We start from the raw sequence: 72089 nt of genomic DNA on the forward strand, positions 1-72089 counted from the left end.
TATAAACACTATTACATTGTGCTTATTTCTGCTTATTTGTGTTAGCCATGTTATCTTCTCTTGCTCTAATTGTCAACATGCTTGTATTTCTGTTATTTCATGTAATTACTAATGTTTGATTAAAAATTTGTGCTTCTTAGATTTTTTGGTGTGCTCTTGATATGGAAATAGTTACAGTTTACTTTGCACAAAATGAATGTTCAGCTCCTGATTTGCATCTTTATTTTGGTAAAGTTCAATTGATTTGAATAGCAACTGTAACAACTATGTTTTAGTATGGTTGTAGACTTACAGTGTTATTTGTTTCCTGACGATGGATTTTATAATGTTTAACAACTGTAGAACTTTTGTACCAACAGATATTTGGGAGCAACAAATTTTAATATTGATGGACTCTGGACAAACAAACAAACGTCCCTATGAAAAGAAATGTCTTGATAGGAATGTTAGACGATGCAAACAATATAAAGTTAAGATGGCCAATGAAAAGAGTGCACTACAACTACATGAAGTGCTCACAAGTCAAGTGTTACAACGTAGTCGCTTTGACAGAATGACTTTTACCATCTCTACTGATATAACATCATCATGACATTTACAGTATACTCCTAATATAATGGACTCCTGCTATACTTCCAAAATAGGTTAGTATATTAATTCTATATCGTACTGTATACAGCATGAGTAATTGTTTCACTATTACCGCAAATATAATTTCTTTGTGTGCATGAATATCTATCTAAGTTTAATATTGTAAACATCTGTTGCGCTTATGCTTACTATGCAGAGAGTAAAGTTACATTGCTTCCATCATTTCCTGCTTTCGACAAACGAAATCCTCTTTGCACTTATGAGAAAGGCAAGTTTCTGAAATTTGGCATAAGTTTACACTAATATACAAGACATATTAATGTTAATTAAAAAATTACTTATGTGGTAGGTTCAACATCGGTTGTACCTAATGAACAAAATGACACAGCTGAGATAGTGATAACTAAAGGTTTGTATTTATGTCTTCTTTGGATAATATTATTTTGTGCTTACTGTTTCATTCCTTACAACCTCTAGAACATGCAGGTCGCAGTCGAAATAACAAAACTACTATGAATATTAAGCTACGGTCAGACTATGTACCGTTTAAAAAGACTCAAAACTGTAAATTCTGCTCTGCAAAAAGATTTGAATATGAATCTCCTGCATTTTATTGCGGCACTGGTACAGTTAAGATAATTTCACATTGAATGCATGCTAAGCTTCATAATCTATACCTCGACAATAATGAAAAATCCCAACACTTTCGAACATACATCAGAACATATAATAATTCATTTGCATTTACATCACTTGGTGTAAATTATGATACAGACTTAGCGCGAAGGAATCGTGGTATCTATACTTTCAGAGTTCAAGGATGAATGTATCACCTAATAGATGATTTGTATCCTGGAGGGAAAAAATCAAAAAATCTACAGTTGTACTTTTATGACAACAACAATGAGTTAGCAAATAGAATGGCATGCTCTAGCAAAGTCAATGAATCTATAGTGAGTGAACTGATGGACATGTTGAAAGTTAACCCATACTCCTTTTTTATCCGATCTTTGATAGATATTCCTGAGCTACAGAACTTCCATATTGGACTTAAATGTGATCCTGGTTTAGATCAGTGAGTATATAATTTTCCAACTTCATCAGAAATTGCTGCAATATGGGTTGAGGACAATGACAATAATATAACTCATGCCCCACATATTCAAATTTATACTCATAGCAACACAACACAAATAGTAAACTATTATTACGGATGTTATGATGCCTTACAATATCCTTTATTGTTTCCATATGGACAAAATAGTTGGCCTTGTGGTATTAAGAAAATTCCTAAAGCAAAAAATATTCGTGGAAGTTATACTCATGAATGTGAACAGTTATCAAGCATACGAAATCTTTGCTCTCTCGATTCATATCTTCAAATTGAAGCTCAAGCTTTAGAAAAAGGAAAGAAAAAAAGAGATACAGTTTTATGCTCATTAATATTATTGTTATAAACTTCAAATGAGAAATGATGATGAAGACGAGTTACTACACACTGGTAGACTATTTCAGCAATATTCAGTTGACGAATACATAAAAATTGAAACCTAAAGATTGGATTTTGCTTCGTTCAATTAAGATTTATTTAGAATGGATATATTGCAAGGACTTCTAGATATTTTAATACTTGGCGAACGAGATTCTTCTAACATTGGTAAGCAAAAATTCTTTTCAGCTTCTTTTATAGGTGGACCTAGAGATATGCGACAACGATATATGGATACTATTGCATAGTACAACGTTTTTTGGAAACCAGATTTGTTTATAACTATGACTTGTAATCCGACTTGGCCAGAAATAAAAGAACATCTGTGGACAACTGATGAGGCGTAAAATAGACCTAATTTAATTAGTCGAGTATTCAGGGCTAAAATTGAAGAACTGAAAACTGATATAAGCAAGAGAAATATCTTTAGAAAAGTTGCTGCTTATATGTATACTGTTGAATTCCAAAAACGAGGTTTACCACATGCTCATTTCCTTATAATATTAGCTAATGAATATAAGTTATTGACATCAGAGGCTTACGATTGAATTATTAGTGCTGAACTACCAAATGCTAATTTGGATAAAAAATTATGTTCGCTTGTTCTTAAACATATGATGCACGATCCATGCGGTAATTTGAATCCAACAAATTCCTGTATGAAAAAAAATGGTCTTTGCAAGTTTAATTATCCAAAAAAGTTTGCTGAACATACATCAGAAGGAAGTGATTCTTATCCCATCCATAAAAGACGGAACACAGGAGAGATTATGAAAGTACAAGAGCAATATTTAGATAACTCTTGGGTTGTTCCATACAATCATTTTTTACTTGGTAAATTCAACTGTCATATGAATGTTGAAGTTTGATCTGATATAAAGGTTGTTAAATATCTTTACAAATATATTTGTAAAGGACATGACAAAATTGCATTTTATGTATATCATAATGAATCACACAAAAAAATAAATGAAATAAAAGAGTATTAATCTGCTAGATGGGTATCACCACCTGAAGCTACATGGCGTTTATTTGGTTTCTCTATTAGTGAGATGTATCCAAGCATTTATCACCTTCAGCTACATCTTAAAGGGCAACAATTTATTTCTTTTAAAGACAATACAGATATAAACACAATCATTAATAATCCTATGATTAATAAAACAATGCTGACAGAATTTTTTCAGATGAACAGAATTAACAAAGATACCATAAAGCTTAACTTATTATACAAAGAATTTTCTGAACATTTTGTATGGTCAACTACAGACAAAACATGGACAAGGCGACAACGCGCCGTTGTTCGTATCGTAACGTGTCACCCAACTGTAGGAGAATGATATTATCTGAGACTACTATTGCTAAATGTGAGGGGACCAAAATCATATAAAGATCTTCGAACTATAAATGGGGAACATTATAATACTTTTAGAGAATTCGCAGAAAAAAGGGACTATTACATTGTGATAACAGCTTAATTGATTGCATGTCAGAGGCAGCAGGTTACCAAATGCCATATAAGACGTTTATTTGCTACATTATTAATGTATTGTAATCCAGCCAATCCAAAAGAAATATGGAAACAATTTGAAGAATCAATGTCTGAAGATTTCAGAGTGTTACATAATGTTGGAACGAAAGATATTCAATATCAAGTTTTAAATCATATTAATGATATTTTACACTCTATGGGTCATAATGTAAACGAATACGAGCTTATCCCAAAAACAGTTCAAGCATCTATATTGGAAAAAGAAGCAAAGGAGGTATTCTTTGAAAGAACCATCACGGTTAGTGAAGAGGATATACTGTTACACAAAAAATTGAATGAAAAATAATTGCAAGAATACAATGCGATTATTGACCGAATATTTTCCAAGAAACCAGGAACTTTTTTTATTGACGGTCCAGGAGGAACTGGAAAAACTTTCTTATATCGTGCCTTATTAGCGACTGTACGTAGTAAAGGATATATAGCTCTAGCAACTGCTACTTCTAGCGTTGCTGCTTCAATTCTTCCGGGTGGGCGAACTGCACATTCACATTTTAAAATACCTACAGACATTGATGAAAATTTCAGCTGTAATATCAGCAAACAAAGCTCAACTGCAGGTCTGATTCGTGATGCAAAATTAATAGTATGGTATGAAGTGTCTATGGCTAAAAAAAAATGCTTGATGTATTTGACTTGCTCTTAAAAGATCTTATGGATACAAATATGCTATTTGGGGGAAAAGTCGTCGTTTTTGGAGGTGACTTTAGACAAACTCTTCAGTTGTTCGAAACGGGAAAAAAGAAGATTTTATTAATGAAAGTTTATTATATTCTACCATTTGGGACGAACTTGAAAAATTGCAACTATCTGAGAATATGAGGGCAAAACAGATCCTGCTTTTTGTGATTACTTGATGAGAATTGGAAATGGGCAAGAAAGGGTAAACTCTAATAACAAAATTGAACTTCCAGATTCTTTAGTTATTCCTTTTACAATTGAAAAAGAATCTCTAGATCACTTATTCGCTATGACATTCTCAAATGCACAAGCATGCTCCTCTAATTCTTGTTCGGCAGATTCTCACATTATCCTAACGATAAAGAATGATTTTGTGAATGAAATCAATGATATTCTAATAGCAAAATTTCCAGAAAAAACCAATTACATTTGTTGCTATTGACGAAACAGTTGAACCTAATGATCAAAGTCAATTTGAAGACCTATTACACACTTTGAATCCTGCTGGTTTACCTCCTTATAAATTAACTTTGAAGGAGAACTGTCTCATTATATTGTTGCGTAACTTGAATCCGTATGAAGGTTTATGCAATGGTACACGATTGATATGCTGCGATATTAAGACACGTGTTATTAGTGCTAAGATCGCGACAAGTGATTTTAAAAATAAACATGTATTTATCCCAAGAATACTATTATTATCGTCGCAAGATGAAAAATTACCAGTTCAATTTAAAAGAACACAATTCCCAGTAAGATTATGCTACACTATGACTATAAATAAGGCGCAAGGTCAGACTCTGGATTTCGTTAGAATATATTTGCGAGGACCTGTTTTTTCCCACGGTCAACTTTATATCGCCTTATCGAGAGCAAAGAGTTCAAATTGCGTCAAAGTGCTAGTCCGGCCGTCCACACTAGCCAACCGTGATGACCATTCTACATATAATATTGTTTACGACGAAATTATCCAAAGAGTGTCCTTGTAAGTCTTCTTGTTATCCTAAAATAGAATAATTTTTCTATTTTATTTTGTCCTTCTACTCACGTACACTTTGCTTTACTTTTTAAATGCTTATCGGTACTCATATCTACTTTTTCCCCCCGGTTAGGCGATAAGGCTGTCACTGGACCTTTGCTTACCTCGAGCTCCAAAACAAGGTCAGTAATAGTTCACCATCATAGTTTAATATTAATTCTTATAAGATCTTATTTGATCAAATATAATTGATCATCTACTTATTTTCCCAGTTGCTTATATCTTGTTATTTCAACATTTTCTTAAAGTTACTTGAAAGTATCATGCTTGGTCATTTACTTATTCAGTTCAAACTTAATTTTTGAAAGTCAAAAGATATTATCGTCGTGTCTGAAATCGATCCAACATATTTACTAATCAGCTACGGAATTATTTAAGTTTGTATCAATATTTTCTATTTTTGGTTACTTGTGGTGGACATAATTATAAAAACAAAAAGACGCGAATGCTCATTTGCAACTACGGTAAAAGTTATACAACTAAAGTTAACTTTATAAACCATGTAAGATCACTGCTTAATGAATTCAAAATAGTATCTGATTTGGATTTTGGAGTTAAATCTGACAACTATCCTTTTCTTTCGTTTGCTTGATAATGTTTTTAAATATTTTCATGCTTATAATTGACCCATTAGCTGGTCAAGCTTTTAGACAAGCTTTTCTATTATATTTTTTTCGAGAACCACTTTAGCCGTGGAATGGGGTTTCCTATAGAGACATGTGCATTATTAGTATCCGATGTGGAAAACGATTTTTGTTTCCAGCAGTTGTTAATTATCCCTAAATATATTGTTAGTAAAATCTGGCCTGTGCAATATCCTTTGGAACTCAATTATTATGTTTGATAATAGCGGTGTTCACATCTCATTTGATAGATTGAAAATAAGGGAATTATAGTTGTTGCTGAGAACTGTAAGAAAATTTACAGATCTTAGCCTTTGGTTTTGTGATAAGTATGTGACTTTTTCTTTTTCAAATAATGTTGCCTTAGTTTTAGTTTGTGTCTCAACCAAGTGTTCTGCTGATAAGATTGGGGACAACCTCTCCATTGCTTGCATTACTTTCTTCTTCAATTGTCATATAAATCTATCCTTGAATGCTCTTTGAAATAAGCATTTATCCTTTTGGACATGATTATGTTTGTATTGCTGCTGCAAGTGGTTGCTTGTCCATTGAAGATGAAGTTTGTTTAGGCACAATTTTCATCTTCTTTTAACACCTTCCTGGCTGAGTCCCTTGGAAATGTTCCACATTGCGACGTTCGACAAATAATTATATTTAGTTGGTCCTTGCCTTCACAACTTCTCTTTCGTTAATATTCACCAGCTATATTCTTTCACTGCAGATAGTTTAAACTTTTTTGTTGATCAAGTACTCGCTACTTAGCTACCTGCTTACTGATATTTTCGCTCAAATAAGTCATTAATCTCTATTTGATTACCAACGTAGGGAATAAAGCACTTGTGGCTATTACTGAACCCGCTCTCTGCATCATTTCAATGTAAGTGGCTCCCACCAAATTGGGGATGCTGAAATAATAGCCATAGCAACAGAATGCCCTGAACTTAGTTACTTGGATGTGAGTGTTCTCCAGGTATGTCCACTTATACTTGTTCTATAGAGTGGAATAAACAATGTATATAATGCAAAGCCTGTGCGTGTATGTTTAACATGTTTAAGTACATTTGTAAGCTATATAGATTTATTAACGTTTCTAAATTACATGATACTTCGGTATTTTCATACTGCAATCTGTTGGGGTAGACACTATAACCTTGGTTGCAGCTCACTATGGAGATGAAAATTCTTAAGATTTAAATTACATAGAACTTCATATTATTGGTCATTTGAGATTTTGTTGTATATGCAAACTGGGACTTTGTCGGGATAAAAGGAATCAGTTGAGGATGGGCATAATCATTTGTATGGAAACTCTTGTCACTTATTTTCCTCTTGATATTCTTAAATTTATCATCTCTCATTAGGCCTGCCTTCACAACTACCAAGCATTAGAGAAGTTGACAGCCATGAGGTGCAGTTGCCAGAAATGTGTTATATTTTGACAAAACTTCTGATGAAAATATTATTGTAACAAGGATCATATTACAAGGATACGCGTGTGTCACGCCCTTACCGGCCAACATCACTACGCTATCGAACTATAAAGAAGTAATTTGAGTGATAATCAACATCTTTTTGCTGCTGAAATTCCGTCTCCACTTCACCTCGACAAACGATGATCGCGATATGGGGTCAAATCTTGTGTTGTCTTGTGTTGATGGACAAGCGCTGGAATAAGAAAATATTATTGCAGTACCAATAGTTGTTTATACAGTTAACATTATTGTATTTATTAGTTCATACATAGTTTCTGTTATGTAATATTATATGTTTGTACTTTGCTTAAGATATCGAATAAACTGGGACCAAAACTTTTTGGTTCTTAATTACATGATCTGAATAATTTAGGGGCAGAATTTTTTTCCTTGTTAATTACATTATAACCTTTTATCATTACATGTCTTGTTATTTTATTTGCTTATTCTATTCAAGGTATGGGGTAGATGTCCGGCTTGTTCCTTTCATATGTGTAGGATAAAATGGTCAAGACAACCATGGTTGTGATATGCTTTTTCAAGCTAAGGGCGTGCTGCTGGCAAAGCCCACTTTTGTCTTATGGGTGTTTCTGGCATTCATGTAGATTAAATGTGACAAGAGCACATTCTCAAACAATTCTTTCATGTTTCGTCGGTAGCTGTTCTGGCTTGGGATCATCTTGAAAAGATGTTCTATTTCCCGTAGCTCTAGAATTGGATTTGCCAAAGATTGAACCACTACATGCAAATCTTTTACGATCGTTCTTATATTCATTATTATAACCATCTTTTTTCTTTCTTCCATTATATATTGAAGCTTTTGAACTAAAAGAGATTAAAGAGAAAAATACAAAATGGGATCTTTAAGTGCAGAAGTAGTACAACTGAAGAATAAGAAAAATACAAAATGGGATCTTTTAGTGTTCATCCTTCCGAAAGATGGAGTCATTCTTCTTGTTACTCTAATGACTGTATTTTCCTACTGCAAAGTAGATGTTATGGATTGAAAAACTCAGAGTTAGTTTGGCCGTGCTTTCATTCCTTCATGTTACTGTAAAGTTTTGTTTTCATATACTATATACACCTCTTTTATTTTTCTTGTCTTAATGTTGGTAATTCAGCTCAACTGAATTGGTGTATACATGCATGGTCCTTTCTTGTTTCTTCTTCCAGGAAAAGAAACAAGAAAACGAAAGTGCAATTAAAGGAAAAATAAAATGAAGGAAAATTCAATTTTCTGTTTTACGTTTTGTCTCCTTCAATTTGTACTTACTGCAGTTACAGCTATAGATGTCACATTAATCTCTACCAAATGAACAACTTGCTAGGAGTATGGTTTTTTGAAAAAAATTCCTTTTCTATATGTAATTTGTTTAAAGTTTTCACATCATGTATTTGTTGGCGTAAAGAATTTTTACAGTAATATATTTTTAAATCAAGAGTACATAAATTAAACACTCGGGAATTTATATAACTTTCTCTTGTTTTCACTTACACACTTAAACATAGATCATAGTTGAACACATTTATATAACATATAAAAATCCTCAATAAAAATGAAGAACTTCCAAAGTGAACAGAGTTTAGATGTCAGGTTTCAAAACACTATCAATTTAACAAGCTATTTTGTGGAAATTGTGCCGGGCTTCTCCAACTATACTGCAAAAATAACTGGAGCATAACTCGTGGCCAAACAACAAAAACAAAAACTCGAGGGGCTCCTTCTAAATAGCATATTTCTCTAACACCGTATAGACTATCAAGGGTAATTTGGGAATTTAACATGTATGTACACAACCTTTCATGTCATCTTGAATGAAGAAACCCCTCTTCTCTATCTGTCTAACGATTTACAGGAAACCCTAACTGTTCATCTTTTTCTTTTTCTTTTTCTCTCCTCAAAGTTGTTCCGTTCAGAAAAATCATACCCTAAACCGAAAAAATAATACATATATAAACATATGTTACATATATCTGACAATATTATGCGTGTATAAGAAATTTCATGATTTGTGCATGATTGAGAATCATTATTAGGAACAAATTTTAGGTTTTTGTTTTGTTATTTTTTTTGTGTGAATAGGCTAGGATTTGGTGTTTGAATTTTATATGGATTTTGGTGGTATCAGATTGGATCTGTTGATTGATTGATTAGTGTATTTGAAGGTTATTTTCTTGCAATGGCAAACGGTTCGGAGCAAGGGGAAATTGTGGTTTCTTCGATTAGGACAGGAATGAAGCGTGAGTTCGCGATGATGCTGAAGGCTCAGGCTGAATGTGGCATTGCGATTGGTCAAAGGAGGGTTACTAGGTCACAGTTGAGTTCTCAGAATAGTCCTGGGAATAATGGTAATAGTGCTAAGGTTTCTGTAAAAAAGCGGAAGAAGGAGAGTAAAAATGGAATTGTGGGTGAAGATTTGTCAAATGGGGTGGTGAAACGGGAAGAAAATGTGGTTGTTTTGTTGAGTGAAGAGGAGGAGCCAAAGAGTGATGTGGTGGATTTGGATTGTAATAGTGATGATGAGAAGAAAAGTAATAAGATGGATGATGAAGTTGTTGGTAAAAATGAGCAAAATCGTGGAGATGATAGTAAGGCTGAAACGGGTAAAATGGCAAACGCCGTTGTTGAAGCAATGCCTGAAATTGTTCCTGAGTTAGCTGTTACTGCCCAGGGTGACGGTAAAAATGAGCAAAAAGATGATACTAAGATTGAAATGGCTAAAACAGCAAAAGCTGACGAGTGCATTGTTGAAGTTATGCCTGATGTTGGCACTGAATTAGCTGTTACTGCTCAGAGTGATGGTAAAAATGAGCAAAATTGTGGGGATGATAGTAAGAGTGAAGTGGGTAAAACCACAAAGGCCAATGATGGCTTTGCTGAAGCAAAGTCTGAAAGTGTTACTGAATTAATTGTTACTGCTCTGGTTGATGGTAAAAAAGAGCAAAATTGTGGGGATGATGGTAAGACTGAAATGCCCAAAACAGTGAAGGCCGATGATTGCATTGTTGAAGCAAAGTCTGAAATTGTTACTGAATTAGCTGTTACTGCTCAGGGTGATGGTAAAGATGAGAAAAAGGTGTCATTTGAGATGCCCACGAGGCGGTTTACTAGGTCTGCTTTGAAAGCGAAGGAGGAAACAAAGGTGCCTCAGTGTGATAGCATTAAGATTGAAGAGGAGGTTCATGAAACTGATTCTGTAGGAACTATGTCTGCTCCTGCAAAGTTGGAGTTGAAGATGTCTAAGAAAGTTGCACTAACCAAAATTCCCACCAAGTTGAAGGATCTGCTTGATACAGGTTTACTGGAGGGTTTACCTGTTCGCTACATTCGTGGCACGAAGGTGAGTTTTAAATAGTCATTATTGAGTTGCAATTATGTTTAGAGATTAATCAAATCTTTGTAAATTAGGTGAGAGGGTGTCCGGAAACAGGACTTCGGGGAGAGATTAGAGGGCCGGGAATACTGTGCTTCTGTGATAACTGTCATGGAACATCTGTAAGTGTAGCTCTTTGATTTCATTCAGTAGATTAGCTGAAGTATCCATTATATGATATAATCATTTTACTGAATATAGGTTGTTACGCCAAATCAATTTGAGCTGCATGCGGGTAGTGCCAACAAACGTCCACCAGAATACATCTATTTGGAGAATGGAAAAACTCTGAGGGATGTGTTAATTATGTGTAAAGATGCTCCTTCTGATGAACTGGAAGCAGCCATTAAAAATGCCATTGGAAGTGCAGATGCCAAAATTTATGTTTCAGCATGCACACCCGTAAAGGAGTTTAAATCTACCCCTTCTGAAATTAGTGAAGCTAGTAGCAGGTATGAGCATCTAGCTATTTTCATCCTTGCTATTATTAGCAAGATTTTTGTGTCAATGTTTTGATTACTTTGATATTATTAAGATTCCAAGAAGATGTGGAAATATTTGTATCTTAAAAGCCTTAAATATTGCTTTTGATTTTGATGTTATATTTGGCGTTTTGAAACATCTTGAACACGAGTGGTCATTTACAAAAGTATTTTGTGTTACTCTTTTCTCTTTCATTCTTTCATTTCGTGATGGTTGGTCGGGGTTGTTAGTTGGCTTGGGTCATATCCAGGTAAAACTTCCATCTTGTATAAGGCTTTCTACTGAGGTGCTTTTGCTATTTGCTTGGACCGGTTGATTTCAATGTCATCATCTTTTCCTTTAAGTGACGGATAGCTTAAAAGGATGAAAATGCCTCATGGTCTGTTTTTGTTCACGTATTTCTCCTCATATGCAAATGTTGCTCAACTTCTTTCCTTCGTTTCATTTCCTTTCTCAATGTATGAAGCTAAGTCAATAATCTGGTTCGAAGTTAGTGCCATACAGTTGGACTTGAGCCCAATGATTGCCATCCTTCTTACTGCATTGTTAAAGAATGATAACTGCCTGAACCAAATGTCTGCTGACTTTATATGTTGATTTTTTCTCTCCTTCTGTTGTTGAGGTGATGCTGGACCATTACCATTATGTTCTTTCCTTGTTTTGGATGATTAAAACATTTGCCTCGTGCTTTTCCTCTTTATCTATTTTGTTGTCTTATGATTCCTCACCTTCAATGGTAGTTATTTGTTACTTGTCGAGAACTTATAGGTTATTTCAGTTTATTATTTGCCACATTTGTTTTAGGCCTACCTCATCTGTGCCTGTCACAAAGTTGACCGATCGAATGCCTTCTGGCAGTGGAACTCAAAGCAAAGTTCACGGAAAGTTAACTAGAAAGTAAGCCTTTTTTCCTGTTAAAGTTTTTTTTCTCCTGGTCTTTGATGATTTATCTTTGCCTTTGCTCTGGCATCTAAGCGTTTCATTCTTTCTATTACCTTATGCATACTGTTATTGCTTCCTGGTGCTTCTTTTTGACTTCATACTTGCTCTGTCTCTACAGGGACCTGCGGATGCACAAACTTGTATTTGAGGAAGATGCACTTCCTGATGGAACTGCATTAGCATATTATGTCCGCGGACAGGTTAATATTCAACTCAACCAATTGCTTTTCACATGTGTTTGGTAAACATGCTGGAAGTTTGTTCTGTAGATTTATACATCCATAGTTCTCACTTGGTGCTCTTTTGGGGAAATAAAAGTTACCTATCAAAAGAAAAGTTTGTTCAGTTGTTTTTTCCTTATCCACATTCATTGGGATTCTAATTTTCTTCCGGTTTCCTGGCAGAAATTGCTCGAGGGTTATAAGAAAGGTCATGGAATTTATTGCTACTGTTGCAATACTGAGGTACGTAGTTCCTGTGCTTAACTATTAGAATCAGCTTTCATATGCTAATGTCCTCGTGCTCTTACAGGTCAGCCCTTCACAGTTTGAGGCTCATGCAGGTTGCGCTTCACGTCGGAAGCCGTGAGTATCTGTTTCTTATAGATATGTGGTTTAATCTGGATAAGTTAAGGAACAAGGACATATCCGAGTGATCTTCCCAGTTTTATCACCTTTTTTTCTGATTGTGTTGTGGTTTCTACATCTTTATCTTTTTGGATTTAGTTGTGGGTATGTTACATCTTAACGGATGCTGAGAATGAATATTTGTTGAAGTCAAAGAAGCAATATGCGTTGATACAGCAAATAGATTAATATAAAGGAAAGAGACACTAACTGATATTCTTCAAAAGCACAAATGGATTAAGTGCAACTTCTTTGGCTGAAAGCTTTCATTTGCCACTTTGCGTTAATCCTTTTGTGTTATTTGACAGTTATTTGTACATATATACTTCCAATGGGGTGTCTCTGCATGAGTTGTCTATCAAACTTTCAAAAGAACGAAGGTCCTCAGCCGAAGAAAATGATGATCTCTGCTCCATATGCGCTGACGGAGGGGATCTCCTGTGCTGTGACAATTGTCCAAGAGCTTTTCACTCAGGTTGATGTGTTTGATACTATCTTTCTTGGGTCTCCTTTTAACAATTCGGCATCCAGTTGTCTTAGGATAGTGCAATATGTTGATTGTTTCAATGATGCATATTTTTTTCCCAAAAGACCTTTTTTAGTTCTATTTGGTATAGTACAAGTGAGATAACGATACACTAACAATCTGATATTGCATGGGTTGGTTTAGAAGGACTAGTGGAAAAAGAAATAGACCTGAGGGAAGTATCAACTTGTTCCTATTTCCTTATAGACATTGTATGAAGTGAGCCGTAGGTACCTTGAGTGTTGTCCAGCAAGATATGGATGCCTTATACAGTGAGAAGGTGGCGTACAAAATTCAGAGTACATATAGTCAAGTGGATCTCCTTTCGTTCTCTATTACGTAGGACAGTGCTGCATCAACTATAACCATGGGCGCTTGCTCTCTTACATAATTGCTAGCCTCTTACTTGGGACTGAGGGCCAGTCTGAATCATAAGGCTACTCATCATCATGTATTGCCTTTCATAGCCTTCTTGTATGCTAAAGGCATAAACTCATCCCATCGAAATATGATGAAGTTGTGTTAAATCGTAATTGGTGTGCAATTTATGGCCTTCCATGTAATATTTTGTAGGTGTGTTTCTTTTGATCTTTGTTGCGTTTCTCTAGTTTCTTCCACAAGATACCTGTATGCTTCTTTTCTTGGATGTGCTTCGGATGAAATACACTAGAGATGTCTGTAATATGTCTCTTGACTTTATTGTCACCTTGCAAACCTATTTGATTTATCGGTTGTCCCTTCGCTCAAATAAGTATACTATGTATTCAGAATAAATGCTTTAATTGCTATGTGTTTAGATACTCCCTTTATTCCATTTTTACGTGTCACCATTCGACTTGACTTTGGGTTTAAATTGTTAATTTGATTTTTCTAAAGGAAAGTTTATTGGCAAGAGGGAACCATTTCTCACCCAGCCCTACCTACCCTATGTATTCGAGGCTGGAACCGAAAAAGACCAGGTTCTATCTAGTTTTTCAGTAGTTTGATAGGGAGAAATTTTGAATTTGAATAGTCCAATTAGTTTATTTGTGCAAGTTGGATTACATAATATTAATGCAATGGTGTCAAACAATTTGGGATATTCAAAAATGGGAAGAGCATCATATAAATTGGTGGTACAGAGGGAGTAGCTATTTTGATATACAGAATATGGGTTTTTAGGTTTAATGATTAGACTGCAATGTGATTTTTATGAGTCATCAAACTGTGGATGTGAATGTCTGACAAGCAACCTAGACTTAGATTTTCACGTGACCATTACATGCTCATTTCAATCTTGTTTCTAATGCAGAATGTGTTTCTTTGCCAAGTATTCCCATGGGTACCTGGTATTGTAAATACTGTGAAAATATGTTTGCAAAAGAAAGATTCGTCGAGTTTAATGCCAATGCCATTGCTGCTGGAAGGGTTGCTGGAATTGATGCCTTTGAACAGATAACAAAGCGTTGCATTCGCATGGTGGAAGCTCTAGACACTGAAGTTAGTGTTTGTGTGCTGTGCAGGTAACGTTTCTTTTCCTTTTCCTCTACTAAGTCAACTCAATTTTATAGATGACCACTAGTACATGCATAATGTTTAAAGAACAATGACACACTTGTGATGTCCAGATGATATTTTTTTTAGTCTTCAAGGGCATCCTTTTTGTTTCTTTCGGTAGTCTGTATTGTGCATATCTGGACCACCCTTGAGGTAAAAAAGCTACTCCTATTAGTTTCTTCTTATATGACGGTATTTGACTAGATTGTTTGAAGTATATATCATATTAATGATAATGGAGGGAAAATTGTAGAGTAATGGTTGAAAAGTTAGTTCGATAAAGAACCCATTGACCATTATACTGATTTCCAAACCGTGCGCAATTGGCCCTCGGAAATTTCTCGATTATCCAACAAAAAGTTAGTTTGAAAGAGTAAACATCACATCAAATTTTAAAAGTTGAATAGTTTAATAAATCTGAATTCTAGAGAGATGTGGAAGTTTTATAGAATTGGAATGATGTCAAACACTTTGGAATATCTCAAAACGGAAAGAACGTCATATAAGTTGGAATTGGGGGAGTATTGCATACTCGATAGTAACGAGGTGCGGAATGTGTTCCAGATATGCCTAATGCCTGGAATTTGGATCATAGTCCTGTAATATATCATCGCGTGATAGTGATCATCACATGTTCTCTATACAATTATCTTGTCTTTGGGAGTGCATTTAACATTGTGCCGCTGCATCATCATATATCTATTGAGGCTTAGTTAGATGTGTATTTTCCTTCAGTTGCAGAGTAAAAGATATTCTAGAACTGTGTCAAAATTGAACATTTCCCTCTGTTGCTATGCTGTTCAGGAGTCTCATATCATTCATTGATGTTTGCAGGAGTCAGGATTTCAGCAAATCAGGATTTGATGCACGGACAGTAATTATCTGTGATCAGGTATTATTTTGTCAGTATTAATTATATATTATCTCAAGTTTCTATTCTTGTGAAAATTCTCATAATAGTCAAGTATTGAAGAAATTTCATTCCTTTTTGCAGTGTGAGAAGGAGTATCATGTTGGATGTTTGAAGGAGCACAACATAGATGACTTACAGGTTTGGGGAATTTCCTGTTATATTGCACGTTCTTCTATTTCTTATATCTCTCGTCTTGTTTTATATACGGATTCTTAACCTTGAGCATTTTCACACTTACTGATCTCTACGCGACGTTTGAAACTCTCATTACAGGAATTGCCAAAAGATAAGTGGTTTTGCTGCACAGACTGTAGTAGAATTCATTTTGCTCTGGAAAAGCTGGTATCAGAAGGAGAACAGAAGATTCCAGAGTCTCTGTTCAAAGTCTTGAAGGAGAAGAACGAAGGAAAAGATTCAGAGAATAACTCCAGTCTGGACATTAAATGGAGGTTGCTGAGTGGGAAAATGGCATCTGAAGAAACAAGGGTCTGGCTATCTGGTGCTGTTTCCATTTTTCATGTGAGTTCGTTTTACTAATTTCTTTCTTACTCCACTTCTTGGTTGGAAAAGAAGACCAACATCACCTCTACGAGCCCTCCTGCTAAGAATTGCAAATTGTGCATCTTTAACAACTCATTTTGCCTCTGAGATTAGATACAACTACCTTTTCCATTACGTTCCTCTTCTCTTTCATGTCCTTTTAGGCATTTACTTGAATAGTCGCAGGTTGTTATGCTTTTGTGTGCATAAAGTTAATTCACCCACCCTCCCCACCTAAGAAAGCAACCAAGCTCCCTGATATTTGCATCACTAACCTTTTTGAAATCAGAGATAACTATCATTCCTGTTTTTAGGGTGTGTGCTTGCTTTTGGCATGTCTAAATTCTAATATTAATATATTTCTGATCATACTAGTGGAATGCTTTTGTTTCTTTTTCCTTCCCTATTCTAAGCTTTATGAAGCTCTCTGTCTTTGAAAATTTTAGCAGAGTTTTAATGCTTAATTGAAATATCCTTTTAGGTTAGTGAGAAGAGGTCACTTTCTTTCCTCCTTAGTAAGTCCTTTGTTTCGACCCACAATTTGCAAGACTTTGTGCTTGAGTTCTGCTGTTTCTAATACCAGTTTCTGGTCCATTTCCTTAATGGTACTGGTTTCTAATACCAGTTCTTTGTTTTGACCCACTGCTATCATTGCCCAGCTTGATTATTATTTGTTTATGTTTCAGAAGTTTCCCTTTCTTTATTTAGAATATGGATTAAGTCAAGTTTGGCTACCAGGTGATAATTTTTGAAAGAACTATAATCACAACTAAAATCTAACTCCTGATCCGTAAAGCAAATGTGGGGATCCTAGTTGTTAACTTGTTATCTGCTCACTACTAACCCCTTGGGTTGTTGGTTTATGATTGGGAATGGAAAAGAGGACATAATTTAGTGTAGCAGTTTAGTTTTATTTTTGAGTCCGTAAGATTGAATATTGAAGTATTAATGTCCCCCCTATTCATGGGATAATTTTTTCCAATCAGGGTAGTGGGATGATTTCCTATTAGAAAAGTATCTTTTTTATAACTTTGCCTTGTGTCTCTCTTTCCCTTTACACCAATTTTTTTTCTTTAAATTCATGTTTCTTTACTGTTTTCTTTCTTTAGTAATGTTTTTCTACTACTGATCTTTTGTATAATATACCTGTTAAAGTATTTAAATCTTATTGCGACTCTGCTTACTATGGAGTGTTTTACACAATGATAAGGATATACTGTCACTTATTTAATCCCAGCTTTATTCTTGCCTAAGCAAAACCAGTGACAAATTGTTATAATCCTATTCATAATGCCCTCACAAGTCTAGTGGTATTAGAATCCCAGATTATCATATCTGCAAACAACTCTGTCCCTGTGCAATGCTGTATTGCAGTTCACTTGAAAAACTCCAGTTGTATTATAGTCCTATTCACTTGATGTACATTTTAGATGTAGCTAGTTGTGGTGTGCTTGGGAGTTAGGTAGTCTCCACGCTAACTGGCTAGACTTATTATACATGTGAATTGATAATCTGTATTTTGTCTTGTGGCATAGGATCGATTTGACCCAATTGCTGATGCAAGTACTAGCCGTCTAGATTTGATCCCACACTTGGTCTATGGGTAAGTAATAATGTTTATTTAACATCTGCTTTTCTTTGTTGCGTCTCTTATGAATGCTCTTAGTTTAATTCACATAACCTGGAGGAATGGGTTACCAAATACTTGACCTCACTCTGTTTACACATGATATCTCAGAAGGAATTTCAAGGACCAAGACTATGGAGGGATGTTCTGCGCAATATTATTGGTCAAGTAAGAAATCAATTTACCATTGCTCCAGATAAGTATTTGGTAACCCATTCTGAATCACTTTCCAACTTTGCAGTTCTGTGGTTGTTTCTGCTGGCATTATCCGTGTTTTCGGGAAGGAATTAGCAGAGCTCCCTTTAGTTGCGACAAGTTCTAATTGTCAAGGACAGGTGACTCACTTAAATTTCAAGCTTAAAATGCGTCTGATTTTAATTTGCCCTACCTTGTGAGGATATACCTTGCCATTTAATTTGTTTTGTAATTTTGTTTTAATTAATTTTGTTTTTCGTGCAGGGCTACTTTCAGTCTTTGTTTTCTTGTATTGAAAACCTTCTGCAGTCCCTGAATGTAGAAAACCTTGTACTTCCTTCAGCAGCAGAAGCAGAGTCAATCTGGACAAATAGATTTGGCTTTAAGAAGATCACTGAAGAACAGGTAACTTGATAAGTTGATATAATAGCACGTGCATGTGTTTCATCTATCTATCCCTTTTTAGTTTTTTTTTTGGTTAACCTATGCATCATTCTCCTTGCAGCTCAAAAACTATCGGAAAAATTACCAGATGATGGTTTTTTCTGGAACATCCATGCTGCAGAAGCAGGTTGGGGGTTCTTGATGTGATGATGGTTGGCCTTGGTGGCCTTCATTTTACAGAAGAGAAGCAATTGAATTTTAGAGGCATGATTTGTTCTGCACATATTTTGTGGAAATTGGGTTCCATTTTTTCGTCTGAGACAATGATGTATAGTTCTCAAGTTTGTTTTGGTGTATATAGGGGATAGTGTAGTGTCATCTGTTATGCTTGCTGAATTCGGCAATACAGGCAAGAACTGTTGGTATGTGAATGTACACCTCAGTTGTTAATAGGAGCTATTGTTCGGAAAAATAGGATCATCTCAGTTTTGGAAGTTGCCAACAGATACTCTGATCTAGTGGCTCCATTTTTGCTACATTAACAATTGAAAATTTACCTTAGTTTATCATAGTTGATTTGTTATTTAATCATTATTAGCACTTTTCTTTGTTGTATGTGTAAAGCTCTTACAAAACCATAATCGTTTCCTAAGATTAGAACAAGGCTTTTTTCCAGAGCAAAACCAATGGGCCGATTTGATTGTTATAGACTCGAGACGTACGAAATATGTTTAATAGACTTTCTGTTTTTGTGTTGTTTTTCGCTCAATTGAAAGCGCTTAACACTTGTACAACATTTAGATTAATATTTTTCCCAACATAATTGTTTTCCAGAATTATACGTTAAATCAGATTAGGTTATGTATTTGTTTTTCTAAAATAGGTACATGACGAGAACATAATTTCTTATGATTGGTTACAATTTGAATAGAACATAATGATCCAACAAATGTATATTATTGTAGGAATTTTTACATTCCTATACCCTATATGAAACTATATTAACCTTCATATTCAAGTTTTACTATAATTAACAATTCCGAGTAGGGAGGGTTAGTTTCATATAGTGTATAGTAATGTAAAAATTCAATTTTATATCCATACAAATCATGATTCAAATTTTTATTTATCTTAACACTCCTATAAATATTATTTTAGAAAAAAAAATTAATCGGAAATAAAACATATCTTTTTCCTTGTGCAAAAATAACTTAAACGCTAGAAATTCCACATGTATGGAAACATCTAGACACAATCTTTAGTGCAAGCGGGAAACATTCAAAATTTGAAATTCAAAAATGTACCGTTTTTCTCCTTTTATCATTTTAAAATCTAAAACACACAATAAAAGGAATACTTAAACAAATTTGCTTATTTATTAAATCCGCAAACGTCATAAAGCATTAGAATTCGTTCTTTGCCCTTACTTTACATCCATTTCTCACATTCGTCTTCATTCTCCATCACAAACGCAGAGGTAAGTTTCTAGAAGATTCCATCCTTTTTTCTAGCTGAAAAATTAGGGTTTTTTAAATTTTCCAGATTCTTCGTTCATTACAAATCTGTTTAAACCAACTTTTTTTGTTAATCTACTTTCTCCAGTTATTTTTGAACTGAGAGATGGGGCAGATCCAGTATTCTGAGAAATACTTCGATGACACCTACGAGTACAGGTATTTTTGTTTAATCAGTTTGAATTTCAGTAATTTATTTTGTTTTATCCACTTATTTTTCGTAATGATTTTAGTATTTCATTGGTTTTTGTGGATTTTGCATTTTTCAGGCATGTTGTTCTTCCTCCTGATGTAGCGAAATTGTTACCGAAGAATCGTCTTCTCTCTGAAGTGAGTGATCGCTTTTACCCCTAGGGTTTAGTATGTATTCATTTTCACTTTATAAATTTTGCGTATGGAGAAATTGAACTAGCAAATGATAATCAGCATGTTGTGTGCTTTCATTTTAGAAGTTCTTCAACTGAAGTGATTTAGTTGAATGCTAATCAAAATAAATGATTTCGTGTGTGCTATTAGGTTATCGTTTAGCACTATGTGAAAACTCATCAATAGATGTGGCTTTCTGCTGCTTTGTTTCGTGTGGTCGAACAGAATGATTTTGATATCTGCTGTTATATGTGGTTTAAGTTGTGTTCTTCTTGTTTGATTACTTGAATGCTGATCCAAATAGATGATATCATGTGCATGATTAGATTGCCATTTAGCACTATGTGAAAGCTCATATGTAGATGTGCCATTTAGCACATTGTGCTGCTTTATTTCATGTAATCAAACAAAATGATTTTGATATTCTGTATCGCATGTGGTTTACATTGTGTTCTTCTTGTTTGAGTACTTGAAGGCAAATCAGATTAATGATATCATGTTGCACTATTAGATTGTAATTTAGCGCTATGTGTAAACTCATGAGTAGATGTGGCTTTGTGCTGCTTTGTTGCTGTTAGCGAACAGATTTTGATTTCTGATATTGCATGTGGTTTACAATGTGTTCTTCTTGTTTGATTACTCGAAGGCAAATCAGATTAAAGATATCGTGTTGTACTATTAGATTGTAATTTAGCACCATGTGTAAACTCAAGAGTAGATGTGGCTATGTGCTGCTTTTTTGCTGTCAACGAATAGATTTTGATTTCTGCTATTGCTTGTGGTTTACAATACGTCTTGTTTGATTTGACAACTAGAATGAGTGGCGTGCAATTGGAGTTCAGCAGAGCAGAGGATGGGTGCACTATGCTATTCATCGACCAGAGCCACACATCATGCTCTTCAGGAGGCCATTGAACTATCAGCAGCAACAAGAAAACCAGGCTCAGCAAGCTATGCTTGCCAAGTGAAGAAACATGTCTCTCGTTTCTTTCCTAATGAATCAAATCATATACAGATAGTAATGTTCATTTCATCTAGAAATGATATGATAGCTTATGTTGATGTCTAGTTAAATGTCTGAATTTTGAAAATGTCAAGTACTGTAATGCTTAGCTCTTCATTTTTAAGTTTAGGTATTGAAATATTGTGTTCGAATTGATCAAGGTTTATATCTGTGTGCTTGGAATTGGTGCAATATGAATGTTATTGTGTGGATTAAGACCTGTTGATTCTATTTGTTTTTTTATTATGTATTGCTCAAGATGCACGTTTGTTTATTTTTGTATGATTTTGATGCCCTACGTTTTTTAATGTGCATCTTCTCACATTGGATTTTTACCCACTACCATTTGTTTGATTCAGGAATTGTTTTGACTAGTTCTGACCTCTTTAAGGAACATGCTGTTGCTTTTAATTAATACATGTGATTGTTTGTGGCTTGTTGAAACATTTCATATCAAGAAAGCCCTATTTAGAGATAGGATTGAATATGGGATTGGGGCTGAGTAAGCTAGTTAGGTAGGGAGTGGATCAGATCTTGTCGAATATTTACTGGTCATATCAATAGTTAGCTCCGATCTCTTTATTCCAGATGTTTGATATGATCCAAATTATTCAGATAGCAGGCTAGCAGCAACGTTCTAGGGAAAGTAGTCAGATCAATATTTTGACTCAAATCTTATTTAAGTTTCTATTGCTATTAGACCTCATATTTAGTTTCTCTAAATATATTGTCTTGCTATTACTTGCTGTCGGTATTTATTTCATATTCTTTGCTGCGATCTTCAATTTAATTTTCTAAATATATCTTCTTGTCATGAATTGCTATCAACGCTTCTTCCATCTTCTTTAGTTGAGGGTCTATCGGATATGGTCTCTCTGTCCTATTAGTGTAGGGGTAAGGCTGCGTACATCCTACCCTCTTTAGACCCTACTTCTGTGATTTTCACTGAGTTGTTGTTGTTCTCCGTATTTAAGTTTCTCAACATAGACCATATTATTGAGGTAATGAGTTTGTAGGAAATGGTTTCTTCAAATTTTAAATGTGTAGGTGAAATGTAGAGGGACATTTTATCTGCCAATTTATTGAAAACAATTACGCTAACATGACGTATCCTGTTTATTACTCCTAGATTATGTTACCTTGTTTCCTTGTTGATTTTAACACAGTTTAAATTAGTCTCGTCTGCTGTAAGAAACATAGAAGTGCATGTGCTGAGGTGCCCTTTCATTGGTGATCTATCTAATTTCCTGGGCCAAGAATTTTTGCCACAATTGGCCTAATTGTGAAGAGGCTCCTCTAGTTAGATGGGCTTCAGCTTTTTCCCTGGGCAGAATTCTTAATCTTATGCACAACAAACGAGGATAAATATATTTGAATCTTCAGTTTGGTTTGATCAAAGATTGTAGAAGAAACGTGTGATCCTTATCTGTTTTTGCTTGTTAAAAATGGTACTCCCTCTCCCTTTGTTTCAATTTATGTGAACATATTTTGTTTTTAGTTCGTACAAAAATGAATGATCCCTTTCATATTTAGAAACGATTTATCTTCATATAATAATTTATAGTCACACAAAATATATGTATCTTATTTTTTAAATATACATTAATCTTTTTTTCTTTTTCTTAAATTTCGTGTCCAGTCAAATGTGTTTGTATAAATTGAAACGGAGGGAGTATCATTTTAGAATTTGCACTTGTTTTGTTCTTTTAGAACTTTAAACTACCTTCACGTTTCTTCCCCAATCTTTAGAAACCTGTATAGGTAATATTGGTCGAATTGAATTAAGATTAGACACGGATTGATCTCTGATAAGAGCTGACACCCATAGATTATACTAATTCTCTGTTTGATTGATAAAATGAATTCATAACGTGAGCTGCTTTGAGAACTGTCCCCTGGACTAGAATCCGACTGAGTTAATCCGTCAGCTTTCTACTGATTATCTCTGTTTTGAAGTTCTTTTTCTCCCCCTGTTTTGAAACTGTGCTTTGAAGTTTAATTATCAAATTAATGTCGTCATTACAATTCTGAATTCGCACTTAAGTGGAGCGACAGTCGGTGAAAATTTATTTAATTGACTTTAACTCAGCTATAGTAATTGACCTTAACTCGCTTACGATAGCGAGATGTAGCAAGTGACTTTAACTCGGCTAAATTTTTAAAATTAAGGTGTTTGAAATGATTTGCAAAAACAGTTTTGGAGAAGCAGAAAAAAGTAGATTCTCTCCGAAAGTACTTTTGAGAAAAATACGCTTAAATGCAGTTTTTTAAAACTTGACCAAATACTAGGGGTGTCAATGGATATTCGAAAACCGACCGAACCGTACCGCACCGAATCGATTTTTAGGTTTCTTTTTAAGAAACCGTAAGCTTTTATATAAATTTATAACCGCACCGATAATTAGGGTAGGTTTTATATTTTATAAAAATAAACCGAAAAAAAATCGAACCGTACCGAATAAATTTATATGTAGAAAATATATTTATTTAGTAAGTTTAAAAATAATAATGCATTAAATTTTCTTTGAGCCTTAGAATTATGAAAACTATTACAAGCCAAAAAGTAATTAAACTCAAAATACTAATTCCTAAAATCTATTATGCTACTTCTACTTAAACTAAGTTATTTCAAGTATCTTTATTTGACACAAAGTATTCAAGCAATTATGAGTAGCAAACTACAATGTATTAAATATGTTTCCTTTCATCTAATTTAGATTTATCTTTTTGAATATTTAATCTTCTATAGACTTTATTCTTGAGTCCCAGCTTGGTATATCTTTCAACTCGTGTGATTAATATTAGCCTTTGTTTGATTTCTTTTACGCTGTTGTAGAATAGTTGATGTATGTATACTCTAGCCATATTTTTTTTTTAAATTCATCACCCTTTAAACAGTAAAAATGTCTAGAGAGTTTTGCTAAATCCTATAAAAGAACGCACGTTATTGCAATTCTACTTCTACTGGTGAATTTTACATGATATTAAAAAAAATACCGAAAATTAACCGAACCGTACCGATACCGAAGAGAAACCGACATGATTGGGACGGTTTCGAAAAGTCTAATTTTGGTTATACATAATAGAATAACCGAAAAATTGGTATGGTACAAATTTTATAAAATAACCGGCCGAACCGAACCATTGACACCCCTACCAAATACTAATGGCTGCTCAGAAGTGTTTTTCAAATTAATTAGCCAAACACAAACTGTTTTTCACTAAAAGTACTTTTGAGAAAACCACTTCTCAAAATAAGTTGCCAAACGGGCTATTAATGTTGGCTGATAGTTTCACTCTGAACATGGATTGTAATAGTCCGTTTGGCCAAGCTTCTCCAGGCTGAAAAGCATTTTTTTTTCAAGAAAAATGTTTTATTTTTAAAGTTGAATTATTTGGCCAAACTTTTAAAAGAAAACAAAATGTGCTTTTGAGAAAAAAGTAACTTTTTCCTAGAAGTATTTTTTTGAGAAGCACTTTTTAAAAGCACTTCTAATACATTTATAGCCTGCTTGGCCAAAAAATGAGGTGTTTGGCCAAGCTTTTGGAAGGAAAAAAAGTGCTTTTGACGAGAAGCAGAATCAGTTTTGGAGAAGCAGAAAAAAGTAGTTTCTCTCCCAAAGCACTTTTTTGAGAAGCACTTTTTTAAAGCTTGGTCAAACACTAATTACTGCTCAGAAGTGTTTTTCAAACTAATTAGCCAAACACAAACTGATTCTTACCAAAAGTACTTTTGAGAAAAACACTTTTGAAAAAAAGCACTTATCAAAATAAGCTGATTTTTACAGTTTGACCAAACGGGCTATTAGAAACACTTTTTAAAAACTTGGTCAAACACAAATTGGTGCTTACAGATACTTTTCAAATTAATTAGCCAAATATAAATTACTTTTCATCCAAAGTATTACTATTAAAAAAAACACTTTAAAAAAAAACACTTTAAAAAAAAACACTTCTCGAAATAAAATTTTTTTCAATTTGGCCAAATAAACTATAAATCAATTGAAACAATTCCACCCTAAAAAAAGAATAACAGAAAAGAAAGTTATCCATTAGAATAATTAAGTTACAACAGAGATCATCGAAAAGCACAGTTTGTTACAACAACATTTCTGCAAATTTACCAATAACATCAATTCTACACCAAAAAATTTCAAATCCTTCTTTTACTAAAAAAGGACTGCCATTTTCCAGAGTTGAAAATAAAACCCTTCCATTTTCCTCAATTTGCCTCATTGTCAGTCCCCTTAGAACCTTCAACAACCGATTTCAACTGCTCATGATACAACTTAGCCTTATTCACCATAATCTCAGCTTCTTTCAATCTCAACTCCATCCACTTCTCATTCATCTTCTTCAATTTCTCCTTTCCCAATCTCCTTAACCCTTCTTTACAATACCCACTTCTCCCAAAAACACTCATCATTTCACTTACCAAAAAAGGAAACTCCTCCAAATTCACTTCTTCTTCACAACTTCTATGCAATTCTACCACTGGTTCTTTTTCTTTTCCTTTAGCAACGTTTCTGCCCCAAATCTGGCGTGCTATTTCGTAAATCTTTTGATCGTGTGGGGTCTTTATAAGAGATTTGGACCTAGCGAGCTTGTGGTACTTTTCTTTGAGTTTTTTCAGCTTTTTTGCGATCTGTTTCTCTGTGAAATTGCCGTTAGAAGTGAATTCAGAGGTATTTGGGGATCCTGAGAGGGTTTTGAGGAGTTGAATTTCGTCATTTTCGGTGAAGACGCTGTGGGTTTCTGGGGTTTTTGAGATTGTTTTTTCCGGTGATTTAGGGGAGTTTTTGCGGTGGTTCGCGGCGGAGGTGGGGTTTCTCTTAGGGCGTGGTGGGGTTGTCATGGTTTTTGACGATGTATTCGGTGAAAGCTGAAATTTTGGACAAAGCTGTGATTTGTAAGTGTGAACGGTTTGGAAATCGCACATGTTAAACCTAAAAAATGGTACTCTACTCGAGTACTCGCCCTTAATTTGACTACACAGGAAGTTTAAAAATAAAGAAGTTTTGAATCTTTGTTACCATAAATATCATATTATGGTTGGATGTCTATTTTTCCACCGTGATTTTCATGTCAAATGTTTAATGATATATTTAATAACATATTTTATATGTTCAATACATATTTCATGACATATTTTTTTTTCATTTTTCATGCCTATATAGGCCTTGTAATAGATAGGAAAATACACACAATTAAAAAAAAAAATCTCTTCCTTCTCTCTATCTTCATTTTTTGTTCATGTTTTACTAAATTGCTTTTATTTTCTTGTTCCATATTGCTACTTTGAGTTATATTTCATAACACGTTATCAGCACGAGTCTCTAACCAATTGTATATATATATCTACAAAATTTTTTCTACATCCGGAAAGATTACAATTAGAAGCCATACATATCATCACATGGTTAAATGTAAAGAGAAACTACATATGGTAAGTAATGAAATGTAAGAAGGTATGATTATACTTGTCATTCCTTTAAAATCTCATATGCACACAACTTCGTACTACACCTGTATTGCATAAGCACATATTAATATTACATCTTTTATATCACATGATTGAAATAAAATTTTTGAAGTTCTATATGTGAAAATCATAGTAGCAGTTAATTGTTGATATGATGCATGCCATGGTAACCAAAAATATTTTATATAAATTGTCTTATGCATATTTATGTGTTAACTATCTTCAATCTGTCCTGCCGCTTTAAACATTTTCTTTTACTTGGATGAATATTTTTTTCCTTTTGGATTTTTACACTTGCATATAGTACCAAAAAAAAAAGGAATAAAAAATAAAATAAAATTGGTCATACTGATTAAAAGCATAAATCATCTTGAAGAAAACAAGAAATACTTCACATCTTTATCTAGGTTGATTAATTACTTCTTGATATTTGGAAAACAAACCAGCTATTGAGAAAGTATACTTCATAATTTATGCTCGTATCATTTGAAAGCAAACAATGATTAGTATGACTACTAGAAGAGGTATTTTTGAGTATCCATGACCTACTTGATGCTTGCTACTGACTTACCATTTTTAAGTATTTTATATGAATGATGCACAAGCTACAACTGGTAAGTTGTTACCTATAATGTCACTTTTCAGGTAATATAAATGCTGAATTTATGTATTAGTACTATATATGTGTTAGGTTATACTTTTGATAAATTTATTCACTAATTGCTTGGTTGAATTGAGTGAAGGAAAGTCATGGCGTTAAATCAAATCCAATAGGTAGGGTATACCCCGAAAACAACAATATTTTTGAGAGAGACTCAATAAATATTATGACAATGATTTTATGATCCTTTTAAACTCTAATAGAATTTAGAAGAAATATTCTGACTACAAACGATTGTATTTCATATAGATGCTACAAATAATTAATAAAGCTTTACGATGATTTGAGATTTGTACACTTATTTAAGAAAACAAATTTGATTTGCTAAGTTGCAAATTAGTTGTGTATAACTTTTTTGGCATGTGATTGAAATTAAGGCTTGAGAATGAATCTCAATATTGTTTAGCCTATTATGTCATTGATTGAAGGTAAGACATCGGGATCAAGTCCTGATGCTCCATAATGATAAGAGTTGGGTTTGAGTCCCAATTTATTATGGCCTAACATGCCTTTATATTGGTAAGACATTGAGTTTGAGTCCCAATGTACCATATTGATGATATAATGATGACTAAAGTAAAATAATATATTTTTCATGAAAAGGCATGAAAATTGTCCCACTTGATTTGCTCCATTCTTGAAGTGAATGTGATAGCAATGCATAATAAGTTTCAATGAAGACAAGTGGTTGAACAATGAACATGGGCGTTCCAAATATCAAAATAATAATAATCATCACTATGATTATAAAAGAAGAATAATAAGGGTTCTCAAAATAGTCCTTCAAAATGTGAAGGCAATGCTTACCATCAAATTGGTATGAAAATAATAAAGTACGTCGCTGATTATGATCCATTCCTTGAAGAGAATGTGACTTGTGATAAACATTGAGAATGCAAACCTATTCCTAAAGTTGAATGTGACAATATGTGATAAATGCAATGAATAAAGACATGCAATTCATGATTATATGAGTACCACACAACTCATCTCTAAGGGAGGTTTGAGTAAAATAAAGAAAATAAATATTATTGTGTGGTTACATGAATATGTCATTGGTCGCGTACATGTGATACGCCAAATATTATTTTGTCATGCCTTATAAAAATTATTAAAGGCAAAGTTAAAGCAAGAAATAATTTTGCTTATGATGATTTTGACCATGACAATTTATTATGATATAATTTTATCTGTGAAGGAGACATTTACCATATGAATGGTATGATAAAAGATCTTGTAGTACAAAAGTTGTTAAGAACTCCGGAAAAACTAATTTGTTACTACCCGGATGAATAAACTTATTCATGACATTGATATTATAAAGTCTCAAAAGAAACTTTTTGAGTTTCAAATATATAAGTCAAAGTGATTGGCATATTGAGACTATAAATGAAAGGAAGTTTGAATATCTTCATATTTCTATAATCATACCAGGTAAATATGAAAGATTACCCGATCTTCTTTCAATTTGTACTACATAAATATAAGCATGATGCTGGAATCATATGCCACAAGTAAACTAGAAGTTTACTAAAACAAATATTAATTGGCATGATCGGTTGACCATCTTGGTTCAATTATGATGCGAAAAATTAATTAAGAATTACATTGACATATATTGAAGAATAGAAGATTCTTCAAAAATTCTCTTGTGCTGCTTATTCTCATGATATACCAGTTAAAGGTTAGGATTGAATCCATTGATTTCTGGAAGGAATAAAAGGTGATATATATATATATATATATGGGCTCAGTCACCTGCCATGTGGACCGTTTACTATTATATGATTTTAATAGATGTATCTATTTTATGGTCACATGTGCATTTGTTATCAACTTGTAGTTTGGTTTTTGCAAGATTACTTGCTCAAATTATTAGAGCACAATTCCAGAATATAAATTATAATGATTTATCTTGATAATACTGGTTTAAATCCAAGTTGGTTTAGCGGAAATTGTATGCCTCCAATTATAGCTAAATCATTGGTTATGAGAACAAAACTCCCAAAAATGAAATTTGGTATGAGATGTATTATTTAATATACACCAGCACTTATACGCATCTAGCCAAGTTATGAAAATTTCTCCCTATCACAATCGGTTCAGGGTCAGGAACCAAATAATTTCTATATAGAAATATGAATGTGCTATATGATTTAATTATGGCACCACAATGCACAAAGATGGGTTCCCAAAGAAGGTTGGGAAATGTGTTGGTGATCCCAACATTAGGGGGAGAAAATGGATATCTGAGAAAGTGATACGTGAAATGAATTATTATGAATACATATAGATCATCGTACAAGAAAATATGAACTTGAAGTTCAAGTGATAATTAATTTATAAATTATTGCCAGACGCATTTGCTGACCCAAAGTTAAATGTCATATTTCAGCTGTTAATGCTCCAAATAGAATAAAGTCCATGAAATACAGAGTCTATGGCACGCATGAAGCGTAACAAACCAATCGGTTCCAAAGATAAAACTCCTTGAAGAAGGAGAGGGTCAAAATGGTCATAATAAGGAGGCAAGTGCTCTAGAAGAGCACCACGACATAACACTTCGTAAGACATCATGTGAGAGGCTCAGGTACCTGAAAATAATGAGATAAAGAGATCTCAATAAGTTATGTCTTTATTGTATAATAATTGAACCGATATAAAATGATCGTCGATGATATTGTTAACATAATGTAGCGGTCAATATTATTGACGAGGATTTTGAGCTCAAATCTGTCATGAAATTTGGACAGATAAATGATTGGCCAAATGAAAAATACGCAATGAAATCACTTGAAAAAATGTGAAGTTGGGCGGATAGTCCCAACACCTAAAAGTATAAAGCTAATGGAGGTATAAATGTGTTCTTGTGCAAAAAGTTCATGTCGATAGACATAAAGACGACTTGTGACACAAGAAAATTAGTAAATATCCTCACATTGATTATATGGAGATATGTTCTCTTATGGTGGATATAATTATTTCAAGTTTTGCAATACATGAAAACTTGATATGCGTATAATGGAAATCATTGAAGGATTAAAATTGTTCTGAACCATATTAATGTTTCCAAGAAATCTATTAAATAAAGCTTCAAAAATCCTTATACGGATTGAAACAATCAAGGCGCATGTGGTATAATCGCCTGTGTGAGTACCTATTGAAAGAAGGGTACAAGAATGATTCAATTTGTCCTTGTATCTTTATAAAAAGATCTGGATTTGAATTTGTTATAATCTTTGTGTATGTTGATTCAAATATCATTACAACTCCCAGGAAACTTCCTAAAGCAGTAAACTGTTTAAAGAAAGAATTTGAAATGAAAGATCTTGGAAAGATAAAATTTTGTCTTAGTCTACAAATTGAGTATATGAAAGATCAAATTTTTATCAATCAATCAGCATACACTGAAAAGATTTTAAAGCGATTTTATATGGATAAAACACATCCATTTAATACCCCGATAGTTGTAAGATCACTTGATATAAATAAAGATCCATTCCGACCTCATAAAAATAATGAAGAACTTGTTGGTCCTGAAGTACCATATCTTAGTGCAATTGATGCACTAATATATCTTACTAACACGAAAAGGCATGCCATAACATTTTCAGTTAATGTCTTAACAAGATATAGCTCTGCTCCTACAAGAAGACATTGGAGTAAAATCAAACACATATTGTGTTATCTAAAAGGGACAACCAATGTGGGCTTATTTTATGGCAATGATTGCAATCCCGATCTTGTTGGTTATGCCGATGTAGAGTATTTATCTGACACACACAAGATTTGATCTCAAAAAACGTGCTATGTGTTTATATGTGGAGGCACTGTCATATCTTGGCGATCGACTAAGCAATCAATCGTGGCTACTTCTTCTAATCATGCTGAGATAGTTTCTATTCATGAAGCAAGTCGAGAATGTATTTGGTTGAGGTCTATAATATATCTTATCCGAGATAAATGTGGTTTGAAGTGTGACAAACTACCCATAATTTTGTATGAAGACAATGCAGCATAGCCCAATTGAAGGGACGATTCATAAAAGGAGATAAGACAAAGCACATTTTACCAAAGTTATTTTTCACACATGATCTTCAAAAGAATGGTGATATCAATGTGCAAAAGATTCGCTAAAGTGATAATATAGTTGATTTGTTCACCAAATCTCTAGTGAAGTCAACCTTCAAGAAACTGGTGTACAAGATTGGGATACGAACACTGAAGGATGTGAACTGATGCTCTCATCAGGGGGAATTAATACGCGGTGTACTCTTTTTCCTTATAAGGTTTTGTCCCACCGGGTTTTCCTTGCAAGGTTTTTAACGAGGCAACCAAAAGGCGTATGTGTACTCTTTTTCCTTCAGTAGGATTTTTTTCCCATAGGGTTTTTTCCTAATAAGGTTTTAACGAGGCACATTATTTATGGACATCCAAGGGGGAGTGCTATGATATTCATATTATGGTGGATGTCTACTCTTCCTCCATGATCTTCATGTCAAATGCTTAATGACATATTCAATGACATATTTTCTACGTTCAATGACATATTCCATGACATATTTTCTTCACTTTTCATGCCTATATAAAGGCCTTGTAATAGATAAGAAAATACACACAATTAAAGAAAAAAATCTTTTCCTTCTCTCTATCTCCATTTTTTGTTCATATTTTACTAAATTGCTTTTATTTCCTTGTTCTATATTGCTACTTTGAGTTATATTTCATAACAATCTTAAAATATTTTAAATACAGAAATTTGTTACGCTTTTCTGTTGAACTACTCTTATAAATTCGTTCCATCCCAATTTGTATGTACTTTTTTGTCCGTTTATTCCAGAAAAAGTTATATTTTTAAAAAATAATTAACTTTAAATTTTTTATTTTATCCTTGATAAGATAATTTATAGCGATACAAATACACATAATTTATTTTAGACTATAAACTTCAGAAGTATTTCTTTTTTAACACTTAGTGCCTAGTCAGATATTATTACATAAATTAAGACGAAGGTAGTAATATACAAATAATACCACATAAAATAAGATGAAAGGAATACTAGTTAAGTCCCCTTAATTTATGACAACAATAACAAATTTAGTATAATCTTACAAGTGAGATCTGATGGGGTAGTGTGTATGCAGATCTTACCCCTACCTTACAAACAAAGATAGATATGCTTTTCCAATTATTATATTTAATCTGATAGGTAATTCCGTTTAATTTAGATTTTTTATTTCATTTTATAGTACTAAAGGTTGGATCAATCGGACAAAGACTATCGAAATATTGTCAAAAGTGTAAAAAAAAAAGTTAGAAATGCTAAAAGGCTAATAAACATAAAGATTTGTAACACAAAGAAAACAAATAATTTATCAATTAGATTTCCATCAGATTAAACAAGCATGTAATTGAGATACATAACTATTTCACTAAGGCTTTTAAACATTAAATTGAGATTTACAGCACACTGGCCAGCACCATACATCACATTTTGAATCTTTCCTTTGAGGCATCATTGGGCGAAAAGAGCGGCTAATTTTATCTTGAGTTAGAACATCAATTCCTTTTACTCTTAGTGAAGGGGAATCTTCAAATGAAGATTCACCTAAACTAGAGCATACAGAGAAAGCAAGAAAAAAAATGACTATAATCATTACTTTGGTAATCTTCATGCTTAATATTGCTAATTAGTCAAGATTTAGTGGTTGTGTGAACTTTGCTATTGTGAAACAAATTATATAGAGAGCTTGAGATTACTGTTATCTAATCCTATAATTAGGGTTGTTAAATTTGGGCCAAGCCCAAATGACTCGCCCAAGGTTGGGCTGGTTATTGACCAATTAATTTATTGAAGGGCGAACGGCACAAATAGCCACTAAGAGCAGTGGCTTTTATTTTAAAGCCACTGTTTTCAATGTATTTAGACTTTAGCCACTCCTTAAAAAATTTGTACCTGACTAGACGAAAATACCCTTCTGGTATAACTTATACCTACGCTATCAACACAAGCAGCAGTTACACAAAGAGAAGAAGCGAGCAGCAGCAGCAGTTACCCAGCGACGATCAACTGAGGATTGATGAAGTTATAGACATCGCCTCCTATGATAATTCTGTATTCCGGACATAGTGTCTTCATTTTAGAAATTGAATTCAAAAAAATAAGAACACTATGTCCTTAACTTTGATTCTACTAGCCTCATTTTGCAAATTGAATAAAAAAACTTAAGGACAAAATGTCCTTCACTTTGTTGCTGTTCTTCTGTATACAAAATCCTGTAGCTTGAGTTTCAAATTGTATGTTTTAATTTCTGGTTCAAATGTTAAGGACTAACAGTCCTTAACTTTTAAATACATGTTTAAATGTTAAGGACTAACAGTCCTTAACTATTAATTCCATGTTTAAATGTTAAATGACAGACAGTCCTTAGCTTTTAATTTCTTGTTCAAAAGTTAAGGACTGGCAGTCCTTAACTTTTAATTCCATGTTTAAATGTTAAGGACTGATAGTCCTTAACTATTAATTCCATGTTTAAATGTTAAATGACAGACAGTCCTTAGCTTTTAATTTCTTGTTCAAAAGTTAAGGACTGACAGTCCTTAACTTTTAATTCCATGTTTAAATGTTAAGGACTGATAGTCCTTAACTTTAATTACATGTTTAAATGTTAAAGGACAGGCAGTCCTTAGCTTTTAATTTCTGGTTCAGAAGTTAAGGACTGACAGTCCTTAACTTTTAATTCCATGTTTAAATGTTAAGGACTGACAGTCCTTAACTTTAATTACATGTTTAAATGTTAAAGGACAGGCAGTCCTTAGCTTTTAATTTCTGGTTCAGAAGTTAAGGACTGACAGTCCTTAACTTTTAATTCCATATTTAAATGTTAAGGACTGACAGTCCTTAACTTTAATAATATGTTTAAATGTTAAAGGACAGGCAGTCCTTAGCTTTTAATTTCTGGTTCAAAAGTTAAGGACATGCAGTCCTTAAGTTTTAATTTTTGGTTCAAAAGTTAAGGACCGACAGTCCTTAAGTTTTAATTTCTTGTTCAAAAGTTAAGGACTCGAAGTCCTTAACTATTAATTCCATGTTTAAATGTTAAGGACAAGCAGTCCTTATCTTGGTCTTGCACGTATAGTACACCTGTTCTTAATTCTACAAGGATTGCTTTATAACGTATGTCATTTGTTTCCCATTCTCTTGACTTATAGGATGGAAACAATATGCATAATAGTTATTTTTAATGGTAGATGAACTGAAGACTATAAATATCTTGAAACAGAACATAAATCATGAACTAGCAAATGAAAAAGTACCCAATGCCTCGAGTGCCACCAGTTACAAGAGCATTCATGCCATAAAGGGACCATCTATTCACTTTTTCACTACACTTAGTGGCAGTGGCAGTAGTTGTGAGTCGAACTGAACTGCAATTCATCCATGGGTTTATTATAAAGTGTCTGAGTTTTGGAAGTTGAAGTTTGTGCTTGAGAGAAGCAGCAACAGTGTGTGAAATGAAGAGGGGTTCCAACATTTTCTTTTGGAGAGAGAGAGAGAAGGGATTGAGGGATTGATGTGCACAGATAAGGGATTGAGGGATTGATGCTGTTGACCAAGCATGGAGGAGGCCGACCATGAAATCACCTTGGGTATTCCAGATGAAAATGAAACGCGAAAGAGAGGAAGAAAGGGTAAAATTATCTTTTTTATATTAGTAGTGGCTATTTTTGCTGAGCATTATAATTAGTGGATAAAAATTAAAGACACCCTTAATTAGTGGCTACTACACGCCATTTTTACTTTATTGAACTTAGACCATCTTGACCCAACCCATTTAAAATTGGGATGATTTTTAGCTCAAATTGATCCATGATTAACTTTGCTAAAATATCTTAGAAATATTTTTTTGGGGATATGTTATATATGACCATAACAAAAAAAATTATTTAATATTTACAATCTATAAGAAGACAACGCATATTGATTAAAGTTTGGTAAGAGTTGGGCGGGTTGGGGTATGACCCAAATTTTAAGAGACTTTTACCTATATAAATGTATAAATTATTTTAAACCATAAGTTTTAAAAGTATTTCTTTTTTTTAAATTTCCTAGTCATACACTATTACTTAAATTAAGACAAACATAGTAATATAGAAATAATACCACATAAAATAGAACGAATGGGATACTAGTTAAGTTCCTTTAATTTAGATATTCAATTTTATTTTATGGTACTAAATGTTGGATCAATCAGACAAAGACTTATCGAAATGCTGTCAAAAGCATAAAAAGAAGAAGTTATAGCCTGTTTGGCCAAGCTGCAAAAATCAGCTTATTTTGTGAGAAGCAAATTTGTGTTTGGTTAATTAATTTGAAACGCACTTCTGAGCAGCAATTAATATTTGCCCAAGCTTGTAAAAACTGCTTCTAAGTGTATTTTTCTCAAAAGTGCTTTTCAAAAAAGTACTTTTGGAGAGAAGCTATTTTTTCCTGCTTCTCCAAATCTGCTTCTGCTTCTCCTAAAAAGCACTTTTTTTTCTTCCGAAAGCTTGGCCAAACACTTCAACTTTGAAAAAAAATACTTTTTTTTTCGAAAAAAGTGCTTTTAGGATTAGAGAAGCTTGACCAAACAGGCTATTAGAGATTCTAAAAAGTATATAAACATAAAAGATTTGCAACACAAAAAGAACAACTAATATATCAACTAAGTTTCCATCAGATTAAACAAGCATATAATAACAATCTCACTAAGGCTTTTTAACAATAGTAGATTTACAACACACTGGCCAACACTGAAAGTACAAGGGGGAGGGGGTGAATTGTATATTTTTAAAATTAATTTCTATTAGTTGACTAGTTTGTCAATTAGTCAACTAGATGCAATAACCTAACAGTTATAATAGTAGAATGTAAAACACAGAAAGTAAGTGCAGGAATTAAGGACACCAAAATTTTATACTGATTCAGATTCAATGTGAATCCTAGTCCACTCCCCTTGGGTTGCAAGGGAGTTATCTTTAGTAAATGCGTTTCTCCGAGTACAATGAAAATGACGTGATAGCTCAGTTCCTATAACACTCGTCTCTTTTGATACAATGCCTCACCAGTGTTATACTCTCCTTTTTTCTCTGACTTGTTACACAACAGATCTTAGAGAACTACAATGTTTGTTTGCAGTAGAACAAAAAGAGGAATTTTGGTTCGATCAAGGTATATGTGTCTAAGGCTTGATGCTGAGTATAAATACTTTGGTGAAGATCGTTTGCTGACGAGACTTGACAACCCAAGAGATTTGATCCTTGGAAAGAGATTGATTCTTTCCAAGAATAAGATAGATTGTCGTTGCTCTTCCTTGATGAGAGGAAATTGATAGCTTTCATTCTACAGTTGTTAATGATGAGGGTTTACTCCTTGATTGTTGGTCCTTCCGAAATTAGCCGCTCAACTACTCTTCTCACAAAATCTTCGATCTTCCGAATTTGAATGTGCTGGTCTTGATTAATGCCTTAAGTTTAGGCTTGCTTGATTCTTTCCATCACACCTGTCCGTAATCTTTGCTGACTGATTTGCTGATTGATTTCCTTCCTTAAGCATCCAGATTTGCTGATTGATTCGTAATCTTTGCTGATTGATTTCTTTCCTTAAGCATCCAGATTGACTTCAGCAATCTTGTAGTAGCTCCTTGATTCCTTGTTCTTCTGTAATTGATTTCATGCATAGATATATTATTTGTATCATTAAAATTAGATCTAACAATCTCCCTCTTTTTGATGATGACAAAATAATATATATGTTTAAACACCAGTTGACTTCCCTGTATTTTACTCCCCCTCAATGTATGCAGTTGACTGGTTCATGGTACTCCCCCTAGTTCATGCAGTTGACTCGTTCATGGTTGGAGCCGACTCCTGCCATAGAGGATGCTACTTTTGCCACAGTCAACTATACATGTACAGATACAACATCTACTCTTCTCCCCTTTTTTGGCATCAGCAAAGAGGGAACAAACCAAAAAACTAAACAGAATATATAACATTAAACAGTAGAGTTATAGTCCAAAAAAACAAGAGAAAACAGAAATTATCCAATGGCTGAGATAACAACCCAAAACAGCACAACAAAAAAATTATCTTAAACAACCACATTAACGACACAGAAAATAAGTAAGAGTGTTGAAGATGACCTCCTTCAATTGTTCAAAGCTAGTATTGGCTGAGATGCTCACTCCATCCAACCTGTCATGAAACTCCCTGAAGGCTTTGACAACATTCTCCCTAACTCTGAGAACATCAACTCTAATCTTGGACACATCAGACCCTGTTTCCTTGGTGATGGCATGAATGTCACCAACAATAGACTGAGTGGCTGTGAGGAGATTTTTGATCTCATAGAGTTGAATGTCAATGGCACGAAGCTTTTCATCAAAATCAGGGTCACCAGGGCTGGGATGAGAGACAAAGGGTTTAGGTTTGGGCTCTGTAGGAGCATGCTTTGCTTCAACTTTGTGCTTCTTAACCCAGGAGCCCTTCACACTCACATATCCCATACTAGCAAAGTCTCTAGAGTTGTAAGCTTTGAAACAGTGATGAAGGGATAGTTGATCAGGGAAATTTGATGAGCTTCCAAAATGTGAGTGATTGACATGCCATAGGATAGACTGGTGGGATCTTCAGTACTCTCAATCATGAAATTAATGACCCAGGAGGATAACTTGATTTTGAGTTTGGTCACAAGGCAGTATACTAAGAAAGTATCTCTTTGAGAGAAGGTTGAAAAGGAACCAATGTGGGGAAGCAGAGTAGTTGCTACAATGTGGGCCAGAACTCGAGTTTCGAAACTAACATCACTGGGACCTAACTGGTTGGGAAGGGAGTTAGAGGGACACTCAACAATACACTGTTTGGCTTGGTCAAAAGAAATTTCAAAATCATCGGGCCAGGTATTTTTGAAAAGTATAGGAAAACCAGAACATCAACACTGAAAGAGCGAATCAAACAAGGCACAATCAAGAATAATGCGCTTACCTAACACTATAGATTCCAACCTGTCAGGTTTACTAGAACGGAGATTGGCATAAAACATCTTTACCAGGGGTTCATAAACCTTAGGCGGAGGAATAGAGAGGAACTTAGCCCACCCTTGATGAACAAAGAGATTTTTGACCTTGCAATTTAGGGCTTCCATGTCGTCAAGGTCGACTACCCTTCTATGAGCAACGGGCTTGTCCTTCAGAGCAATGAAGAAATCCCTATTTGGAGAATCCCAGAAATTTAGGTCAGATTTGAGAGAGCCAGAAAGATCAATCTTGGATTTATTTGGGGTAGAGGAAACAGGGGGTCTTCCATGGGTCGTTTTCCTAGGGCTTTTTCTCCTAAGTGTTGAGAGTGATCAGAGTCTCCTTGAGAAGAGGCGAAACCCTCAGAGTGGTCGGACCCTAGGTCTACTTGTTCTGAGGGCATATAAGGGGGTTTAGCTTTGGAGCGGGTACTTTTTCTAGTGGAAGTAGAGGGATTTCTGGGTTGTTTGGCCATTGAAGGAAAGTGGTTTGATCAGAGCTTTGGAGAAGGGTTTTCTAGATGATAGAGATGAAAGTGATTGAAAGGCCTCTGCCTTAAGAAGAGAGACTTCTGACGGTTGAGTACAGAAAAGAAAAAGGCGTCAGTAGTCTTTTCGGCAATTGCAATGGCTTCTTTATTTCTTCATGTTCAAAAAAATAAGATTGTTGAAGGGACGTGATGATTGGCTTTCCAACTTTGAATGACGAACTGATGTGAAAGAAGAAAAAAGAGAGGGAAAAACGGAGGCATAATTAATGCATGAGTAAAGGACAATCATTACACCTACAAAAGTATCTGCAGTACACATAGTTCCTATAGATTATTAGTTAAGCAAGTAATGCCAAGTAATTTTCTTAAAACACAAAATCTATCCTCTAATAATGGCTTAGTAAAAATGTCTGCTAACTGATCAGTAGTTCCAACAAAAGATATTTCTATGTCTCCCTTAAGAACATGATCTCTAATAAAGTGATGCTTGATATCTATATGCTTTGCTCTAGAATGATGCACATGATTTTTTAAAAGACAAATATCACTTGAATTATTACAAAAAATTTGTATAGGTTTAAAAGAAAGTTCATATTCACCCAGTTGATGGGACATCCACAATAATTGTGCGCAGCATTGTCCAATGGCAGTATATTCAGCTTCAGTAGTATATAATGCAACTGATGCTTGTTTTTCTATTCTAGGATATCAATGCCTTTCCAAGTAATTGACATGTACCGTTTGTGCTTTTTCTATCTTCCTTATCACCTGCAAGGTCAACATCTAAAAAACTTTCTAATTTAAAAGAATTAGAGCGAGGATACCATAGTCCATGAGATACAGTCCCAATGAGATATCAAATGATTCTCTTTACTGCAGTTAGATGAGATTCCTTAGGAGCTGACTGAAACCTAGCACATTTACACATACTAAACATAATATCCGGTCGACTTGCTGTCAGATACAGTAATGATCCAATCATTTCACGATATTTAGTTTCATCAACAAGGATTCCCTGTTCATCTTTGTCTAGATTTGTGGAAGGACTCATTGGTGTGCCAATGGATTTTGCATTCCTCATGCCAAATATTTGAATCAGTTCCTTTGTGTATTTGGTATGACATATAAAGGTTCCTTCTTTAGATTGTTGAATTTGGAGTCCAAGGAAGAATGTTAGCTCTCCCATCATGCTCATTTCGAATTCGCTTTGCATAAGATTTGAAAATTCCTCTTGTGAAGCCATGATCAACAAGAAAAGAACTAAGTCTTTCATACCAAGCACGTGGAGCTTGCTTTAGTCCATACAATGCCTTAGTGAGCTTGTATACATGGTAGGGAAATTTTGAATCTACAAACCCAGGCAGTTGTTTCACGTATACTTTTTCATCAATAAATCTGTTCAAAAAGGCATTTTTGACATCCATCTGAAACAACCTAAATCCTTTAAATGATGCGTATGCCAGAAGAATTCGTATGGATTCCAAACGAGCTACTGGAGCGAAGGTTTCGTCATAGTCGACTCCTTTCTGTGGTGAGTATCCCTGAGCAACTAGTCTGGCTTTATTCCTTATGACCTTTCCATCCCCATTCAATTTGTTTATGAAGACCCACTTTGTTCCGATTATAGAAATATTTTCAGGTTTGGGTATCAGATTCCACACCTGATTCTTATCGAACTGATCTAACTCTTCCTGCATTGCTTGAACCCAACTTGAATCCTTTAAAGCCTCCTCTATCTTCTTTGGTTCAACCTGAGAGATTAATGCAACATTTGCTTTTTTTGAGAGCTCCTCTGGTATGATCCTTCATTTGGATCCCCTATGATGAATTTTTGAGGATATTCAGGCTCGCTTCTCCATTCATTTGGATGCACTACATTAGCAGTCGACTAGATTGGATGATCTGGTACACTACTGCTGATTTCATTAGTTGACTCTATTGTAGCAGATATATCAGTCGACTCTTGAGATTTGCTTGTCTCCTGAATTTCTTGAGCTTGATTTCATCACTTACAGTAATTCCTTTCTTGACCAAGGGATTATTTTCATCGAATATAACATGTACAGATTCTTCCACACATAATGTGCGTTTATTATAGACTCTAAAAGATCTACTATTTAATGAGTAGCCCAGAAAAATACCTTCATCACTTCTTGGATCGAATTTTTCAAGGTTATCCTTGCCATTATTATGAATAAAACACTTACTTCCGAAGGGATGAAAGTAACTGATATTAGGACGTTTACCTTTCCATAATTCGTAGGGAGTTTTCTTCAGAATGGGCCTTATGAGACATCGGTTAAGAATGTGACATGTTGTACTTACACCTTCTGCCCAAAAATGATTTGGAAGTGAATGATCTAGTAACATGGTTCTTGCCATATATTGGAGGGTTCTGTTCTTTCTTTCTACAACCCCATTCTGTTGTGGTGATCGTGGCGCAGAGAAATTATGAGTGTATCCCTGATCATTACAGAAATCTTCAAATGCTCTACTTTTAAATTCTCCTCCATGATAACTCTGAATTGTTGAGATCAAATATCCTTTTCTCTTTCAACCTTTTTGCAGAAAATTTCAAAATTTCTTAATGCTTCATCCTTATGAGATAAGAAAATTACCCAAGTGAAACGTGAATAATCATCAACAATAACAAAAACATATCTATTTCCTCCTATACTAGCAGTTCTAGTAGGCCCAAATAAATCCATATGAAGTAATTGCAAAGGTTTGGAAGTAGATACAATATCTTTATTTTTGAATGAGTTTCTGGTCTGCTTACCAATGTGACATGCATCACAGATATGAGTTCTAAAAAAATTGAATTTGGGTAGGCCAACAACTAACTCATGTTTGGATAATTTTTCTATCAAATGCATGCTAGCATGACCAAGTTTCCTATGCCATAACCATGGATCATCAGACATAGACGTTAAGCAAATATGACCATCTATCTTTTCGACAAGGTAACATAAGTGTTCGAGAGTACAGTCTTCAGTTTGATTCGTTGGCTAGGTATGCTCCCACTATTGTATCTAAGATGGAGGATCGGGTTCATCGGTTCGTGATGGGATTAGAGCCTCACTTGCTTAACGATTGTATGTCAGTCTCTCTTCAGCCAGACATGGATATTTCTCATATTCAGGCATACGCTTAGGGTGTAGAGGAGCGTAAACAGAAATAGAGGGCCGATCGTGATCATGATAGGGCCCAGAATAAGAGAGCGAGGTCTTCAGGTCCTTCTGGTGAGTTTTGAGGTGGTCAGAGACAGCAACACTCGAGGTATCGAGCCCAGCCATCGGTTAGCGCACCCCCTCAATTTGGCGGTAAGAGATTTGATCGTTCTATATATTTAGAGTCTGGTCAAAATTTCAGGGCCTCAGATTCTCAATATAGGAGTGAGTCAAATCAGATGAGGTCACCCTTGCCAAGATGTACTCAATGTGGTAAAAAGCATACCGGGAAGTGCCGTATGGGGTTAGGTGTTTGATATACTTGTGGTTATCCGGGCCACGTTATGAGGGATTGTCCGATGAGAGGTGATGCAAGCATAGCTCAACCATCGGGTTCATCATCATCAGTACGCCCCCCTGGGAAAGGTCCCCAAGCACCAATAAGTCGTGGTAGAGGCAGAGGTGGAACATCTAGCTCGAGCAGCCCTCAGAATCGCATTTATGTGGTAGGATGACAGGACAAGGAGTCATCACCTGATGTTGTTACAGGTATATCATCAGTCTCCTCGTATGATGTATATGCACTGATTGACCTAGGTTCCACCTTATCATACGTTACTCCGCTAGTTGCTGGTAAGTTTGGAATAAAACCTGAATTGGTTAAACCTTTTGAGGTATCTACATCTGTTGGGGACTCGGTGATAGCTAAGCAATTATATAGGGGTTGTATAATAGTAGTTCATGGTCGACCTACCGTAGCAGACTTAATCGAGTTAGATATGGTAGAATTTGATGTTATAATGGGTATGGATTGGTTGGCTTCTTGTCATGCCAACATTGATTGTAGATCAAAGATAGTCCGATTTCAATTTCCAGGGGAGCCTATTTTAGAATGGAAAGGTAACACGGCATCGCCGAGAGGTAGATTTATTTCCTATTTCAAGGCAAGGAAGATGATCAATAAGGGCTGTATTTATCACTTAGTTCGAGTTTAGGATGTGGAAGTGAAGTCACCAACCATTCAGTCCATCCCAGTGGTTAATGAGTTTCCCAATGTTTTTTCCAATGAACTTCGGGGTCTCCCGCCAGAGCGAGAAATGGAGTTTTCTATTAACCTACTACCAGATACTCACCCAATATCTATTCCTCCCTATAGAATGGCCCCCACATAGCTGAAAGAGTTAAAGGAACAACTAAGGGACTTGCTTGAAAAAGGTTTATCAGACCTAGGATGTCACCGTGGGGAGCACCTGTTTTGTTTGTGAGAAAGAAAGATGGTTCCTTACGAATGTGTATTGATTATAGGCAGCTGAATAAGGTGACGATCAAGAATAAGTACCCGCTCCCGAGAATTGATGATCTATTTAGTTACAAGGTGTCAAGTGTTTTTCAAAGATAGACATGAGGTCCGGGTACCATCAGGTAAGGGTTAAGGATGAAGATATTCCGAAGACAACATTCAGGACTAGATATGGGCACTTTGAGTTTCGGGTTATGTCGTTCGGTCTGACCAATGCCCCAGCAGTATTCATGGATTTAATGAACCGTGTGTTCAGACCTTTTTTTAGATCTGTTTGTAATTGTATTTATTGACGATATATTGGTATATTCTCATTCAGAGGCTGAGCATGCAGATCATCTGCGTACTGTGCTCAGAGTTCTACAAGAAGGGAAGTTGTATGCAAAATTTTCTAAATGTGAATTCTGGTTGAACACTATAACTTTCCTTGGGCATATCATTTTGGGTGAAGGCATCCGGGTGGATACACAAAAGATTGAGGCAGTAAAGACTTGGCCTAGGCTCACAACACCGACGAAGGTTCGTAGCTTTCTTGGTTTGGCAGGTTATTACATGAGGTTTGTAGAGAGATTTTCTTCCCTTTCAGCACCTTTGACAAAGTTGACTCAGAAGGGAGCAAAGTTTCAATGGACTGATGGTTGCGAACGGAGTTTCCAGGCATTAAAGGATAGATTAACGCCAACACCGGTTCTAACACTTCTAGAAGGGATCGATGGTTACGTTATCTATTGTGACACTTCGGGCGTTGGGTTGGATTGTGTGCTGATGCAGTGTGGTAAGGTTGTGGCTTATGCTTCTAGACAACTAAGAAAACACGAGAAAAACTACCCGACCCACGATTTAGTAGTTGCAGTGATTCATGCACTAAAGATGTAAAGGCACTACTTGTAGGGTATTCATGTTAATATTTATATGGATCATAAGAGCCTCCAGTACATCTTCAAGCAAAAGGAATTGAATCTACGTCAAAGGAGATGGTTGGAGATACTTAAAGACTATGACATTGATATTTTATACCATCCGGGGAAGGCAAACGTAGTAGCCGACGCCCTCGGCCGTATATCTATGGTTAGCCTGTCGTATTTGCAGCCAGAAAAGAAGGGAATAGCCCATGAGCTTCATCAGTTAGCTAGTCTTGGAGTTCAATTACTGGACTCAGGTGACGTTGGAATTACTCTTCAGGATACGACAACATCCTCTTTAGTAACTGAAGTAAAAGAATGTCAGTACGAGGATCCTGTGTTAGTTCATTATAGAGATACCACCCTTCAGAAGGAGAAGACGCCATTTGAAATTACAGAAGATGGGGTCCTCAGATATCGGGGATGATTATGTGTGCCTAATGTTGCAGGGCTGCGTCGGCAGGTTATGGGAGAAACCCACTATTCTCGTTACTCTATCCATCCAGGAGCAACAAAGATGTATCATGACATTAGGGAAGTATATTGGTGGGACGGAATGAAAAGGATATAGCAAAATTTGTTGCTCAGTGTCCTAACTGTTAGCAGGTTAAGATTGAGCATTAGAAACCCGATGAGTTATTGCAAGCTATGGAGATTCCTACTTGGAAATGGGAAGTAATCAATATAGATTTCATCGTAGGCTTACCTCGTACCCAGTGTAAGTTCGATTCGATATGGGTGATTGTTGATAGGCTTACAAAGTCAGCCCATTCTTTGCCCGTTAGAACTACATATTTCTCAGAGGATTATGCAAGGCTTTATATTAAGGAGATAGTACGACTGCATGGTGTCCCTGTATCTATTATCTCGGATAGAGGAGCTTAATTTACAACTAACTTATAGAGGTCCTTCCAAAAAGGATTGGGGACTCAAGCAAGTCTTAGTACAACATTTCATCCCCAGACAGAAGGACAGGCTAAGCGTACTATTCAAACACTGGAGGATATGTTACAAGCTTATGTAATAGACTTCAAAGGTAGCTGGGATGATAATCTGCCGCTTATTGAGTTCGCATATAATAATAGTTACCATTCTAGTATTCAGATGGCTCCATACGAAGCTCTTTATGAACAGAAGTGTAGGTCGTCTATAGGGTGGTTTGATGTTGAAGAATCTGGATTACACGGGCCAGACATGGTTCAGCGAGCCATAGAAAAAGTAAAGTTGATTCGGGATCGACTATTGACAGCTCAAAGTTGTTAGAAGTCATATTCTGATGTGCGACGACGAGATTTAGAGTTCGGGTTTGATGACTGGGTATTCTTAAAGGTGTCGCCTATGAAGGGTGTGATGAGGTTTCGCAAGAAAGGCAAACTTAGCCCACAGTATATTGGGCCTTATAGGATCATTCAGAGAGTGGTCAAAGTAGTTTATGAGTTAGAATTGCCCTCGGAATTGGAGTCTGTCCATTCAGTTTTTCACATATCTATGTTACGAAAGCGCATTGACAATCCTACCCGAGTGGTGCCCACGAATGATGTACAAATTACAGAAGACTTATCACACGAGGAAGTTCTGATTGCCATCCTAGACCGACAAATCCGCAAGCTGCGGAATAAGGAGGTAGCCTCCGTGAAAGTACTTTGGAGAAACAACAATGTGGAAGAAATGACTTGGGAGGCCAAGGAAAATATGAAGTCTAGATATCCCTACTTATTTCCTCCTCCAGAGAAGGGTCCAACTGAGACGTCATAATCATAAGGTATGAGTATAAATTCTTGTGTTGGTTATTATCGTTGGTCATGTGAGGCCATTGTCGTTATTCATAATCATGTCCTGTGTGTCGTTGGATTATTAAGCTTCCACGGGGAGAGTTGGTAGTGGTGTTGTTACAGAGGCGACCCTGCCAAAGTCATATGGATCACGGGGAGTTAAGCATTCGAGGACGAATGTTTCTAAGGGGGAATGATGTTATATCTCGCGTTTTCGTACGCTAAAATTTTGTTTTCAGTTAACCAACGTAGACTCGGGGATGAGATCATCTTGACGTTAACATACTTACGCTATTTATAACAAGCGATAAATAAGTGTTATGAAGGATAAAGGGGTACACGGATTAAAGAAAACGAGTTTCGTTGAAAGTGGACAATTTGGAATAAAATACGGGTCGAGCAATAATATCCCGATAATTATGAACTAGTACCATGCAAGGTACCATATGACCACGATAGTATAATATATAAAGTATATATGAAGTATTTTAAAAATAAATAGAATTTTAAGTAATTTGTTGTAATTTTTAAATTTTGCGGGTAATTGATTAATTACCGGGTAACACGACATTACCCAATTAACTAATAAGTGGATAAAAAAATTAATATCCCACCCCCACCCCACGTGGCAAGAAGCCACAAAATGGGAAATGACTAAGTAGTCACTTTTGCTAGATGGCTAATCATGAATATAACCAAGACATTACATTCAGGTCTTAGCAAATAAGACTTGTATCTAGGAAACTTAGTAAGGAATTCATTAGATAAAAGTACATTCTATCTTTGGTTTCAAACCAAAGACATTAGAAGCAGAGTCATTTCGTCCAAAATCTTTAGCAACATTTCGATTGGAATTTCAAAGAGCTAACCAAATTTCGTTCAAAATTTTAAGAGATTCAAGCAGAATTTCGTCCATATTTCGCAGAAGCAGATTCGTTTAAATAATTTCCAGGAATAGGTATGTTAAGGCCCTCCCTTCTTTCTTTTGGCATGGTCCAATTATACTGAAGAAACGAGCAAACGCACAGTTTCTATAAATTACTCTATTCATAGAGATACTAGGTGTGTCTATATTCTTGATTCCCCATGAAAAATATTATTAATTTCTATTCATGGGTCTCAAAATAATACACAGTTGAAAAAGTTTATCCGAAAGGAATATTGAGATTATTACGTATTTTTCATGCATTTCACTCATTTATACATGTGCATTGACCCATGACCAGATGGCGTTATATACGCGTATATATGTAAATATATGTATATGGGATATGGGAAAAGGTTACGGCGTTATATACGCACCACCACCTAATCAGCTGGTATATGTTGATGATGTTTCCCACAGTGGCCGAGACGATATGATGGGATGCCCTCAGTGGCTTGATGATATTATGTACACCCATACATATGCATGGCACGACATTTATACGCACGTGCATGACATTATAAACGTTTCAGAATTTACAAAGTTATTCAGATTTAAAGATGTGTTTCCTTATTCCATGTTTCATCTTTGTCTTTTACGTACTAATTTTCATGCCTTACATACTCAGTACATTTTTTGTACTGATGCCCGATTTCACGGGGCCTGCGTTCTATGCCCGCAGGTAGGCAAGCTGATGGTCCCCCTTCTTAGGATCCCTGATCAACGAGAGTTGGCGTGCTCCACTTGATCCGGAGCTGCTTTGATTCTGGTATGATACGTTTGTGTATATATATTTATATGGGTATGACGTGGCTCAGTCCCGTCTTTGTACAGTTATGTTTCTAGTTGGGTTGTATGTGGCCTTGTCAGCTTTTAGTTTTAGATGTATAGTTGTCTATAGCAGCCTTGCCGGCTCGCCCACTGTAGAAGCCTATATACGTACATATGCCTTGAAGGCAGGTTTCCTTCTTGTATGTTATTTTCGTAATTCAGTAGATGTTATACAGGTTCATATCCTAGACGCATGCTTAGGGGTGTTTGACAGGTAGGACTCAGGCACCCGTCGCGGCCCATCGGTTTGGGTCGTGACAGCGATCTCTAAAATTGTCATGATGTCGACTGTTATCAAATCGTCCGGTTCATAATTCATGTTTGGTTTTATCTTTTTTACTAGACCATTCTAATTTATGTTACTATAGGGGGTCTAACTTAACCTTATGTTAATCACATTTGAGTCACCAATTCATTTCTCAAAATGGGGATGTGACTTTGTGGCTGATACAGTTTTCTTTTCTCAATGCCTGTCACCTCTTGTCTTTTCCTTCACTTGACTATAGACTCTGTCAGGCTGTCATATTTTGATTTACCGTTATCACCATTTATCACATGTTACTTATAATACTTCATTTACTCTCTTCTTATTAATTTGCTAATATTTTCGTCTATTACCTTATTCTGAAAACTTCAACAAAATATTCTTTCGCTTTTGGCTCCCCTTGCTGAACCTCACTGGCTCTTCAGGTCACCTAACATTCTCTCTTTACTAGGGACAAGAGCCATACAATGGTAAATATTTATCCCTTCTAGGATTCCAATGCCAATCTTCTGAATTTACTTAATATTCTAGTATTCATATCTAATTGTACTATTTTAGCTAATGATAATAATCCATCTACTATTTTGGGTTAATCTAACCCTAGCTGGATCTTGCTATCCCCTTCTTCTCTTAAACTATATATGTAACCTCCCATAGGGCATAACTGAGATTGGTGTGGCCAATTGAATAGATCTCTTTTATTGTTGAAAGTAACTCATTAATACTTATGTTTCTTTGCCTGAATTGTAAAAACTAATAATCTTCACTAACTGGATACCTCGTACCTTTCTTCACCTTGCTTCTTTTGCTTGTTGAAACACGTATCTACCTTCTGATTCTCTCGTTGCTTTTTACCATATGGGTAGATCTATATTCATGCCTTAGGGATCCTTATCAACAAGATTACACATCATGGAACACACATAATCTACTGAAGACTTTACATTTACTCATTATAAACATGACACAAAATCAAGTTAATCTGACTCAACTATTCCACAAGCACGTTCAATCTCTTACCAACTGTCTTTTTAGATGAAGGTATCGTTGTATTATGAATAATAGAATTTTGGAGTTTGAATTCTTACAACTGAGATCTACCACACGATCTAGAGTAAAAAGAAAGAGCGACAGTCCTAAATGCCCTGTAGCCTCATGCTTATAAGTGTGATGCACAACACACCCATAAACAAAACTCTACTAGACACGGCTTGTAGACTTTATAGGATAGAACTACTCTGATACCACTTTTGTCAGGACCCAAACCGGCGGGCCACTCCAAAAAAGACCTCCCGATCAGTATCCGAGAAGTGCCAAGTCATGCAAACGGAAGTCGGGAATAACACTCTGATCCCTAGCAGAGAAGAGGATCATAGGCTGGAAATGAATTGGTAGCCAAAAGAATCCCCAACAGAGAGAGTCATATCGGTAACACTCCGATCCCCAGCTGGAAAAAAATAAAATGAGAGAGTCTTATCGGTGAAAACCTTCACAGGCACCGTAAGGCGACGGGAGTTGAGAGAAATGAGAGAGTCTTATCGGTGAAAACCTTCACAGGCACGATAAGGCGATGGGAGTTAGAGAAATGAGAGAGTCTTATCAGTGAAAACCCCTCGAAGGGCACTATGAGGCGACAAAACAAGATTGGCGGAAAGCATCCGCATTTGGCAAAGAGTTGAGTGCCTGTTTATCCCCAGCAAGTTGAGGCCGTTCGAAAGATTGATTGATACAAGTAGACTGGGTTGATTAATCCAGAATGCACGACATGATCGTTGGGATCGGTTATATCATTCAGATAAGTTCTTTTCTTTTCTTCTCCCCAGCATTCGTTCGGAAAGACTTCTTCTTTTCCATCTTTTGAAATCATCACTTTTCATTTCTTTTGTTTTAAGACTTTATCTTCCCAGCAGTTTGTTTTGAGAAAGATTTTTCAAAGCTTGCTACTAGTTGCCAAAATAATGCAAAGCAAAATGCGAATAGGACAGGCCAGAGATAAGGCGCCAAAGCGAAAAGAAGTTTGTCGCAAGACCAAATGATGAATGGATCTAGATTCCAAGGGGACCAAATTTCCAGGGGAAGTTGGAGAAAAATAGAAATTAGGAGGTTGAGAAGTTATGGATCAAATTCCAAGAGGATCCCCACCAGATTTGCGAGATGCAGGAACAACTCCGACAGATTATCGACCAAGTTCCGCAATGATCGGACAACACAGAGCGGGGAAGGAAGAGAAAAGAAAAACCATCCCCAGCAGAAATATCATCCCTAGCAAATAATATCATCCCCAACAAGTTTTGTAATAAAACACAAAGCAAGGAAAGGAAAAGGAAAAAAACCATCCCCAGCAGGAATGGCACGACCACTCACCACGTTTTAAACTAACAAATTTTTCTTTGATTTGAAGCAGGGAAAGGAAATATTATTGATAGCAGGAAGACATGGCCACAAAGAAGATTATCAAACTGGGGTAGAAAATTTTCTCTCATTGCGAAAATTTTCTTGAGATCAGATAGCCACTTGGGGAAGAGGGAAGATAACACAAGTTTTGAAGGAAGTAAAATCCCCAGCAGTATACGAGAAAAGGCGATACAAGTTTTAAAGAAAGCAATCTTGGAAGAAGCAAGATAACCTGAGTTTTAAGGGTAGTGGTCCTTGAATCGGCGCCATCCCCACCATTGTTAAAGGGAGGAAAGTAACTAGTCTTAAAGAAGGAAGATAATTCCCCAGCAGTGTTATCCCCGGCAGGTTTCAGAGAAGTGAAAACACCAGCTTGAGGAAAGTAGTTCCAGTGGAAGGAAGGCACCAGCTTTAAAGGAAGTAGTCTGTGAAGAAGGAAAATAACATAGTTGTGAATAAAACACCGGTGTTGTCCCCAGCAGTTTTCGGAGGAATAAGACACCAGTTTTGAGGGAAGCAGTTGAAAGAAGATGATTCAAGTTAAAGGAGTCAGGAGCCCGCTTGGAGAATGGAGGTGTTGTATTTTTAAGAAGTTGTTGGAGTCAGGAGCCCGCCTGGAGAATGGAGGTGTTGTATTTTTAAGAAGTTGTTGGAGTCAGGAGCCCGCTTGGAGAATAGAGGTGTTATCTTTAAGAAGTGGTCGAAGTCAGGAGTCCGCCTGGAGAATAGAGGTGTTATATTTTTAAAAAGTTATCGAAGTCAGGAGCCCGCCTGGAGAATAGAGGTGTTATATTTAAAGAAGTTATTAAAGTCAGGAGCCCGCCTGGAGAATAGAGGTGTTATCTTTAAAAAGTGGTCGAAGTCAGGAGCCCGCCTGGAGAATAGAAGTGTTATATTTTTAAGAAGTTGTTGAAGTCAGGAGCCCTCCTGGAGAATAGAGGTGTTATCTTTAAGAAGGGGTTGAAGTCAGGAACCCGCCTGGAGAATAGGGGTGTTATATTTTTAAGAAGTTGTTGAAGTTAGGAGCCCGCCTGGAGAATAGAGGTGTTATATTTTTAAGAAGTTGTGGAAGTCAAGAGCCTGCCTGGAGAATAGAGGTGTTATCTTTAGGAAGTTATGGAAGACAGGAGCCACCTGGGGAATGGGGGTGTTATATTTTAAGAAGTAATTGTTGTTGAAGTCAGTAAAGCAGAGGAATGCAAAAAAAATCCCCAGCGGGAAACAACAAAAATCCCCCAGCAGAGGAAGGCAGTTCAAGATTCGAAGGAAAAATAATGCGAAGCTCACAAGAAGGAAATAAGCAGTTCGAGATCGGCAAGCGAGGGAGAATACAAGTCAAATCAGAAATAAAGAAATACCAGAGGAAACACTAGGCAACAAGGCAACAACGGTCACATGACCAAGTTTGAGGATAAATCTTTGTAATTCATGGATCATAGCTTAGTATAACTTCTTTATCTTTCATCAAGGTGTAACAAGGAGGTCAATAAGCGGTAACATCAGCACAACAGCAGTAACAGCAGTAACATCAAAATAACAACTCCATGGTAGTCCCAGCTACCGAAACTTCCCAAACTACATTAACCTGATTCCCTTCTAGCCAGGGATATGTAGGAAACCTTTGAAGCAAGGGTTCGGTTAAATCTTTTCAAAAAGCTTCACACGGAGTATTCCAACGGGCAAAATCGCTCGTATCCGCTCACTTTGTCTTTGCACGAAAACTCTTTGTTTTTTCGGACAAAGAGGGGCAGCTGTGAGCATGTGATTTTGCCCTATGAGTACTACTCCCAAAAATTCAAAATAAAATGGTTGTGTGTTGTTTGTGATTTATTTGTACTTTTGTCTGTGCACGTTTATTTCTACTTTAATTAAGAAAAATACAAAAATATGCGTTGCATGGGCATTTATGATTTAATTATGCATTTTGGAATTAATCAAACCATGTCCTATTTTAAAGAATGAAAATCACAAAAAAATATATGAATTTTGGTAGTATTGTCATTTTTATTGTTTAATAGTGCGATTTTATTTTTCGATCTTGTGTGTTAATTGTCGTTAAGGGTTAATTAATATCTTTCAAAATAATCTTGGTTTTTACAATTCAATTTAGGAATTTTGGTTTTAGGAATTAAAAAGAAAATGGAAGAAAAAGAAGAAAACAAGAGAAAAATCGGACTGGGCCAATTTTAAAAGAGAGTTCAGGCCCAGTCCAAATACCCTCTTGCCCGGTCCAACCCAGCCAGCCTTGAGAGCGGATGGAACGACGCCGTTTGGGCATGAAAAATCTGGGCCGTTGATCTCACTCGATCGAACGGTCCAGTCAATCCCCAGATATATCCAAACGACGTCGTATATAGCCGATAGATCTAGGCCACCCGTTTCATTTGATCCAATGCCTCAGAACAATCCCCACAACCCGACCCACTTGCCCCCGGATCGACCCCGCCCTAGTACTACCCCAAAACGACACCGTCTCCTTTAAATGAACTGATCCAGGCCATTGATCGTGCCTGATCCAACGGCCAGGATTAGACCACCCCCTCCTATATAAACCCAACCTCTCACATCACACCCCCCCTAAGCCACACCCTGTTCATCATCTCCTTCAGAGACAAACCAAACAACCCTCCAAACCCTAGCCGCCCTGAAACCCCTTCGCCTGAAAGCCGGCGGCAACGACGCCGATGACAATGAAACTAACACCCTTAGAGCACCTAACCACCCTCTCCACGAATCCCTTAATCGTTTTGCCCGAATCAGACTGTAGCTTCTCAAATCTTCAATCGAAGATTCGAGCAAACTTGAAACCCACCCCAACCAGTCCCAAACTCACACCAAGGCACCCCCTGACCACCCTCGTTATGGATCTGTTAACCGTTTTGCCCGAATCAGACTGTAGCTTCTCGAATCTTTAATCGAAGATTCGAGCAAACTCGAACCTACCCCAACCAAGCCCAAATTCACACTCTGGCACCCCATGACCTCCCTCGTGCCCAAACCACCTTTGGTTTGAATCGAATCTGGCTAAAAACACTCGAACCCCAAATCGAAGCGTAAGAACCCTAGAAAACCAAAACTGGTTTCTATTCGAAGTTTAAGGGAATTTGGGTGTTTAACTGACCTTAGTCGAAGTGTTCTTAGTTGAGAACACTCGATTAAGGTCCGTTCGACCTCAAACAGTTCGAGCTTGAGTTTGAATCAGGGTCGTCTTGGTCCCGAGTTCTTGAGGTATTTTCCCCCTTTCCTGTTTGTTCCATTTTTGTGTTTGTTTATTCTGTTTACTTTAGTTTAGTTTTATTGACTTTTCATTTTTCTTTTGTCGATTGATTTTGTCCGTCTTCAATGACCCTTTATTTGGTCGAACTTTTTTTGGTCATGGTTAATGAATGTGATAAAACTATATAATCGATTTGAATAAGTGTCGTCGATTAGTTAAGTTTTGTTATGAATCCCTGTTTTCTATCAATACGATTCGAATCACCTGTGTGCCTGTTCGATTCTTATTTGCTATTGATTGTATGTGTTGTAATTCGTGTAGTCGATTGAATAAGTGTCGTCGATTAGTTTTACATGCTTCAATTCTGATTAAATAACCTGATAACAATGTGATTCGTACTGCTTCAATTATGATTGAATCATTGTTTGAATTGGATTGTGAATTGGTTATAGCTGTAGTACTGTAGTGATCAGTTAAAAAAATCAGTTGTTAGGTTTGTAACTTAGAAAACAGATCGATTGAAGTTTAGGGCATGGCAGTAATACACAGGGGTTAAGGGTAAGTTTGGGGATTGAAAAGTTCAGAAAATTGGCTAGTTAAGTGGGCTGACAGTAGGGTACTAAAATACCATTAAACTAATACAATTGTTTAGTGCTAATGGGGAACAAGCCATAATGATGGGGGAAAGGTTTAAAGAAAATGGATTAAGAAATAGGTGCCCATACCTATTTGAATTTAAATAAAGAAAAGACAAGTGTAGTGGGGAACAAAACATATACTAGTGGAATTAAAAGGAGATGATGGGCAGAGTTAGTGGGAAAATTTTTCCCAAAGTGCTTCTGAAAGTTGAGGGGCAGGGTTAGTGTTTGGTTATAAATAGAGTCACGATTTAGGGGTCAGAGTTTTTACACGGGATTAATTCTGAAAAAAAATCTGGAGAGAGACATGGGGGGACCTTTTTTTTGAATGGGCAGTAAGGGTTGAGAGTCAAAAACAAGTAGAAAAAGTCCAAAGATTGGCACACACTGCCTGACTTTGAAAAAGATTGAGAAAACCTACTGCTGCATTAGTTTCCTGAAGTCAAATTAGAATTCCAGTTGATGAGTTGCATGTTTCTAGCTTGATTTCTGATTGTGAGAGTCTCAGAGGTTCCCTGGTTGGTTTTCTAGTGACTTTAGGTTTATTCAGGCTGGTTTTGAGTCAGTTCTGGTGATTCTGTTGGGTTTTAAACACTTCTGGATTTCTGGTTTATCGCTTGGGTCTGCTGCGTATGTCACTAGCTGTTGGTACCTGCTGTTTGGTACTCGCAGTGTTTGTTTGATGTTCTGCTGTGGTGTATTGCTACTGCTGTTGATCCTCTTCTCCTTCTTCTTGTCCTGTTTTTCCAATCCAGGTACACTTTTCGAATCGCCTTGATGTAGCTCCTTGAAGTTGAAAAATGGAAATATTCACAGATTTGTGTTCGTTTGTAGGCTGCCTGTTGTTTACAATTGGATGAGTTGTTAGTTAATTATATCTAGTCGATATTGATTATGTGTTTAGTATTATGTGAATAGTGGATACACATGGATTGTAATTAAGAGCTACTGAACCGCTATGTTCCTGTTGACATGCTGTTAGTTTACAAATTTGAGCTGCTAGGTTGTCAGTTGCTTTACCATAACAATTAGTACTAGATGAAGTTATTTGAACTCTTGATTCGTTATGCTATAAGGGATTCATGTCAAAGTGGGCAACTAGTTAGGGACAATAATTTAATTAGAAACGGAAGCATCAGAATGTTCGAATGTGCGCTGGTTTGATTTGGGACTACTTGAATTCATGGTTATCTAGCAACCACTTTAGTATAGATAGTGCTCACTTTAGTATAGCACTATTCTGTTGAAAAGTCAAATTCAGAAACATGATTGGGGTTGCAAATGTATGATGGGTCATCAAGTTTGATTTCGAGTTAAACCTAATATCAGTAGGCATCAACAGTTTAGGCTAGTAATATCAGTAGGCATCATCAGTAACTTGTTCAAAATAAGCAGGCACCGTTAGCACTGACTAAACAAATTGGTCATAATAATTGGATATGAATAAGTAGTTAATTTGAACGAGCGTACGTCGTAGTATTTTATTACTATTTGGTAAACACACTCTGGAGAGTTGGAGTAATTGTGGTGTGCAAATGTTTATCCCGCGATCTTCTCTGCCTGATCCTATTCATTTGAACTAGGTTAGTCTTAGGCCCACCTTGGGCCACTGAAAATTCACGGTTGGCCTGCACGAATTTTATGGCTTGGGCTCTTTGGGCCCAAGACTGATATGGCATGTTGGCACTTAAGGATGGACTGGGCTTTTAAATTGGGTAGTGGATTCACATTAAAAGGTTCGTCCTTTCGTTTGGAACCGGACTTGAACTATGAGGCCCGATTTTGTAATGTTAATTAATTAGGACTTTTCTTTTTCTTTTTTAGAGACAAATAAAGTAGAAAATTATAGATTGCTTTAGGTTTGCCCTTTTAAAATAAGAATGAGATGAGCCTCGCCGAATAAAAAAAAATACACAAGCTACGGGGCCCTCTATACGTGTTGGTAAAATTACTTAGACTTCGGGATGGACCGTTTAGCAAAATTTCACGGCCCTACCCAAATTAATGATACGCTAGTCGCTTTAGGAGCGTACTTAATAATGTTATCTTCCTAAACTCGGGTGCACATTTATGTGACCCAAATCCAAATCTCAACAGAGTTGAAGTGTGTCAATAACCACAGGTGCATTGATGTGACGTGGTTCGAGATGTATTTTCACAATGTTGTAATTCTCGGTAAAAATGATAATAATAAAAGCGGTACACAGTTAAAATTTGCACACAGGTTCAGCATGTATTAAAATCAGATAAATAAGCCGAATATGACAGTTGAGCGACCGTGCTAGAACCACAGAACTCGGGAATGCCTAACACCTTCTCCTGGGTTAACAGAATTCCTTAACTCGGATTTCTGGTTCGCGGACTGTTATACAGAGTCAATCTTTTCCTCGATTCGGGATCCAATCGGTGACTTGGGACACCATAAATCTCCTAAGTGGCGACTCTAAATTAAATAATAAATCCCGTTTCGATTGTCCTTTAATTGGAAAAACTCCCTTTACGCCCCTTCACGGGGGGTGTAGGTAAAGAGGAGGTGTGACACTGACTTGTCTTTTTTGTTACTTTATTCATGTAACTGTCTTTCAATTATTTAAATACCGTGTTTATTTTTCGTACGTGCATTTGACTACATGTTATTAATTGCTGCATAAATCATGCTCCACATCATATTCCACTCGTGCATATCAAATCCTATAGCAACGCTTAAATGAGTGGTTGCGCTCTTCCTATTTATTACCCTTAAATTCAGAAAGGCTTATTTTCAGTAAAACTAGTCGATCAGCGGTGCAGTCGACAGTTTCGTGCGTTCCCCCTCAAGTTGTCCGCTTGAGGGTACCAGTCTAAAACCCCGTAGTAGCCTTACTCTGGTTAAAATTGTGCATGCATCATGATCAAACCTAGTCAGATCAATATGTTGTCCACATAATGATCCTTTAAGATAAGCCTTATACAAAGTCCATCGGGTTTTCCATAATCCCAATGGACACAACCACGTTTTGTGCATTAATTTGGAGAACTAAATGCTGATCATAAATGTATAAATAGTCGGGTCTGGTGGGGGTAAAGCCTAACCTTTTTGTTTTGCAGAAAATGAGGAACGAGGTCCTCAACTTCGGTATGGTTAGCACACCCTCACTTTTGCTAGACTGGTGAAGGAATCTTCCATCAAGTGACCAGATTAATGAATGGAAAGAGAGGGCCGTCAAATCTAGCGAAAAACTAGAATATCTGGAATACAGTCTGCTGGAATTGGAAAGAAAAGTGAGGAAGAGAGTCACCGATTGCCAGAATGCTGAGGGAAACGAAGGAGGCCATTTGGCAAAGGCATTTTTATTGATGAACCTGCGCGAACTGGAGGATTTGATCGACAACAGCATTCAGCCTGAGGAAGGTCCTTCTGGGACCAAATAGGCTAGATTTATTCGCTTTCCTAAAATGTAATAAGGCCAAGTGCTAATAGTGACTTATTTTTCTATTATCTTAGTGTCGTTTTGGGATTCGTCTATTTTTATATTATGAAATGAAGCATTTATAGGCATTTAAAGTTCTCCAAATTTATTTGTCGCTAGGCCTACCTCGGGCACAACGAGGTTCCCAAAGTAGGGCACGAAGTTACATTTATGCAATATGTGTTTAAATACTACAAACATTTCAGGATCCTCACTGACTTGTTACCTTTTGCTTTTTGCTTATTTTTTGTTATTCCCATCCCTTTAGGTTGGTTCACTCATACTGGCCTCGTCAACATACCAGACCAGATCTAGATGCCCTCCACCTCCTCCTCCTCCAAGCAATACAAAAGGCAGAGGAAAAGCAAAAATGGACGACTTAAGTGGTATCCGAAAGGAGAATGTTGAGAATGCAGAAACTTCAGATGGATGGAGTACTCCGGCACCAAATGACCTAGTCTTGAGATTGGAACAAAAGATATTGGAATTGCAAGGAGAACTTGAGCAGGTTCGCAACTTAGCAAACTTGTCACTCACCCTGAATGTCCCCGACATCAACCAACAGAACACAAAGAACTCAATACCTCCCCAAAACACACAAAACTAAGATCCACAAAATCCTCCCGCACCAAATCAATACGCAACTCCACCCCAAAATCTCAACCCATTGCTAATACCAACTCCGCCACAACATCACCATCAACCAATTCAGTACCCACCAACCACCACTTACCACACTCCCCAAAACACACCACAACCCATTCTAGATCCCCAAAACTCCACAAATGACCATCATTACACCCAACCCCCTGACACCCATCAAAGCAACCTTATATATATGTAGTTATATATGTAGAAACCATACCTCACTCCATCCAACCCATCTGCTACACACCGGAATCCTCCGAAAAGGACTTGCTCATTAAAAATATGGTTGAAGAGCTCAAGAAGTTGACAAGCCGAGTTCAAGGTGTCGAAGGCGGCAAAGGAATAGAAGGTTTGAACTATAGAAGGTATGCATATAGCCAGATGTCGAACTGCCAGAGGGGCACAAACCTCCCAAGTTCGAGATGTTCGACGGCACAGGTGATCCCACGGTTCATCTAAGGACCTATTGTGACAAGCTTGTTAGGATCGGGAAAGATGAAAAGATCCGGATAAAGCTCTTTATGAGGAGTCTTATTGGGGATACTTTGTCCTGGTATATCAGCCAAGATCCCAAGAAATGGTCCAACTGGGTAAGTATGGCGTCAGATTTCATGGACCGGTTCAGGTTCAATATAGAGAATGCACTGGATGTTTTCTACATTTAGAATCTTAAGAAAAAACCTACTGAGACTTTCCGTGAGTATGGTACTCATTGGAGGTCGGAAGAGGCCAAGGTCAGGCCATCTTTGGATGAGGAACAGATGAACAAATTCTTCGTCAGAGCATAGGATCCACAATATTATGAAAGGTTGATGGTTATTGAAAATCTTAAATTCTCTGATATTATCAAACTCGAAGAAAGAATTGAAGAAGGAATCAAGAGCGGCATGGTAATGAATTTTGAGGCACTGCAGGCCACAAATAAGGCATTACAATCAAGCGGAGTATCAATGAAGAGAGATGTTGGGGCAGCAATGGTGGCCCAAGGCCCGAAATCTCCACTTACATATCAAACACCTCCACTTACATATCAAACACCTCCTCTTACATATTAAACACCTCCACCTACATATCAAACACCTCCACCCACATATCAAACACCTCCACCCACGTACCAGGCACCGCCACCCACATATCAACCCTCATCTGCCAGATATTTCCAACCAGTCACTGTCCACCACACCTATAAATCCCAACCATCCCATTTCCAATTACCTTCGACTCGCCAAAACTTTCCAAGATCAAGACCCAACTTCGACCGCAAGCCACCTAGACAATACACCGCCATTGCTGACCCCATCAACCAGTTGTATGAAAGGTTGAAAGCCGCGGGTTACGTCACTCCTGTTCCCGCTGTGGCATTAGAAAATCCACCCCAATGGGTCAATCTTACCAAAACTTGTGTGTACCATTCTGGTATTAAGGGGCACACCACTGCTGAGTGCCAAACATTGAAGGATAAGATCCAGACGCTGATTGACAACAAGGTCATACACGCGAAGAAAGTTGCACCTAATGTCTGCAATAACCCCCTCCCTGATCATAGAGGTGATGGTGTACATATGATCGAGACGAACGAAGAATGGGACCCTGAGGGGTCGATTGGGCTTATTCGAGAAGGTGATGACTTTAAAGTTGCAGTCACACTTACTCCTATTATGGTACATACTCAGTCACCAATCGAGGTTGAGGTAACTGCATCAGTTCCATTCGAGGTGGAGGTGGCTCCGCCTGCAACCACCTCTGCTCCATTTGAAGTAGAAGTGGTCACACCTTTCAATATGACAGTATCGGCCACACCTCCATTCAACTCAAACGCAATACCTTGGGATTATGTTATCGAGGCTCGGCGAAAATGGAAGGCCAAGGTAGAGGAATCTGACACTGCACAAGGAATGACTAGAACTGGAAGAGTCTATACACTTGAATATTTGGGAGGCTCAAGTAAGGATGCCACTACTAGGCAGCCTATCATTGAGACATGGCCGGATGACCTGTGAAGGAAAGTACAAGCAAAGGAGTATTCCGTCGTTGACCATCTGAACAAAACCCCAGCTCAGATATCTATCCTGTCATTGTTGCAAAATTCAGAGGCGCATAAGAACGCTTTAATGAAAGTACTGAGCGAAGCTTATGTACCCAACAACATCACTAGTGGAGAAATGGCCAATATGGCAGGGCAAGTACTGGAAAGTTATAAGATCATATGGAAGATGAGCTACCGCCTGAAGGGTTGAATCACAATCGAGCATTGCACATCACAGTGCAATTTGAAGACAAATTCATTGCCAGGGTCCTGGTTGACGGAGGTTCGAGCCTCAATATTTGTCCATTAGATACTCTGAAAGGTTGGACAAAGGTTTCCATGAAATACGGGTAGGAAGCATGAACGTGAAAGCTTTCGATGGGTCCCAAAGGGCCACAATCGGGGAAATCAAGCTTTGCTTGCAGATGGGGCCAACTTGGTTCGACGTCGAGTTTCAGGTGCTCGACATACCAGCCTTATATAATCTTCTGTTAGGCCGACCATGGATCCATGCCGCTGGGGCCGTGCCTTCCATATTACATCAAGCCGTGAAGTTCGAATGGAATTGTCAGGAGGTGATCATTCATGGGGATGGGCATAACCCCATTTATACCAGCCAAACCATCCTGGCTATTGGACATAGAAGAAGGTTAGGAGGGGAAACCTATTATCTCATTGAACGTGTCAATGTCGTCGAGAAAGATAAATGGTAGAGCAGTAAAATAGAAAGCATATTGGCATGGTTTGGGTATGAACCTAGCAGAGGGTTTGGAAAGAACCTCCAAGGTCTCACTAAACCGATACAGCTGAAAATCATGGTACCACCTTTGGGCTTGGATACCAGTACACATAGCAAGAGTATAGAAATTGGTCGCCTCCATGGCGTGGACCGTACTACCCTCTCGAGCAACCAGTGCCACGCTTGGAACAAGCTTTTCACCAAGCTGATATGATATGGGTGACTGAATAAGAGGAAGCACTAGCTGGGTTGAAGAATTTGTTCTTGGAGGATGAGGACATGGACTGCAGTGCCATAATCGAGGAGGAGGAGGAATAAGGCCTCACCATTCAGACCATAAAGAAGGGAGCCGTTCTCAGGAACTGAACTGCCACACCATCCCGAGCCCGCCGAGTCCCTAGGTATCTTGGCCGATTTTTACTTCTATAGCCATTCTAGGCATTTAAAGATTTCCAGTAATTTTGTTTTAAGATTTACTTGTTTCAAAATAAATGCCAATTCATCGAGCCGTACTTGTCTGGATGATTTTTCACTCTTAATCAAATGCATTTTCTCTTTATTATTCATTACTATTTTTACACTTTTCTTTCTACAATGTTATTATTACTTTTCCTGATGAACCAGTGACTGTGACATGTAATGAGGCAACGCAACATGTGAATAGTGATTCAGATAAAGAAGATGAGATACCCAAGGAAATTATCAAGGAGGTTGAAAACTTTGAGAATAAGCCTAAGTCCAACCTGGACGAAACTGAAGTAGTAAATTTGGGGAACGTCGCGACCGTCAAGGAGACTCGCATCAGCATTCACTTGTCACCAACAGAGAAGGAAGAGCACATTCGCTTCCCAAAAGAGTATGAGGATATTTCGCATGGTCATATGATGACATGACCGGTTTGAACACATCCATAGTGGCTCACAAGCTGCCTACCAATCCCATGTGTCCGCCAGTAAAACTGAAACTCAGAAAGTTCAAACCAGACATGAGCCTAAAAATCAAGGAGAAAGTTACCAAGTAGATCAAAGCCAAAGTTCTCAGGGTGGTTGAGTACCCAACTTAGTTAGCTAACATTGTGCCAGTTAAAAAGAAGGATGGGAAAGTCAAAGTATGTGTTGACTATCGGGATTTAAATAGAGCAAGTCCCAAGGACGACTTCCCACTGCCAAATATACACATCCTGATCGATAATTGCTCCAAGCATGAACTCCAATCCTTTGTAGATTTCTTCGCGGGTTATCACCAGATCTGGATGGATGAAAAAGATGCAGAGAAGACAACTTTTATTACACCTTGGAATATATACTGTTACAAGATGATGCCATTCGATCTAAACGATTTCGTCTTGGCTAAGAAGATACTTAAGGCCGGTTACCTTTGGATGATCATGGAGATGGATTGCATCCAATATGTCCGCAAATGCTTTCAATGCCAGGTGCACGCCGATATGATAAAAGTGCCCCCAAACGAGCTCAATGCAACAAGCTCACCTTGGCCATTCGCCGCCTGGGGAATGGATGTCATTTGTCCAATCGAGCCCACTACTTCAAATGGGCACAGGTTTATTCTGGTAGCCATTGATTACTTCACAAAATGGGTAGAGGCTGCGTCCTACAAAGCTGTAACCAAGAAAGTCATCGCAGATTTTGTCAAGGATCGAATTGTTTGCCGATTTGGAGTTCCCGAATCCATTGTTACTGATAACGCCGCCAATCTCAACAGTGATATGATGAAAGCTATGTGTGAAACTTCCAAAATCAAGCACAAGAATTCCACAGCCTACAGACCGCAGATGAATGGAGCCGTAGAAGTCGCCAATGAAAACATCAAGAAGATACTAAGGAAGATGGTAGAGAACCACAAACAATGGCACGAGAAGCTACCTTTTGCTTTATTGGGATACCGCACTACGGTTCGCACATCAACAGGGGCAACTCCCTACATGTTGGTTTATGGTACCGAGGCTGTCATCCCAGCCGAGGTAGAGATTCCTTCTTTAAGAATCATACAGGAAGCTGAACTCAGCGATGTATAGTGGATAAGGAGTCACTATGAACAATTGGCCCTTATCGATGGAAAGAGGATGAATGTAGTATGTCACGACCAACTTTATCAGAACAGAATGTCTAGAGCTTTCAACAAAAGGGTCAAACTGAGGCAATTTGCACCAGGTCAGTTGGTGCTGAAGAAGATCTTCCCACATCAAGATGAAGACAAAGGGAAATTCTCCCCTAATTGGCAAGGTCCGTACATGGTTCAAGGGTGCTGACAAGAGGAGCACTCAAACTTGCAGAAATGGATGGAGAAATCTGGCCAAAACCAATCAATTCAGACGCAGTCAAGAGATACTATGCTTGGATTATTTACATTTCCTCATTTGATGTAATTGAACTACGCTTGACTTGATTCCCGTTTAAGAGGGGATACGTAGGTAGCCTTATGGGTTCGGTCATATCATAATAAAATTTTCATTTCCCCCAAGTTCAGAAACTAGGGCAGAATTTTGAGGAGGACCCTCTAAATTCCGAAGCAAGTCCAGCCAATGCCATCGCATGCCAGAAAATCAGTTAAGAAACAAGGGTAGAATTTTGAGAAGGATTCTCAAAATTCCGAAGAAGATTCAGCAAGGCTTATTATCCGCAAACAGTCAAAGATCATCTACCAAGCTGGGGCAGAATTTTGAGGAGGGCCCTCAAAATTCCAACATAAGAGAGCCGCAATGCCTTTGAGATGTGTTACGGTCACTGGTTCATCTAAAATTATTTAATGTATCAACATATTTCTAAATAACTCTATTTTCATCAATGATTGCATATTTTTTGAAAGCTCTATTTCCACAACAGTCAGGTGTCACCCAGGGGAATGTGAAAGGCTTTCAGAACGAAGCAAAGGGAAGGCCGGCAAATGAAACATGAACCAACCTCCCCCTCACAGAATTTACAATTTTTCTTTGAACACAAGCACATCTGACATGACGATAACATCCACAAATATATGCACTCAGCAAGATCACTATCAATCAGGCCATCAGACACCGAATATACATCTCCAGCTAAGACATATGCTACTTTTACTTACTACTTGCTTTTTGCATGAGGCTAATCCTTGCCTCCCCATTTGCATGAGGCTAATCCTTGCCTCCATACCTGCATTAGTCTAATCCTTGCCTCCATATTTGCATGAGGCTAATCCTTGCCTCCATACCTGCATGAGGCTAATCCTTGCCTCCATACCTGCATGAGGCTAATCCTTGCCTCCATACCTGCAGGAGGCTAATCCTTGCCTCCATACCTGCATGAGGCTAATCCTTGCCTCCATACCTGCATGAGGCTAATCCTTGCCTCCATATTTGCATGAGGCTAATCCTTGCCTCCCTACTTGCATGAGGCTAATCCTTGCCTCCATATCTGCATGAGGCTAATCCTTGCCTCCATACCTGCATGAGGCTAATCCTTGCCTCCATACCTGCATGAGGCTAATCCTTGCCTCCATACATGCATGAGGCTAATCCTTGCCTCCATACCTGCAGGAGGCTAATCCTTGCCTCCATACTTGCATGAGGCTAATCCTTGCCTCCATACCTGCATGAGGCTAATCCTTGCCTCCATATTTGCATGAGGCTAATTCTTGCCTCCCTACTTGCATGAGGCTAATCCTTGCCTCCATATCTGCATGAGGCTAATCCTTGCCTCTATACATGCATGAGGCTAATCCTTGCCTCCATACCTGCACAAGGCTAATACCTGCCTCCATAACTGCATGAGGCTAATCCTTGCCTTCCTACTTGCATGAGGCTAACCCCTTGCCTCCGTATCTGCATGAGGCTAATCCTTGCCTCCACAGTCGCATGGGACTAAGCACTGTCCTTTTTCGCAAAAATATTGCTCTACTTTACTATCTATTTGTTTTCAATCGGGCTAAGCTCTGCCCTCCATTTCACAAGACTAAGCCTTGTCTTGTTAACATCATATTATTGCATATCATGGGCTGAAATATTGTCAATCTATCCGAAGGTGTCATAGTCTAAAGCATCATCCTTATAGCCAGAAGACACCATGCCATGGCCTGAGGATCTCTCAAATTTGCATATCATTATTCAAAGGCGCCATGGTTCGGAGGCACCATTTTCATGGTCCGAGAACATCATTTCATGGCCTGCAAATCCCTCACTAAACAATTCAAGGCCTAGGACGTCATGGTCCAAGGACGTCATCTTTAACTGTCCAAAGACAACCTTCATGGTCCAAAGGGAATCTGCATCATGTTTAAATTTTCGTAAATACATGTTTGTAGCATATTTTATCTGCAGGTAACCAGTAAGAAACCGCTATCCTAGCAGGAGCGATCTCACTCTAGTTCCTTCAACTGTCCCGAACCTTAACAACTCACCGTAGCCGCTTCGGCATCGCGTATCCGTTCTTGCAATAATTTCATTGGCATAATCCACTGATGGATCCAGAACTACACACGGCCTGATTCCTGTAAAACCAGGGATATGTAAGCAACTCGAATATTGGAGTTCAACCTCTAACTTTCAAAACATCCGGCCCGATCAAAATTGGCCATTATTTCTTTACCCGAAAACTCTTTCATCCTTCCAGCGTAAAGAGGGGCAGTTGTTGATACCCAATTTTTTCCTATATATTTTTATAGACATATATACTTTCAAAATAGCATATATATGCATATATAAGCATGCACATGGTTTTTATAATTTTTCTATAATTTTAAAGGCTTTAAAATGATTTAATTCTTCCCCTTTTACTTATAAAATTTCAAATAATTATCCTTCAAGTTATTGTGTGGTAATATAGCCATATAAATCCTATATTTATTCCAAAATAGTGCTTAAGTATTTTTCGTGCATTTTTTATAATTGTATTTGCATTTTTAAAACTAATTTGCATATATTTGCAATACTAGCCCTAGTAACGCATAATTACATTTATATGCATAAAATGAACTATATTTTTAAATGTTAAATATCGATTTTAAATCATTTTAGTACATGAAATTATTTTTTAGATATCATCTATTATTTATTATAAATTATATAGGGTTAAATTGGCTATTTAAAACTTTGCCAAATTGTATTTCAATTTTAGCCTAAATTCAACCCAATACCCCAGCCCAATTCCTAATTGAATTACCTGACCCAGGCCCCAAACACATCCTACCTGACCCAAAACCCATCAGATCATGGCCGCCCGTATTGGTTCTTTCCTTTTTAATTCCAACCAACCCCCTAACCCTAATTATTTTCTATACACCGCCGCCCTAAAATCCTCTCTTCTCTTAAAACACTCTCAACCTAATTCTAATTTTCAAAGGCCAACCTCCATCTCTGGCCACCTCCGGTGACCTCTCATGGTCTCTTAAGCCTGCAATGGCTTCTCTCATGCCATTCTAGCATTCTCTAAGGTCTTCAAGGGCCCAGGGCCATGCCGACTTGCATCTAGGGTTCATCTCCTTCCTGTTCTTGGCTATTCCGGTGTGATTTCAAGCAAAATCATTCTATATTTACCACAATCTTTGGGATTCTAGACAGGTTTCTTCATCTCTATATGGGTTCTTTCGAAACCCTAATTTCTTTTCTACACCTCCTAGATCTGTACGGATCTAGGATGATTTGAGTTTGTTTCTTGAATGTTTTACACTGTCCTTGAGGTTCTTACAAGAATCATGTGGTTTCAAGTATTTTCATCTTCTTCTGAAACTAGGATTTTTGGAACTTCCTTTTAAAACCTTGTTTAACTAATTCTTTGTGTTTAAACTTCTATTTCTTACATATTTTGAATGATTCTATGAGTTTACTACATCTTTAACTCATCTATGTTGAAAGCCCTAAATTTTTAGGGTTCTTCGTTTGGTTCTGTGTATCACCATGACTGACCGGTTCTCGTTTTTGAGATTTTGTGATTTCTCGTGACTATCTTGCCTTGATATGTTTCCACTGAGTTTCTTAGCCTAAATGCACACTGATTCTGTATGCTTGTGTTCATTTTGACTATTCAAGACTTGCCTTTTTCTCATTGAATTAGTATTGTTTAACTTTCATGTCTTCTAGTTGTATGTCGACTCTTGACTATCCATGTCTTACTTTATTTATATGCTAAACACTGACTCATGACTTTCTCTTTGATTGATTCTGAATTCCCTGTTTCTTGGTCTGATTTAAACACTTTCTTTTAAACCTTTGATTCCTACCCTTCTACTCAATTTGATTGATTCCATTACCTTGGCTGCATTTGTACTTGATTCTTACTGACTATCTCCTTAATTATAGTTTTTATTAACCTAGCCCTAATTGTTTACTCTATGCCTACTATGTTTGAATTATTTCCTTGTCTACACATTGATTTCTTTCCTTATTTGTTACTTGTTCTTACCATTTGAACTGATTCCCTTAAATTAAGGGAGTACTTGTACTGATTTTGCTCTAATTGGTTCTGAGTTCCATAATTACTATACAATTGTGATTCTTACCTTATTTTACCGAGTTTTGAACTACTATATATAGGCTCTCTCATTAACAGTCAACACAGACATTAGTTCAATAACTCTCTCTTACACTTAAAAGCTTTCTGCTCTTTCTTGTTACTTGCTACTTTTACTGAACTAGCCGGTTGTAAGCCAAGACTAGTTATTGCACTACACTTGCTCTATACTCTATGTTTGCTCTCCATAACTGGTATGTCCTAATTCAATTTCATGTCCAAAACCCTATGTGTTTTGTTACTGCTTTAGTTCATTGATTTCCAGTCTTGTTCCTGCTTGTTATTTGGTTGTTCAACGTGTAACTAGCATGTTTGAATCATTGTTTCACCTAGCATGCCTAAACTACATTGCTTAATCACTAGCATGTATAAATTCTGTCCTGTTAACTTGTAATTAGCATGTCTAAGGATCTGCCTATTGCTTTATCTAGCATGCCTCAACCTGAGTTGTCCTATGTATGTCAGCATGTTTTGATCAATCTGTTTACTTAGAATTTGGTTTAATCTGTTTTGCTAAGTTGTCTAATATCTCTAAGTAACTATGTTTCCATGTTTAATTTATCTAGTGTTGTATGTTTCCACATGGTTGTTCTGTGATTCATGTTCTATGTCTCTACTTCCAAGTTGTATGACTAATTCCTTAATCCTATAAAATCTAGAAAAGCTTCTGTGCTCCTGTTGTTATGTGCTTCACTATGACATTGATGTGTTCTGTATGTCCCCAATTCCCACTAACCCTATGTGAATTCTGTTGTTAAGTGATGCTGGACCTGTTTGTTCTGTAGCCAGCTTGTCTGCTTGCTGAATTTTTTTTTTTTTGTAAAATATTTACATTATTTTCAAACTATTTTACTACTGATCAGTCCTTATTCTCAAAAAACTTCTTTACTTATTGAATCAATCCAGTGCAATTTTCTTGTCAAAACCTTTTCCAAACCCTAGGTTCTGCCCCCTCCAATGTGTGTACTGCTATGGGATCCTTCTGAGATCCCTCTAAGCTCTGGCACACTGAGGCTGGCCCTTCCAAACTGCACTTACTCAATCCCTATTATGGAAAGTCTAGGTGTGAGCACTACTCGGGATCCTTGAGATCCTTATGGAACTCTTATGCACGACAAATAATCTATGGAATTTGGCATTTGAGGCTATTGGAGGTTTGGTAAATCACTTCTTCTTTTATTTTATCTATTTATGTAATTCATTCATCTGGTTTGTAATAATTATTTGTAAACGAATATTGGGGTGATTAGTGAAAAGGGGTGGGTAGTTACATATCTGTGGGGTAATAACCATGCCTATAGGATTTTATACTTGCTGTGTTAACCATGCTAGAAATCATGCCTATAGGGTTTAAGTGGTTCCAATAATAGAAATCATGTCTATAGGTTTACAAATCAACTTCATAAGTAGATACCATCCTTATATAATGTGATCAGGTTCAGTTTCTGTTACAACAGGTATTTATATTTGTTTTCATTAGATATCATGCCTATAAGTTTCTGACATCAGTTCTTAACAATTAGATATAGGAATTAAAAAAATCAGAAATTTTGCCTATAAAATAAAAATCAATAAGTCAATTCAATTCATGTTAGTTTACTTTGAAACCGGCCTAATCAATGGTTTGTTTTCCTTAAATGAATTTTTTCAAATACTGCCTTCGCTCTCACTAGACAACATGCCTATAGGAACTCAAGAGTCCATTTTAAAAACTGTTCACTTCTTTACTATATCAACGTAGTTATCATGCTCTTAGGACATCACTGTTCTGTGTTTAGGCAAGCCTATAGGGCGATTTTAAATTCTGCAACTCCGAAACACTTTTTGCTGCTTAAAACTGTTCAGATTTAACCGGATTAAAATCAGTAGGCAAACTGATAGGGCCATTACTTCTGAGTTTATAAAATAAACTGCCTATCTTCTATGTTATGATATTTACTTAGACATCATGCCTTAGGATCCTGTTTAATAATATTACCCTTATTTGTGTTTGAGTCGTGTTGTCACATGCCTTATCTGTGGAGGTAAAACTGAGCCTCTTATTTGCTCCTTTCTGCTTTTATTCGCTAAGAGTCTTATGTGTTCTTGCTTGTTGCCTTAGTATTTTCTCCTTTAAACCTTAGGGATCTGTCTAGAAGCCTATAGGTAGAGGTCCTAATTTCCTCCAGAACCATTAAGGAGGGACAGGTAACAGCATACAATAGAGATCACTCACCAACCCTCGCTTTAATAACCGCTAAGGGGTGGGAAGGGTTGATATGGGATATGATGACTACGCGCTAGTGTCACGTGTAGCCCCTCATTGAGGAGTGTTTATCGTACATTGTGTGGGGTGATCCTGTAGGCTAACCAACCTAGGACCCCTCCTTTCCCAAATTCCTTTTGTTTAAAACTTTGTTTTATATGTACACAACTTGTTCAAATCCTTTATCTTATTATTTGAGTCATATAATGTACAATGTGCTTTATCTGCAATTATTTGTTCCAAGTACTTATTCGTTAAAGGACTAATTCATAAGTTTAAGTTTGGCCGAGACCCATAGTTGTGGACCGAGAGGGGTGCCTAACACCTTCCCCTCAAGGTTATTTCGAGCCATTACCCTAAATCTCTGGTAATGCAAACCAATATACCGAGCTCTCACATGCGCATACGAATGCGTGGAAGGAATTCAAAGAGTTACGCTTCAAGCTGAATTAATGTCGCACGATAAGGAAAGAAAGATGGGAAGTTTATCCTAAATGCCCTGTAGCCTCTCAAAGATAGGTATGGACGTCATCGTACCGATCCACAAGACTCTACTGGACACTTGCTCATGACTCGTAGAACCTATGAACTATAAATACGATAATAACAGCTCAAAATCCCCAAATTTTCCCTAGATCTCATGAATTTGATGTTAAATATTATGTATAATCATGAAATGTAGTTGAGAATTGATTAGAGGTACTTACCCAATGATTTAGTATGAAAATCCCTTCATAAAATCGCCTGCAATAGAAGCTAGGGTTCAAAATAAACAAAATGAAGCTAAGTCTCGGAATTCTCAGGTATATGCAGGTTGTAGATGTCTCATTTGCGACTTGGGGTTCGCATATGCGAAAAACTCATTGCAAAAGTGAAGTTCTAAAAGCCTTCGCAAATGCGACCAAAAAGGTCGCAAATGCGAACATTGGTCCTTCACAAAAGCGACCAATTGGTCACAAAAGCAAACTAGTCTAGCCTAGGCCTTTATCACAAATGCGATACTGAGTCGCCAATGCGAACTCAACGAGATTCGAAAAAGCGGTAAGTTCTTCGCAAATGCGAGTCCCTTCCCAACAGCCCAGCTTCGCAAATACGAGGCTGATTCGCAATTGAGATAGTCGCATTTGCGTCAAATATATCACAAATGCGATAGCACCAGTACCAGCACTCAAAATCTTGAAAAATCATTCCGGAACCAATCCGAAACTCACCTGAACCCCCGAGTGTTACACCCCATGTTTTTGTATCTGAGAGTACGTCGTAAGTCAGTTGATGTAAGCTCAAAAATGAGATCGTCTTTAAAAGTACATAAAGCAAGTTAATCATGTTACTTGGAGGTTATAAATTTTTAAGATCATCGATAACAAGTACAAAAAGGGTTGAAAGGCTTAGAAGCTAAATAAATTGAAGAAAATAAGTTTCATCAAATGTCGACAATTGGATTCATGTCAAAGTGGGCAACTAGTTAGGGACAATAATTTAAATAGAAACGGAAGCATCAGAATGTTCGAATGTGCGCTGGTTTGATTTGGGACTACTTGAATTCATGGTTATCTAGCAACCGCTTTAGTATAGATAGTGCTCACTTTAGTATAGCACTATTCTGTTGAAAAGTCAAATTCAGAAACATGATTGGGGTTGCAAATGTATGATGGGTCATCAAGTTTGATTTCGAGTTAAACCTAATATCAGTAGGCATCAATAGTTTAGGCTAGTAATATCAGTAGGCATCATCAATAACTTGTTCAAAATAAGCAGGCACCGTTAGCACTGACTAAACAAATTGGTCATGATAATTGGATATGAATAAGTAGTTAATTTGAACGAGCGTACGTCGTAGTATTTTATTACTATTTGGTAAACACACTCTGGAGAGTTGGAGTAATTGTGGTGTGCAAATGCTT

General features: G+C 36.7%; 3 protein-coding genes across 3 annotated transcripts; 2 read left to right on the top strand and 1 right to left on the bottom strand.

Moving 5' to 3' along the window:
* Positions 1-9235: 9235 nt before the first annotated feature.
* Positions 9236-19181, top strand: LOC104210677 (uncharacterized). The gene is made up of 17 exons (XM_009759623.2): positions 9236-10788; positions 10857-10943; positions 11023-11273; positions 12109-12201; positions 12365-12446; positions 12651-12710; positions 12778-12830; positions 13181-13347; positions 14690-14900; positions 15769-15826; positions 15929-15985; positions 16121-16366; positions 17923-17990; positions 18126-18182; positions 18256-18349; positions 18474-18614; positions 18715-19181. Exons 1-17 carry the CDS (start codon positions 9628-9630, stop codon positions 18793-18795), a joined length of 2967 nt encoding a protein of 988 aa, XP_009757925.1. The 5' UTR covers positions 9236-9627; the 3' UTR covers positions 18796-19181.
* A 758-nt stretch (positions 19182-19939) lies between these two features.
* Positions 19940-21707, top strand: LOC104210678 (cyclin-dependent kinases regulatory subunit 1). Its single transcript, XM_009759624.2, has 4 exons — positions 19940-20070; positions 20196-20266; positions 20377-20437; positions 21289-21707. Exons 2-4 carry the CDS (start codon positions 20214-20216, stop codon positions 21439-21441), a joined length of 267 nt encoding a protein of 88 aa, XP_009757926.1. The 5' UTR covers positions 19940-20070; positions 20196-20213; the 3' UTR covers positions 21442-21707.
* A 3991-nt stretch (positions 21708-25698) lies between these two features.
* On the bottom strand, positions 25699-26331 carry LOC104210679 (probable transcription factor At1g61730). The gene has a single exon (XM_009759625.2). The coding sequence runs from the start codon at positions 26329-26331 to the stop codon at positions 25699-25701; it is 633 nt and encodes a 210-aa protein (XP_009757927.2).
* Between the last annotated feature and the right edge of the window lie 45758 nt (positions 26332-72089).

This window comes from Nicotiana sylvestris, chromosome 11 (genome assembly GCF_000393655.2).
Source record: "Nicotiana sylvestris chromosome 11, ASM39365v2, whole genome shotgun sequence".
In the NCBI taxonomy this organism is placed as follows: Eukaryota; Viridiplantae; Streptophyta; class Magnoliopsida; order Solanales; family Solanaceae; genus Nicotiana; species Nicotiana sylvestris.

Excerpts from the sequence above, each read along its gene's own strand:
- LOC104210678 (XM_009759624.2), top strand. The coding sequence starts at position 20,214 with ATGGGGCAGATCCAGTATTCTGAGAAATACTTCGATGACACCTACGAG. Across the intron at positions 20,267-20,376 it reads GATGACACCTACGAGTACAG|GCATGTTGTTCTTCCTCCTG; the intron begins GTATTTTTGTTT and ends TGCATTTTTCAG. Across the intron at positions 20,438-21,288 it reads AGAATCGTCTTCTCTCTGAA|AATGAGTGGCGTGCAATTGG; the intron begins GTGAGTGATCGC and ends TTTGACAACTAG.
- LOC104210677 (XM_009759623.2), top strand. The coding sequence starts at position 9,628 with ATGGCAAACGGTTCGGAGCAAGGGGAAATTGTGGTTTCTTCGATTAGG. Across the intron at positions 10,789-10,856 it reads GCTACATTCGTGGCACGAAG|GTGAGAGGGTGTCCGGAAAC; the intron begins GTGAGTTTTAAA and ends TTTGTAAATTAG. Across the intron at positions 18,615-18,714 it reads AGAAGATCACTGAAGAACAG|CTCAAAAACTATCGGAAAAA; the intron begins GTAACTTGATAA and ends TTCTCCTTGCAG.
- LOC104210679 (XM_009759625.2), bottom strand. The coding sequence starts at position 26,331 with ATGACAACCCCACCACGCCCTAAGAGAAACCCCACCTCCGCCGCGAAC.